This window comes from Haliotis rubra, unplaced genomic scaffold (genome assembly GCF_003918875.1).
Source record: "Haliotis rubra isolate DU_JTF1 unplaced genomic scaffold, ASM391887v1 Scf412, whole genome shotgun sequence".
Classification (NCBI taxonomy): Eukaryota; Metazoa; Mollusca; class Gastropoda; order Lepetellida; family Haliotidae; genus Haliotis; species Haliotis rubra.
In genome coordinates, this window is record NW_025767094.1 from 42,683 (window position 1) to 103,630 (window position 60,948).

A 60,948-nucleotide genomic window follows, 5' to 3' on the forward strand; every position below is an offset into this window, starting at 1 on the left:
AGTCCAGTTCTCGCGAGACCTGACACTGATCCAGCCCATGGAATGACGAGAGATCAATTGCAATGCACTAGTCATCTATCAGCAACAGCCAGCTACAAATTTCGTTTCTGAAACTAATCCAGGATTTGTGCTTGTCCATTTATTTCTTAAAAGGGTCTTTTGATCTATGACGGGTACTTTCCGAAGCTGATGGAAGATAGTTCGCAGTGATCCCTGGGTATCACTTATCACTAGCGGGTCTTTCACACCAGAACGCTGTCTCAGACGATACAGTAATCCTGTTCGTACTGCGATACCTACGTATTGTCCTAGGGGAGCTAATCAGCGGTTCTCCTGATACTGGCCAGGGATTTGACCAGTCTGGGTGTTTGTTAAGGCCGCTGCATGCCCATAGCTCCACCCTTTACCCAATGCTACGTCATTATAGAGGTAAGATCAAATAACATACGTTCCCATGTAAACATGCGTCTGTACGTTATAAAAAATGCCCCCTGTGTTTTATGGCTACGGCTAATGCTATGGGAGGAAGTAGAATATCCTGCTATTGAGATATTGTCTTTGTTGTAAATCTTCTCTATTATATGATACATTTACAGTATATGATACGACATAACATCAAACAGATTCTTGTTCGCAAACAGGAAACTAGTTCTTCAAATATCCAGGATCGGCCCAGTGCTATTTTGGGCGCTTATTGGACATTGAATATTTGGATCGGAATAACTTCTAACTAAAAAGTGTATTTTTATAACGATGTTCTCCTCATATATTTAAAAATACGGATGCACATAAAAAATGCCAATTAGCAACTGCTCCAATGCGCTACGGACATGATCAAAGGCTCTATTGAACAGTAAGTTTACCTTTAGCTTTTAGCAATATTCCAGCAATATCACGACCGGGGACGCCAGAAAGGGGCTTCACATTGTACTCATGTGGGGAATCGAACCCGGGTCTTCGGCGTGACGAACTAACGAACGCTTTAACCACTAGGCTACCTCTCTATTGAAGAGCCAGGGTTTGAGGATCTTTTTAAGTTTGTAAGATTTTCTGCTTCACTTATGTCTGGTGTCAAATCGTTTGGCAACGGACCGACCGACGTATGTTGCGTGACTTTTGAACCACTAGCAGACGTTGATCTTTTGATTGGAGAGAGCATGTTGGTTCTATCGGTTCCTTGGAGTGTGCAGAAACCAGACAATGCTTTGCATTTCGTGGCGTTATTCATTACAAAAGTCACTAGCTATACTGCCTTTTAAATGACATTTAGAAGTGATACGCGCAAAGGGAGAAACTAATGGATGCCAAATTCTGTAATATGAGGAACACCGCGTTTCGGAGTATGTTCTTGCTCCTTCATCAGGTAATCAGAGGGAGGAATATACACCCAGACGTCCTGTCCCTCATATTACTTATGTTCACATCCACACCTTTCCTCCTGTATTGTGGCTAGGCCGCTATAAGTTCACAGACAAGACACATCTAGTCTTTATAGAGTGATGGTGTGGTTTTATTACCATTTTAGCACATTTAAAGCAATATCGCGGCGGGCGACACAAGGAATGTACTTCACACATTGTACCCATATGGGCAATCAAATCCTGACGAAAACGCTTTCTATTAAACGTCTCAATCTCCCTTATTGTATTTTATACGTTATTTATAACTACCGAGAAGTGGATCAATTTCCACCAGAAATTCACTGCAAATTGCACTCACCCAGCAAACAGTACAACAATCTGTAGTCATACAAGTAATTAACGGCAACTCAGCACTTACTGGGACAACGTGTCTATAAGTTCGTTACTGATCATAAACAAAGGCTTTCAGTGTCATCAAGACTCGGCAGTGGGGTGGGTAACCTAATGTTTTAAAACGTTCGCTCGAGGATCAATGCCCCACTTACATTCTACTGACATGTGGAGGACGAAATGGCGTGTTAACGCCGGATAGTGGAGTCATAGTCTATTGTCATTGTTATATTGGTTTATTTCCACTATGTTCCGACCGCCTCCGTGGTGTAGTGGTTAAATCGTTAAAATATGGTACTTGTTGGCCCCTGCCTGGCGCTCGGCATTAATGGGTACAACAAGGACTGGTCGGCTCGGAGTCAGTAAAATGTGTCTGAGTGGGGTATCCATGCTTCACTGCGGCATGGTATCTAGTGAGGCTAGCGCTATAAATCCAGCTTCAGTCTGGGCTAGTACAAGCAGCCGCACATACACACGAATGCACGTCGTCACCTGAGCGAAATATTCTCAAGATGCAGTCTGAGCTCACAAAGGCCTGAGTACTCGCTGGAGAGAGTGAGTGAGTTTAGTTTTACGCCGCTTGTAGCAATATTCCAGCAATATCACGGCGGGGAACACCAGAAATGAGCTTCACACATTTTACCCATGTGGGGAATCGACCCGGGTCTTCGGCGTGACGAGCGAACGCTTTAACCACTAGGCTACCCCACCGCCCCAGGACTCCCTGGAGCAAGGCCGTGGCAAGAATTAACCCTTACTCTGAAAATATATAACTCTTGATGGAAACAAATAGCTCCATTTGAACTGAAGATGAATCCCACAGAGATTCAGGACCTGAGGAAATCGCGACTTGCCTTGAGTGTTTGCATATCAGGCAGTGCTGGACCAAACGTGGGACTGACAGACAGGCTATGCCAAGGCTGGATTCGTTAGTTAGGCTTTTCAACTGCCCTCATTCGTCCTCGGGCTTCTGCAAATGATAATGCCCTGAAAAATACCGTTACCCTTATAATAGCGACTACCAAAGACGCGGTCTGTGTTCACGGAGCATTGAGAAGCGTTGTGTGTACCAGCGGGTAAAGTAATGACGATTATCCTAGTTTATCATTGTACTTTGAAAGGTTGAAAGGCACTTCGAATACGGTAAATGTTAAACACATAAATATAACTTTTAACTTCAACCAAATAAATAACCAAATAATACTGCTCCAACCATTTGATGAATACATATTAAAACGTTCACATTCTTTTGAACGTGGTCACATAATATCTCCAAATATAGCCCTGATGCAAACTAGTTCGCTGATCCACTTTGCTATGTACACAGGTATTAAACTGTTTACACTAACCGATACATATGATGAGAGTATCGTGTTGGAATGTAACTGAACTACTTAGCTAAGGGTAATCTACTGTGTAGCTAACGTTCCTGGCTAAGAATGACTAGAATCAGTACAGTGTGAGGTTTTGTCTTTAGTGCTGGAGCCACTGCTTTTTGGCTTCACCGTAGGACCTGGTCTATAACATGGTGCTATTTGAAAGTAGGTCGTTATGGACGTCTCATACCTCCTGAATTGTAAGGATGTTGTTTAATGGAAGCCAATGATATTTCAGACGTCAATAATTGTGTGATGCCCATGAATAAACGCTGAATATCCCGAGGTTGCGGAATATTTTACGAACGTAATAACTTGGTTGACCTTGGACTTGAATGATTTGTCATTGTTTGATTTGGTCAAATATTTTCAGCCAAGACTTTCCAGCGGAAACATTTCTTTTCGGTGTGTAATATGGAATATAACAATTATACATGAAAAGTGTGTGAGTTTAGTTTTACGCCGCTTTTAGCAATATTCCAGCAATATCACGGCGGGGAACTAGAAATGTAGTTCACATATTGTACCCATGTGGGGAATCGAACCCGGGTCTTCGGTGTGGCAAGCGGATACTTTAACCATTAGGCTTTACCCACATGTAAAGGTGAAGCGAGATGTGTAATGACCCATACAAGATAATAGCACGCATATAGCAACCTTGTCCATCACCTTGACAACACGCCACAGTTTTACCATGACTTATCCCTCAGATTTAGTATACTGACTGAAGTCAACTGATCTTTTCGTGACGCGTGAAGATCCGGGTCAGTTCTGGTCTTCAGTAACCCATGCTTGTCGTAAGAGGCGACTAATGGGATCGGGTGGTCGGGCTTGCTGATTTGGTTGACACACGTCATCGGTTCCCAGTTGCGTAGATCGATGCTCATGCAGTTGATCACTGGACTGTCTGGTCCAGGCTCGATTATTTACAGACCGCGCCATATAGCTGGAATATTGCTGAGTGCGGTGTAAAACTAAACTCACTCACTAATATTTCGTCCCATTAATACCTAGATACAATAAATGTAACAAGACCAAACTTGAATGTTTTTGATATGTCGCAGCCAAGGACAAGGATTTTTTTTTTTTAAAAAGAGAGACCTCAGTAGACCATAGATGTGTCTCTATTAAAGAACTGCGTTTGCACCAGTCGTTTGTCTTCAGGTAAGTGAGTGAGTGAGTTTGTTTTTACGCCGCTTGTAGCCATATTCCAGCAATATCACGGCGGGGGACACCAGAAATGGGCTTCACACATTGTACCCATGTGGGGAATCGAACCCGTGTTTTCGGCGTGACGAGCGAACGCTTTAACCACTAGGCTACCCCGCCGCCCCTCTTCGGGTAAGTACATGTAATTGGCTTGAGAAACATAAGCACATTACTTCAAACCAGAAAATGTTCGCATCAGACTTCCAAGTGAAAATGCGCATTAAAAAGGTCTACAGCAACCCATGCGACTAACGGGATCGGAAGGTCAGGCTCGGGGTCACGGTTAAAGCATGTCATCGTATCTCAGTTGTGCAGATTGACGGTGTGGACATCTCTACTGACACTCTTTCCACACTAAGTTATTTACACACCACCATCCTATCGCTGGAATATTTGAGTGTGCATTTTTCTATTTTGTTGTGGTTTTATACCATACTCAGCAATATTCAAGCTACGTGGCGTCAGTCGGTAAATATTCTAGTCTGGACAAGACAATCAGTGATCAACAGAATGAGCAACGATCTATGCAATTGGGATACGATGGCATGAGTTAACCAAGTCGGTGGGCCTGACCACCCGATCCCCTTTGTCACCTCTTACGTGAACCATGGGTTGCTGAAGACCAATTCTAACCCGATCTTCACAGGTGGAGCCTGCACTTAAACAACAAACAAGAATCAAAGGGTGCTACCATCACTGATTTTTCATTGAATTTCAGTGACCTATTCATGTATTTTCCCTTACTATTTAATGAAGTCTGTTTCATGGGGTAACCGCTTTTGACCTGTCATGCATATGATAAAAGAGAAACATTACAACCAAAAAACTTAAAGTTTTTATTTCCTTACATAACTACAGTAATGAGAATGGATGGATTATTGGCAAACCACAAAAATCGGACCAACGTGCCTCGAACATGGATAACTATGCCAATCAAAACACAAAAATCAAATACATGTATATCAAAATTCCCCATCACGGTTTACATGAGTTTCTGAAAGGTTATCACATAATAGACAGATTATCACTGAACTCTCCAAATCAACTCTTTAGTTTGGAAAACATCTTAAATATCAGTAAAAACATATGTTACAAGTAACATCCTTATTTTCTTTTTTTCCGTGTTAGGTACTGAGGGTCAATCAAAGTGTCAGAAACGTCAGAAACGTCAGAAAGTAACCATGTGATTAAAAATCGCACAAGGGATATGCAAACACCCTTTTTTGTCAAAAGAAAGCATGAAATTAATTCAACAAATATCAGAAAAAATTACAAGAGAAAATGGTGTCACATTAGATGTGTAATTTTTGCACACAAGGTACCATTTTGGTAAGTAAAAATACTAATTGGTACAAAAGGAGATTAGTTTCTTTCATCTTTGTGCACATTTTAATAACCACAAACCACTGACTTGATTACATAAATATAAATTGTGCCATATGATTGTTTACCCAATACATGCATATTGTTTCAAGAGAATTTTGGATGATAAATGGCTCAGACAAAAATGTGTTTCAAATTATACTACCATCAACATATCGAAATGTGACAGAATTCTCTAAATATGACATCAAATATAACGGATGCTATTTAACATAAGCAAAGAAAAGTACTCAAATATGCGGTACATTAAAGTATTCCAACAGCCACAAAGATAATAACTAGACAGAGGCTGTAAAACTATGGAGCTACAGTATTAAAGGGATTTTCATAATTACTGTATTTATTTGCCCTCTGTCATGCATGTTATATTTGCACAGGAAACAGGCCCAGTCAAGGCATGCTTTTCCGAGAGAACTAGGCAGTTTACCATGGCACAAGAAAGCCCTGTTCCACAAAACGGTTGTAGCGCTACAACAGTCGTAAGTCTGTGTTAAAGTACGGCAGTTACGATCACCTTAGCTCTACGTTCGCTTTGGGGAATGGGGCCCTGGTTATGACTGTGCAAAGCAAACAGGAATGGCTTCAGAAAGTGTACAGTTACATTGTCAGTTCCTGTTTACATAATTTTAGTAAGTGTGTCAAGTACTATGACTTGAACATATGATGAAGATATAAATAATTTCCATACTTTGCATTATAAAAGCTGCAGTATTATTAATGAAAGAGTTAACTTCTGGATTTCAACTTAACTATTTCTTATCAATGTGTCATTTGAACCAAAAGTGTTCTTTATTTAGTATATCACTTAATAAAGATACAAGAATCTCAACAGAAACATTGCATAGAAAAATGAACTTGAAATTCATAAGTCAACTCCCAGTGCTCATGTGTGACTGTTGATATAAGCAATGAAGACAATAACCAAGTGCATCTATGCAAACTACAAAGATGGCTACAGGCCCTGTTTCTTTCCATAAATATACTCATGGAAACAAATAAGGGAACACATGAAAGTACAAGTGTTCCTTTATTTATTTCCAAAGTTTCACCCACAGTGCAATACATACCTTGTGAAGAAACGTGGAAAAGAATAAAGGAACACTTGTACTTTCATGTGTTCCCTTATTTGTTTCCATGAATATATTTACAAATTAGTTGATATTATTCACTATCCTATGTATATCTTTACAAAATAACACAATTGTGACAGTCACACATTTATTACTTTAGAATTACTTAAACAACAAGACAGGGACCTGTGCCGTAGGCCTCTAGTGATATCAACCTGCTACCAGCATGTCTACAAGAAGTTCAACACCTTAAAAACAACAGAAGGGTGGTAAAAGCAGTCACTTCAATGTAACGCTGACAATATTAATCATGTTAATACAAGACACTTCACATATAGAAGCCAATAATATAAGAAACTTGATACTTGATACTGGTACTCATTAACCAGTGTAGGTGACTTTGTCTTGTCCTGCATTCTCTGATGCGAAATAGGGGTAAATCTACGTATTACTGACGTGTTCATATATCATGAGTTTAACACATGGGTGGTAAATATGCAATCACAATTTGTGTTTCGTCAAACATCAGAAACTTGACACTGGTTAACCAATGTAGTTGACATTGTCTTGTCCTGTAAATGGGTAAATCCGGGTATGACTGACACCTTAATATATCACCTTGCTTCCATTCTACGATTGTATCCAACATTAAGCTAAACAAAATAAAAACACAAAATGGTTTCAAATAATTGGCAGTGATAGAACATTTGCAATTATCTCCTGGCCTGTCAAGATGAATTTAATAGAAATTCAACATTTATTGACATGAATCGTCAGGAATATAATTTTGGCAGTTTCCAGCAATTTGAAGTCATACAAAATACGAAAAGCTGTATGAAGACGTTGAAATGAGTTTACACCAGGGAGAAACGTTATCTCGCTCAACGTAGTCTTGTATACAATCCACTCTCCACCTTTATAGGCTATTACACATTTCTTCAGTCGTGGTCCTTAGTTTGACGTGAATCATGCATGACTTGTTCACATCTCTCAGAACATATGCTTCTGAACATTATTGCATGCATAACAAAAATATAAAGGAAAACCAAGATAGTCAACTTCTTTATTGCAATGAATGCGATGTTTCGGTGTAGGTACTAACACCCTTACCAAGCAAGTGATAACAGTATTAGTATCTACACCGAAACGTCCCATTTAATGGAATAAAGACGTTGACTACCCATAAACTTGGTTTTCCTTCATCTTTACAACTTCAAAAATGCCTCTCAAAGAAACAAAAAGTATAGTCAACAACTTAAAATAATTGATGCTGTTTGGGGTTTAATTGACAATTAGTCTCTGTATTCATCATATGAGTTACACCGTACATATATAATATTATCTACTTCTTAAGAGTGACATTTTAAAAGTTGGGAAATACAGACAAACTTTAATGGATTGCAACTTCTTTATTTCGTAAGTGTGACATTTCGATTCAGTTTCTTGAACCGTTGTTGAATGATTCATGCTTGACAGCAGTACAAGAATCTGCATTGAAGCGTCACACTAACAAAATGAATTTGCAATTCATAAAGTTTGTCTATACAGTATTTGATCTAATGTTTAAAACTGTAATTAAGATAAAACTCAGCTTCGTTGTTAGTAAATACTGTTACACCCTGAGACATACAAACATTTCATGCTATGATGGTGATCTCTTGTAGAATCCGGGGTACATACTGGTGAACAGTTCTGTCGGCAATGTCTCAAACTAGGGTGAGAAAATGCTTAAAATATCTCAAATATAACCGACATGTTTTACCATAGGTGACTATGACAACACCGCATATAAAATATTCTACATAAATATTGGAAGAGTGGAGGTCAAAATGTTGAATTTCGATAGTCCATACACATATTACATTATGAGTGTTCAGGGGGGTATCATTTCTTAATACTTACGTTAAATAGACTGATCACGATGCTGCTGATGGTTAATTGCTACAGTAACTATCAACAGAAAGAACCAAACAGTGATATAATGATATCAAGACACGAACTACAAGGGCTGGCTAAAAAGATCAATTATCAGAAATATCATTGATGGGAAGAATTATGATTATCGATATAAAAATTGTCTCATCGAAATATCGTATGTAAGCTATAGTGATATAATAAAGTTTTCATTTACACACACAATACACAAACGTAACACGCATAAGTATTTATTCTTCCGGATTTTTATTAATTTCGTCCTGATTTTGTTTTCAGTTTTGCTGAAAATCACTTCTTCGATATCTATCCATAACAAATCGATATCTAGTTCACAATCATCAGTCTCCATAGATATGCTAGCCAGCCCTACTAAGTACATATTACTAATCTAATTCATATTTATGCAAAATATATCGACTGAAGTAAGACTTTCAATTAAAATACTCACACATGTACTTGATGACCCAAAAAAGAATCAAATTTGGTACTGATTATGATTTTTATGTCATCAAGGACCCATGAACTAGTCAGTTAAACTGCCATCTTGTACTACAAGTAGACTTCATGAACATATATACGAAAATACGTACAGCTTCAACTGTATAATAAACATGATAAACGGTCAACAGTAAACAAAACAACATGTTCAAATATTAACTGATGTTTTGTGAATATACGTAGAGCTACGTACAGCGAAAAATGAAGGTATGACAGGATCTTGGTTCTTTCTGTGATAGTTTCAGGTAGCATAACATATGGATATTTATCAATCCAAGAAATCAAATTATTTCTCAAAGAAAAGAGTTCACGCCAAGTGATACGATGTTGTTTTCTTACCCCTGGAAAAAAGTTTGACGAAAGTGTAACTCATGGATAAGACGACCCCCCTTCTACAGACTGCTTTTTTTGGTCCTCAAAATTCGGCTTATAGACGGTCATATACAGGTAACACGCATCCTTCTCCATGGAGTGAAACGGATGCAATGCCTGAAGCATGGTGGCTGAGCCGCACGGGCTCGGCAGGCTGTGAGACTACAGATCAACAATATTTTTAGGATAGGCGACACAATCATCAGTAGACTTACGAAGAATCATACAGAATAACACCAATCTCTGTCCATGAGTAGGTAGGGTTTTTAGTTTCTCGCAAACACAGATTGATATCATTTTGTACATTTCCCCAACAATTCTTACTGCATTTCTGTGTCAAAATCCAATTCTGTATGAGCGCTGCAATCTCTGACCTGCCTTCATGTTGTACGGGTTTACCATGAATATTTAACACTCGGCACTTAATGGCTGTATATTGAAATTGGGAAACATTTTGTCAGTGTTATCATAGTCACCCTGTGGTATTCTAACAATAAAATAAAGAACACTACATTAACGAAATCATACTACTTAATACCTCAGTGATACCCCAAGGAGCATTCTGCTCTTAATTATAAGATCATAGCTATACTGAAACAGAAATCCCTGAGAAAACAATAAATCTGAAGAAATATGGAAGATTCAGTTTTAACCAAAGGCTGGTGATACACATGGGGCTTTGTGTATTTCTTCAAGCCTTTCTTACAGTCAGCTTTCAAATTAACTGTTATTTGAACCTTTTGGCCAATAAGAAAGCTGGGGGCAAGAAAGGCTGATCCAAGAACTTGGGAATATCATGACAGTATCCTTTCATTTAACATCGCATACTACATCTGACTCTCCAGCCGACGCTGAGACTACTGGCCCTTGAACTGGGTGTAGCGATCGTGGCAAGATTCTGCTACATCAGCTCTTGGATGCAGGAAGTCCCATCATCTTCATGCTGTACACATACAGTTTACCACAAACAGTTTGTGGCCATTTGTGTTATGGCTGATCCATCTTGGTGTTCCTGTAAGCTTACATATAGATGTTCCATCTGTCTCGTACTATCTTCTCATCCACTTGATTTCTGGTGAGGTGTGATGTTGTTCACCCTGTTCGTGGCTCTGCTCTGTTCTGCCATGTTCTGTCATGTGTATCCCCAATCCTGCCAGCAGGATGTCGGGCAGGTTGCCCTGTGCTGCATCCACTTAACTATGTAAATGGAGTACCTAGAAGTCCTCTAGGTAGAATTTTCACTGCAACCTGTAATTGACCATAAGCACATCTTGATTAAACAACACAAGACATTGCATATTCCTGATGTGTAAGTTTGACAACGGTGTAAGAATCTGCAGCAAAACGTCGCTCAATGCAATAAAAGAGCTGTTGGTATCCATAAAGTCATATGTTTCATTAGTGATTCACCTTCTAAAACGTTTATATAACAATTAACACAAATATCTGCAACATGTATTTGTTAAACTCTTATGGGAAGGAAAACTTTCACTCTCACTCCCGTTTTCCCTGTTCATGGAAGTTTGAAACTTTCCGACTACTAACCCAGCTGCCCATCCTGTGTTGCATATTTTTCATTGAATCATAACAAAGTTATATCATCAGAACTGCCAAATGTATATTTCTCACGACTGGTCTTGTCAATTTTCTGTCAAGTTAACTTTACTACACGAGAATAGTTGCCAGTGAATAGTATGGTGTACCGCTAGCCTCACAACTGCTCGAAATGTGTGAATGAACGGAGTAAGCTTCATGGAACATTGTCTTACAGAAGTGTTCACGATTACAGTCCATTGTCAGTGACCAGGTCCCCACTTTCATCTGGAACGTCTTGACCTCTGGGCAGCGGAGGTGGGTGGATCACATCACGGGACATGAGCACCTGAACAACAAATACATCACATCTTACACAGCAGGAATACACTATCTCTCACACAGCAGGAGTTTTACAGAGCTCAAGCTTTTGTTGCTTTTGAATAATGTCTGCGAATAACCTGCTGCTCACTCTTATTAGAGACAAGCATTTTTCAAGACTGACTCAAACATCTTCCAAAAACCCTTTGATTTAAGTTTCTAGTTTCAGATATAACTACAACAGAATGGGAAATCATAATGAAATTCAAGATTTTCAAGACTAAAAAAGCAAAACATAAGGACAATAATGTCACCAGATGGATCAACTCATAAAATATCCCAGTAACCTACCGGTTCCGAGGAGGCATGTCCAGACGAGGAATATCCGGTCTGCTGCTGACCTGTTGAGTACAGTGTGCGTGAAGAACATGTTGCATGACAGACAGTTAGATAGATTGGTGTGTGATACAGCAGAAGAATAATGAATCAGGTCCCCATTTCACAAAGCTCACGTAAGCCTAAGATCTCGTAACTTTTCTCATAGCCTTCTTACCTCCTATGTTACAGTATAGGAGGTACGAATGCTACGAGAAAGGTTACGAGATCTTGGGCCTACGAGAGCTTTGTGAAACGGGGGCCTGGACAGTATACAGAAACCTTTAACATTTTCCATGATGTCACTGTGGTGGGTGAAGCCATTTTGGACCATTTCTTGAACACAAGCATAAAATAATTCAATGCATATGCATCCCCCATGAATATCTTATGCATATAATCATCCCTATTGTGATCTACCAAGGTGTCTAGGTGTTACTAGATCTAACTGAGAGGTATGATAACTGTGCACTCACGTCTGATCTTGCCACACATCTCACACACAGTCCTGCTGGGGATGTTGGAGAAGGTGCAGAATTCACATGTCCACTGTCTCGGCATAACCGGTGAGGTCTGGGCCCCTCCCACCTGGCGCCCTGAGCCATACTGCGGGAATGGCGCATCTGTGATCATAGCAAGCAATGGAGGATAACATATGAGGTCATAGCAAGCAATAGAGGATAACATAAGGTCATAGCAAGCAATAGAGGATACCATATAAGGTCATAGCAAGCAATAGAGGATACCATATAAGGTCATAGCAAGCAATAGAGGATACCATATAAGGTCTACACATATAGGCACTTGGGACACCTTAACACAAGACTTGAATTGTATTTCTGATCACATAATCCATTCATATATCATCCATACGTGATTCCTTAATTCCATAACATCACCAAACTGTTTTCAAGACTTTCAAAACACAAAGTCATACTTCAGGAAAGTTTAAACCAATTTTGTATTGTGCATTTTCAAACGAAAACTGCTCATAAGCACATGATAGATCCAATAACAGACTTTCTTTAGAGACAGGTCTTTGGGGGTCTCTTTTAAACTTGTCAGTGCGACGCCAGTAAGTATAGCATAATATGCTCACTGTTCATGTTCATGTATGGCTGGTTAAACCCTTGGGGGGACAGTGGTGGCAAGAAGCCTGCCAAGCCCATCTGCCCCTGGGGTGAGAAGCCGCCTTGCATGGGTGTGTTTGGATACATGGGCATGTTCTGGAACTGGGGCTGGTTCTGGTAGCGTGGGTAGGTTTGGTTCATCATGTTGCCCTGGAACTGAGGGATGCTGCTCTCTCGCAGTCGCCGATTCTGGAGACAGACACAGAAATATAGAGAATATGCAATGCATACGAAACAATCTAGTCCACTTTGCTCGCATAACCAGTACACTGTTACATGCCATAAAAGATTACCAGTGTTTCTGGATTCAAAATGTATGAAACATATCAGTTATCGCATTTGTATCAGGATAACAAGAAGTTGAAAATGAAAAAGAAACCTAGTAACCACCCCATGCGTGGTTGACTGTATGTTATATTTGTAATAACTCATGTTCATCTTTACCCTTGAGTCATATTGCTTAAAATATCTAAACTGTTAATTACTGGTTGGCAAAAACAACGTGTATGAATCTATACCTGTATATGTAGAAAGATCAAGAACAAGCGAAACAACGGATATTTTTTTATCAATTTTGTTTTAATATCTTTAGATTTAAGTAAGTGATTGGGTGAGTTTGGTTTTATGCCACATTTAGCAATATTCCAGCAATATCACAGCAGGACGAGTGGACGCTTTAACCACTAGACTACCCCACCGCCCCATTTAGATTTAAGTTTTATTGGTATGGAACATTATAATGTTTAGCTACAAGCATCATAGCTTGCACATAAAGTGTATCAATGAGATGCTGAGAGTAGTGCTGCTGGTTTGGGTGCTGACCTACCTCGCCATGGAGCTCGCGGACCTGCGTCTGAAGACTCTCGTTACGTTGCAGAGTCTGCTGCATCGTTGACTCGTGACTCTTCAGCTGAAACAACACACCATTTAATTTACCAGTGATGACGACAACCACAACCTTGAAAGGTATGATAAAGACGTCGTCAGTAGTAGTGGCAGAAACAGAAATTGTGTATGAAGGGTTCGTCTCATGTGAACTGCACTGAACCGAGATGTATGGGTGGTGATTAACTTTATGAATGGGACGTGTTTTGGTAAGGTGTTTTTGAAGATGGAAACTTTGTTCTGGGTGTGTTTTGGCAACAGGATTGAAAGAAGATGGAAGAAAAGCACAGGGGGAGAGACAGTGAGTTTACAAATAGGCATAAAAAGCAATGATCTTGTTTAGGGGAACCAAGCAGAGCCATAACAGATATATCCACAAATAGTCCAATTTCTTTGAAAATCAGACAGAAACATGGCTGAGAATGGCGAGTTCAGAGAATTATGTGTAGAATTAAAACAATAACAGAAACAGTGAGTTAGACTTGATGGTGAAACATTATCTTGTTTCATGAATACTTCAAATCTGATTCTTGATACATGGATGCATAATCCGTTAAGAGCCCGGAAATGAATCAGCAGTAATTTACATTCCTGCAATATGCCATAATAATATAAATATGACAGAGTTTCTGTTTACGTAACAGAGCAGCCTAGATGAAGCTTGTCTCACCTTTTGTTCCAGCAACTTGTTGCGACGCAGGATGGCTTCCTTCTCCTCCCTGACCTTGTCCAGTGTAGTCTGAAGGTCATCCCCAACAGACTGGGCAGCTGCACGGTCTTGCCTCTCACGGTCAAAGTCTTCCTCGAATACGGTCAGCTGTCACATACCAGTCACACATCAACACACTGGTCATAGAGATTATGACTATAGCAACGCAGATGTCTAGTGGAAATGGCCCTTCATTAGCAAATTCAGCAAGAATTAGGCTCCTTCAAATGTCTTTGGAATAAAATTCAAATTATGCTCTCATACCACACAGTCAGCACTTCAACTATTCTTTCAAATATACATGGCTGCTCAATACTTTAGTTTTGAAATAAATAGATTTAACAAACTCTATTCTTTGGGCTCATTACTGCAGTCATAAAAAAATGATGTATGTGCAATTTTTTCTGTAAAAAAACTCAGGAAATATTACCTTTTTAAAGAACAAATGCCCACCCCCTCGCCCTCAAGTAAATCAATTAGTTGCTCCCTGATCTACACCATGTGAACATTGACTCCTACCTGCTGTCTCAGAACCTCTATCTCAGTTGTCAGATCCTCTCTGTTGCGCTCCATTCCAAACTGGCCACTTCTCATGTTGCCTTGGTAACGAGATTTGAGAACACTGAGTTCTGCTTCTAGGCTGTGCTTATCCCGGACCGCTATCTCAAAGCGGGCCTGGAGCTCACACACCTGGTCCTGCAGACTCCGCTTCTGGTTCGAGCATTGGTGAAATTTTGTCAAGGCTTCCTCCCTGGCAGTCTACAAACACATATCAGAACGTGTTCCTCAGGTTGTGTCCAACATGTAATCCGATCCTGTTATCAGAATTGAGATGATTTACATCATTACAACATAATCCCACTTTGGAGGTGTTAAGAATCATCATTGGAGAAATCAGCAGTAACCATGGTAACTACTTCTTACCTCCAAAACCACAGGTTTCACAGGTACTGGAGTAAAACGCATGTCGTCTTGCTGACTCAAATGACTTGAGAGCAAGCTACCAAATGTGATCAACATGGATGCTTATTGTTTGTGAATATTAATTGGTGTGAATATTAAATAGTTTGTGACTAACGGGGTCAAGTACACTGACTTAGATGATGCATATGTGATTGTATCTCAATGGCAGTGACTGATGCCCATGACAATCACGGTATTGCTTGGTCCAAATGTGTTTGTTTAAAGACTGTCATCGTATAACTGTTATACTGCTGAATGCACCGATAAACAACAAAGAAGTTAATTGGTATACCTTCATCCAATTAAACCAGCTTAAGAACAAATTGGTCTTGGGGTAGCCTAGCGATTAAAGCATTTGCTCATCACCATGAAGACCCAGGTTTGATTCCCCACGTGGGTACAATGTGTGAAGCCCATTTCTGGTGTCCCCCTCAATGATATATCTGGAATATTGCTAAAGGCGGTGTGGGGAATCGAACCTGGGTCTTCGGAGCGACGAACAAACGCTTTACACTAGGCTACCCCACCACCCTAAACTAACAATAAACATCCATGGATCAACTCCATTTAGTTGGCCACCTCTCTGTCTACTCACAAAACAGTGGCGACTTGGAGTGAGACTCTGCTAGATTCCTTATTCAATGGCACAGTGGGCCCTTCAGACAGTTACACATATGTCCAAATATTCAGAACTTCTGACCTAATCTGTATCATAAACACTACACAAATGGCTCTGGTCCCAGAGTTAAGGATATCCCAAGGTGGAGTTTCCCACATTTTTGTTTATGTTCATCATCACTTTCACTGTAGAGGAAATTTCCAAATGAATGACATTTAACGTTTTTTCACCAAGGTCAAAATAATAACAACAAATAAGGAAACTAAGAAAATTAGGAAACGTTCTTCCTCGAAAGAATATTCCTCACTACGAAGAGGATTGTTGTGGCCAGGATATGATGTTTTCTTGATTACTAATTGGATTAGCTGTACAGTGGATTATGTATACCATTACTTCAACATTTTGATGAATTTCAGATGATACTTCCTTGACATATAGGATCTAGCGACAAGTCAGGAATATACTGGGATCATATTCCCATTGGGTATTGGCTCAGTCAAGCAATTGTCCACTTTGTACCGACCAAGGTGGCCGTGGCCAACTTGATCTGTGAAAGGAAGTAGTATTATCCATTAATATGTGCAAGGTGAGGCATGGTCAACACTTGTACAACACACAGTGTATATAATGTCAACTGTACCCTCCCACATGATTAACTTACAAAGTATTTGGTTACAGAATGCTGTGGATTAGATGGCAGAACCAATAGATCTTCCATCTCCTGCCAAATTTACGGAAAGCCAAACCCTATAACACTGATTTGTAACAGAATCCCATGTTACCATGACAACAAAAGAACAATAAATAAAATATGTCCTCAAGGCAACTGTCATCCTTACAGATGTTCACAAAATGACCAAAACCAATTCAAAACCATCCACAGACAAAACTAATAAAAGCTGTGTGGGCAGACCAATTCATTTTACTGACTCTGCCTGTCCAATTTTATGTGTACAGATGTTTTAAAAAGTAGTTTGTTTGATGGATATAAACAGATAATCAACACTGTCTTCATATCATTTGTTTCCTCATCCTCTTGGAACATCAAAAACATCTGTGAACTCAAAAACACCTGGCCTTGCCTAACATGCCTAAACTAAAACCAAATTCAGTACAACTATTTGAACAAACAACGAATAAGATCTCACCTCCTCCTCATATGCCTTGGTCTTGGCATCCTGGACCATCTTCTCACAGTCAAGTTGGATCTGCTTCTCTCGTTTCTGCAGTTCTCTCATTTCCTGTTTGTAAGAGTCGACCTGTGACCTCATGTCCTTCACCTTCAGCTCCCACTGCTGGTTCAGTTCATGCCATCTGATGTTCCAGCTCTGATTGGCCTGTTTCAGCTACATAGAAAAAATAGTACCTAAATACATCTCTTGGTTTCTTTAATCTATAGGCGTGAAATCAGCTCCTGTAGCTTGTTGTAGTGAAAGAGTGAGTATTGTTTTACGCTGCACTCAGCAATATTCCAGCTATATGGCGGCGGTCTGTAAATAATCGAGCATGGACCAGACCATCTAGTGATCAACAGCATGAGCATTGATCTGCACAATTGGGAACCGATGACATGTGTCAACCAAGTCAGCGAGTCTGACCACCCGATCCCGATAGTCGCCTCTTACGGTAGCTTGTTGTAAGTATAAATAAGGCAGAGGAGGAGGCTCTTTGCTAATGATGATCACCCTGACTATATCAGTTGTACGTTCTTCTGAAACTTGGGTCAATGCTTATATTTCAGTTTACGATCATGTCTGGTTCAGAGTCATTACAGGGAAAACACATTAAACTATGTTTGTAAAAATCCAAAATTATATGCGTAGAAAAACTGAACATGTTGAAGTGAGTCAGTCGTTTTACACCAATTATCAAAATAACTGGGCCTAATAAGCGGTCAATGAATTAAGATCTTACATGAACTGCTAGGCACACCTTGCAACCACACCATGTGAGACGCCTTGTTTTGAAGATACCTCAGCCAAGCATGTGGCCGTTTACATCTTTGTCGGAACATAGGGAGGTGGGGTGGTTAAAGCGTTCGCTCATCACCCTGAAGGCCAGGTTCGATTCCCCACATGGGTACAATGTGTGAAGCCCATGACTGGGGTCCCCTGCCGTCATATTGCTGGAATATTGCTTAAAGGGGCATCAAACTGAACTCACTCACTCTGCCGGAACACAACCACTACCCACCTCTCTGTTCTCTTTCTTCAGACATCGGACGTTGGACATGACAGTGTCAAGGTCATCTGGCAGGGAGGTGTCCGCGCCTTGTTGCATCAGCTCCTCCTCCACACTGGCCTTCCCCTGAGAACAACCCCAGCAGACGATTTCCAATGATCAAAATCATTTAAATGATCAAACTTAATTCACATAATTACAATGTACTTCTTATTTTTTTAAATACATTATGTTTCATTACTGCTGCTTCTACTTCAAAGTAAATAATCAAATCAAAATGGAGACCATCAACAAGCTAATATCTCCTGTGAACACTTTAACGTATGAGGTTTAAGTATGTTTCTGTCTTTCACCATGTTACAATAATCAGGGATCAATGAAAGAAACTTGATTTATACTGCACCATCAGCATGTCAACACTAATAACACGGTGCAAACAAACCAGGCTTTATTTTCATCTGATTACTGTATCAAAGTTGAAACACCTGCTGTCAGTCATATACATTCATGACACACCACTGGAACACATCATAACACTGGGCACATAAACTTCACTTATCCAATTTTTATGACAAAGCCTTACAAAGCAATACAAATAACACAAAACACAGGAATTAGTGTTCTAGCATGTTGAATACAGTTTAGAAGATCTGACGGTATTCAAAGGAAAATATTGTGTGGATAAGTAAGCAGGGCTCCAGATAACTTTTGGGGGTGTGAGTGTACTAACACATCATATTGCAAGTGGAGGTGTACTGAGAATTTTGAAGGAGTACTGACATGTTTTTGTGTGAGCGAGTTGGTGATGTGGTTTGTCTGGACGATTTATCGATCACTATTGTCAACCATGTATTTGTATTTGAAGACGCGTGAGAAATAACTGAGTGACCGTGTGATGCGCGAAATGTCAGGTCCGACTGGATTTAAATAGGAACAGCGTAGTTTTTAGCCAATTGAAAAATAGTGATGCATATCGTTGAATGGCAACGCAAGTGATTCCTACTGTCAGGGTTTCCTTATGTGCCAAATCGTGCGATGACAACCAACATATACCTAGTTTGGAAGATATGGAATATAATGCTGACAACTTTCACCATCCCAGGAATAATGTCGACAATATTATAAGTTCGTATGGACGAGATCTGATAGATTTGTGTTGCGCTCACAACATACACATGATGAATGGGCGAAGTAGATCTGACCCTCGGGGTGGCATGACTTGTTTTTCTCACAATGGGTCCAGTATGGTGGACTATTGCTTATGTTCAACTGATATATTTAACATGGATCATGACTTCATTGTAGAAACTTCGTTGTGAATCTGACCACCTACCCATCAGACTTACCTTGTGTATACCACCTACTCCCCCACAGATGTGATGGGGACAGTGACAGTGTGCAACGCTTTGTTAAGATATAGGTGGAAAGAAGAACAGAAACCATTCTTTGTTGAACACTTAAATACTGCCCTGGCATCATATGGACTCGAGAACTTTACAAATGACGCCATTGAGGATGTGAATGACGCTGCACATAAGTTAACAGAATGTATAACATCGCGCAGATAGATGTAACATGCGATGTTTTGAAACTTTTCACCAAACAAGCCCTACAACGCCAGCTGGTATGACGAAAGAATGTAGAAACCTGAAGCAGCTGAAATATACTAACTTAGATTGTTTTAGATCAACTGGGGAGCTACATTTCTGGTCAGAATTTCGAAGTCTGAGAAACTCATATCGACAGCTATGTCGCACCAAAAAGGAAAATTATGAGGAAAATATGGTGAACCTGTTATCGCCGAATTCTAAGAACTCAAAGTCGTTTTGGAGCCAAGTTAAACGCCTAACAACGGATAAATCAACTGATATCAACTCTATATCGGCAACACAGTGGGTCGACACTTCAAAAAGTAATGAATATAAGTGATGAGAATACGGATCAAGACCATGTCAGAGAAGCCAGTACATTTCTTGAAAATCACGATGAACATAATTGCTGTGCATGCAATAGTGATACCATTAATAATACTCTGAACTGTGAAATCAGGCATAATGAAATTGTTGATGCCATTGACAATCTGAAGGACGGTAAAGCTCCTGGTCCTGATGCAGTAACTCAGAAATGATAAAATGTTGTAAAACTGAACTATTGCCATTTTTCATGCATTGTTTAATAATATTTTGAACAGTGGTAATTTCCCTATAGAATGGGCTAAAGGACTGGTTATACCGCTTCACAAGAAAGGTAAGAAGACAGAGGTTAATAATTATAGAGGGATAGCGCTTAGTGATGTCATGGGGAAATTATTTGACGTTTATATTAAACAAGAGGTTGACAAGTTTTGTCATCAGTATGATGACAAGATTCCTGAGTCTCAGGCTGGGTTCCGTGCTGGATATAGCACTGTTGATAATATTTTCAGTTTACAGTGTCTGGTCCAAAAGTATATCTCGAAACTAATGGTCGTTTTATTGTTTATTAAGCGATTTCAGAAAGGCATTTGATTCCATTAATCGTAAATTATTGTGGTTCTCAGTTTTAAATAAAGGTATTCATGGTAGAATATTTACAGTATTATTGGACATGTACTCCAAAGTTAAATCTGCTGTTAAACTGTCAAATAGTTCCATTTCTCATTATTTTGATACTTTAAGTGGTGTAAAACAGGGGTGTATTTTAAGTCCTTTGTTGTTCTCTCTTTTTGTTGTTGAGTTGGAAACTATGTTACAGGAATCGAATGTCCGAGGTACATTTGTTGGTCAAGAGTTTCGTGATATTTTATCTTTATTTTATGCTGATGATCTTTGTTTGTTTGATGATAGTGTGATTGGTCTAAAGAGAAAAATAGATGTATTGGAGCAGTTTAGTATCAAATGGGGTTTGGATGTCAATTTAGATAAGACTGAAATTTTAGTTTTTTAGAAATGGTGGCAAGTTACGGTTTTCTGAAAAAATGGATGTATGGCAATAAAACTATTAAGACATCGACCTATTATAATTATCTTGGGTTAACGTTTTCTAACAGGTTATGTTGGTCAAAAGGTATTGAAGTTCTTGTTCAAAAAGCATCAAAAGCCCTTGTATCCGTTAAACAATTAGAAGTAAGTTTCAGAATATTTCTTCTTTAGTTTTATTCAAGATATTTGATGCTCAGATTAAGCCAATCTTACTCTATTCTAGTGAAGTGTGGGGTCATTCAAAGTTTGAATGCATCGAGCGTTTTCATGTTAAGTTTTGTAAATATGTTATTGGTGTAGGTAGTTATGTCTCTAATGTTGCTGCACTTGGTGAATGTGGCAGATATGGCTTATTTGTCGATTGTCATAAAAGATGTATTCAGTATTGGTTAAAGTTGCTATCAATGCCTAATCATAGATATCCTAAGCAATGCTATCTTCTGTGTAAATCCTTAGACGACTGCAACCGTGTTACATGGGCTTCAAAGGTTAAAATATTACTGTTCTCATATGGTTTTGGATTTGTTTGGATCTCTCAGGAAGTTGGTAATTGTTCTTTATTTCTTAGTAAGTTTGTGCAAAGGGTTAAAGATTGCCACCAACAAGATTGGTTTTCTAAAGTTTGTGAATCAAATAAGTTATGTTTCTATCAAGAATATAAATCTCTATTGACAGTTGAATATCATTTATCCACTCTAAAGGATCATGAATATAGAAGGCTTTTATTTTTTGCTAAGATCTGGGAATTGCCTTTAATGATAAATGTTGGTAGACGTTGTGGTATTGTTCGCGATGAACGATTTTGTAATTTATGTATGAATGGATGTATAGAAGATGAATACCATTTTCTGTTAATATGTAAAGTTTATTCCATTTTAAGACAAAAGTATATTCCTGAAAATGTCTGGAAACATCCCTCTATTTATAAATTTAACATGTTATTAAGTTGTGACAAAGTGAATATCCTAATTTACTTAGCAAAATTTGTAAAAGAAGCTTTAAGGTTAAGAAGTGCTTAAAATGTGTATCTAACCATTTTGTCACTTCCATTATCATTTTCTGAGTTTTTGTACATGGGCCTATGGCCTTTATACGGAATAAAAGAATTGAATTGGATCGTGTTTCGCAAAAAGAAACTTGACAAGTATTTGTCCGAAATAGATTTCCATTTGCACAATACGCACGGAAATTAAATGTTAGACGTACAAAGGTATTTAGGTGCGTACACGATACGCTTGAAATCTTATATTATGTTGTAAATTAATTGATTTTGAGGCGTACATTACGCCTGTATGCCCCTTATCTGTAGCCCTGAGTAAGGATCAGGCAGGCATAACTGTGAAGTCTTTTGCTCACACTTTCTGCATGAAGGTAAAAATATTAAGTTGCATTTGACAATAGAATGCACTTGTGTGTTTTATGTCGCCAAAATGTACCATAAAACTGATAGATATAGTTGGGATGTCAACTTGTTATGTTGTTTAATCTAGATAGACCTTTGGTAAAGTCATACAAGGGAGGCAACTGCTGTTTTACCTGTGGTTTCTCTACTGTCACCCAGCCTGCCAAGCGAGTCTGTGATGTGAGAGGCTCGGAGGTGACAGGCAGCTGATCCCGATCATGTTCCAGCCTCTTGATTCGAGTAATCAGTCGCTTGTTTTCTTCTCTGGACAATAAAGTTAAATAAAACATAGAAAACTATTTTTTCATTATGATCATATTTCTGTTGATGACTTGCCATGGCTAATCCATATAGTATTTATCTGGTGATAAATAAGTTATCATAATGACAAAAATAAACATGTCATGTCAGCTCGTGGAGTAAGGTCCAAAGTGCAGCATGTCATAACCTCAAGGACGTTGAGCATAACATGGGTATCATACTGGCACATAATGAACTGAGAGATCATTGGTTTGGATGACAAGGGGAAGGGTGGGGTTGGGGGTGTCAATAAAAAACAGAGGATGTGTATTGACAAGAACTTTGAGTGAGTATGGTTTTATGCCGATTTTAGCAATATTCCAGCAATATCATGGCGGGGGACCTCTGAAATTGGCTTCACACATTGCACTCATGTGGGGAATCGAGCCCGGGTCTTCAGCATGACGAGCGAACGTTTTAACCACTAGGCTACCCCACTGCCCCCACAAATACCAAAGGAATGGTGTGCACACATTCATTGATTCAAACCTACATGTTTTACCCTTGCCAGGGCAAGAACTGTCTTCGTCACAGAAGATTAACATTTCACATTCATTATACTTGTTTCAGTTTGAGTACCATCCCTTGCATTAGAAAACATGCATATTCACCACCTACTGCATGAATGAGCCATAATCTGCGATCAAGTAAAACATTTTCAGCAAACCTGAATACTAGTACTTCCTTATACTTCCTGTAAGAAAACACACTGACACATGAGTGAATGGTTACATTGGTATCAGGCCTACTGCTGGGAGTAAAAGGTCACAGTCGCATTCAAGCAAGCTCAGGGGTGGAAATAACTTTAAAATTGCTTGTGTACTCCGGAACAGTGGCACATGTAAAATCACTTGCCCTGATAATTTTCCACTATACCGGCCGTTTTCTTGTTGATTTTTTAAAAATAAACAACATAATTAACATTGGAAAGTCAACTGGACACCGGTACAGTGTGATATACAAATTTGCTTGCCCGACAGAAAAAAACACTGGACTCGAACGTCGGGCAATGGGTTATTTCCACCCCTGAAGCTGATGATACTCCAACATGTTTGTGTGTAGAGAAACATCAGAAATATACCTGAGCTCAAAGTTCTGGTTCTTGAGTTCCTTCAACTCCATTGCCGTTGACGTCTTCAGCCTCTGGTTCTCTTGGGCAAAGGTGTAGGCCAGATTCTGGACAAAACAATCGCTCTTAAGACTGTATCAGGGTTTAGTATGGTAAGCCAAACAAGAGTGAGTGAGTGAGTTTTAGTTTTACACAGCTTTTAGCAATATTCCAGCAATAACATGGCAGCCGAAACAAGAGGAAGTAAACGTTTAAGACAGTTTCAATAATATCAGATACAGGAAGAACATGTAGGTACAGTTACCAAACATCATCTCTGACAGTAAATAATCTAGACAAGATGACACCCTTTCTAACAAGATAATTATCCAGTCCTCACTAAAGAGCTTTTGAGGCAATTAATTGGTAGTACCGCCTAATCTGACCCAGAATTCACACAAACAAGCATTGTCACTAAGGTGACATAATCCCTCGCAGCAAATTCTCAAATCAAACTTAAAAAGTAATGAAAGTTTAAGATGAAATTAAATGTCAACAAAAACATGACCAGTCAACCTACTTGATATCTTCTCTTTAGTTGTTCAAACACACAAATATTTTCAAGACTGACTTTGACCTTGATATGAATGTCATAGTGTATGAAATATGCAAATATGGAACTAAAGAAATTGCTTATTAAAAACATTCAAGGGAAGTCTTAAAAGTCTATGAAGAAAATCCAGTGAATTCAGGTTAACATGCTGAAATCTTCAAAGTCCCGCAGTGACCTTGAAAATTATGTGAATGTCACCAAAATTGACTCGGCCTGCGCCTTCATTAGATGAAGCTTGGTGTCAAATATGAAAAAAATCCAGTGAATGGTTCTTGAGATATCTCGCTGACCATCTTAACATGCAGGTTAACATACTGAAATCTTCAAAGTGTCGCTGTGACCTTGAAAATTAAGTGAAGGTCACCTGAATCAACTGGGTCCTGCGCCTTGCCTAGATAAAGCTTGGTGTTGAATATGAAGAAAATCTAGTAAGCGGCTCTTGAGATATCTCGCTGACAAGAGTAAAGCGTTAAAGTCCCCTTGTGACCTTGAAATGAAGGTCAAGGTCACCAAACCTGACTGGGACCTTTCTTATACTGTGATGAACCTAGGTACCAAATATGAAAAGAATCTAGTCAACGGTTCTTAAGATATTCTAATTCGGACGGACGGACGGACGGACAGAGCCAAACACTATATCCCCCGCTTCGCACTAAACGCGCGGCGGGGGATAATAATCCAACGTACGTATGATAACATTGGTAGCATTCATATTGAAAAGCTGTACAATGTACCATAAATATGGATCTTCCACCAAAAGACAGCTTGATTGTTCAATCCAAATGTCCTTACCTTGAACCTTTTGGCATCTTCTTCAGTTTTCGCAATGTCCTCCGACATCTTGCGGAACTTTGCTGCCAGTTCTGGTTCCTCAGCTGTGCTGTGCATCTGTAGCATGTTCTTCATCTGCACACTGAGTTCCGAATCCTACACAGCAACACAGATTGTCAAACAGGCTCAGAGAGGTTTCGGTTTAGAACTTGGTACTGACATTCTTATCATTACAAAATAACTATTGTTGATGTACTGAAACACTTGATATATTCAAGAAAACAGGACATGTAAGAAGACTCTCAACATAACAACATTATGGAAATATACAAGACATGTAAAAAGACTCTCAGCATAACAATATTATGGAAATATACAAGACATGTAAGAAGATGCGAAAAAAGTATTTTTTCAACCATATACAGTATTCTCACCTGCCTTCTACTTCACTTCCACATTATTGAGACACTGTAAGTGTGCACTCCTTGAAAAGTATGTCTGATATTTTTGTAAATTTTTAAAAAGTCTATGATCACAAAGACTAAACAAAGACCCCATGTGGAAAGATACACTCAAAAGAATCAATCACTTTATGGTTCTTTGAGGCTTGGTGGCGGTGGGGTAGTTTGGTGGCTTTAGTTGTTAAAGCATGTGATCGTCACGCCAAAGACCGGAGTTTGATTCCCCACATAGGTACAATGTGTGAAGCTCGTGACTGGTGTCCTCCACCGTGATATTGATAGAATATTGCTGAAAGTGGCATAAAACTAAAACTCACTCACACTCTGAGGCTTGAAACATTGTCACTGAAACACCTTAATGCTCTGATATCTGAATTTTACTACATTCTTTTTCTATTTTAAGACGAATCAAATACCCTGAGGATATGCAGGATGTTTGATACAATAAGATAAATATAAGCAATACAAAGTAAGCAATACTGTCACCTCAAACACTCACCATGGGTTTAGGTTCGTATTCACTGTATGTCTTTGGTCTGACATCCTGGACTCGTCGGGAAGGTCCTGATGACAGTGACGGGAAGTTGTACTTCTCATCAGGTCCAGACGAGATAACCGACATGCTGCTCATGCTCCCGGGTTTATAGGCCATCTGGTGGCCAACCTTCTCATATTCTGGTTCCTCGTAACGATCAGAATCCAGTTCCAAGTTCTGGGTCATGTTTCCTCCCTTGGAGATGATCTTGCCTGTTTCGGTGCGAGATAGGTCATTCTGGGTATCCACAAGGGACTCCTGCATTGGAGTTACCAACCTTATTGACCCATGCATCTCGTTGGTGTCGACATTGTCCACGTTGCTGGTTACTGACCTCTCAGTGATTGTGGGCAAACCAGGATCGCGGGATGACTCCATCTGAGCTTCAGCTTTGCCTTCAGTCTCAGTTATCTGGGTCATGCTTATGTCGGTATTCTGTGTCGGTTCCAGTTCGTAGTGGTCGTAGTCTGTCAAATTTGATACATGTTTATTGGGAATGTGAGTGTGTGAAAACGTTCTGGTTGAAACTGAAAGAATATACTGAAGATAAATCATCAGAAAATTTTACCCTGACAAAATATACAGTCTTAATTGGCGGAAATAATAACGACCTTATGAATCACATACTTCTTGCAAGTAAAAAATATATCCATATATCAAGTATTAAAAAAAATAAGTTATCACTGGATACATTTGTAAAAATATTGAGTGATATTTTCAAAACAAAAACGTTTATTGCCAGTAAGAATCAAAACATATTACAATTTGACAGAAAATGGTCATCTCTACTGCACACATTCCCAGCTTAATGAAGATTCCAATATGTGTAATGCCAACCCATATGAATTTCGGTTTTACGGTGTTTTAAGTTGACAGAAAAATTACAAGTTCTACAGAATGTTTTCAAAGCCAAAATTGCAATTCAACTACTCTCAAACCTAACCAAAAAACTAACAATACTTGGGTTCCAGGTAATCCAACTAACCTATTCTTTCATTCCGGAATGAAATATTTTTATCATTAATGGAAACAGCCATCAATAAACTCATGCTTGACATTTAAAGGAAACTCTAGATGTTCTAGAAATACTGCAACTAACAATACCAAAGTAACCCAGCATGTTAAACATGTTAAACATTAAAAATATACACATTAAATTTTGTATTATTTCAATACGGTAAGCTACTGATCCATGCCTATTGTCTGTTTTGCCTTGAACATAAGCTTTAGTCTGGCCTTACAATAACAAGCAGACAATTACAGGGTGGTTCTTTAGTCCCTGAACATTGATACTCAATGTTCACCATTTAAATGATATGTAATATGCAGTTTAGTGCAGAACAAAGAGCTGAAATGAGGTTTAACCTTCGAGATGACTGAACCAGGCTGGGCAACATTAAGTACCACCTTTTAATGTATTGTGATATGACAGGATCAAACCACTGCCATTCAGCTCTCCAGGCATGATACAGAATGATAGGTACCTCAGTATCTAGGACTGGGATTCACTATCAAAAAGTTTACAACCATCACTTCTATTTGATGCTTTTGAAACAATAGAATCAAATGTTAAACAGTTAGATCTTAAACATTTCAATGCTTTAACATGGAAGTTTTGGTAGAGCTGCTGTCGAGCATCCACTGTGCGAAGATTTATCTGGTGTAATATGTGAGTCCTAGACAAGGTGACAGAATTTTTGAATAAAAGAACATCCTTGGATATTCATGCAGTTCACAAAGAACTGTGTAGATGCATGCAGTACATAGGCACAGTGTGTGCGAAATAGCCACCGGCCCACTAGCCCGTGGCTAGTAAAAATCCAGCCGGGGGGAGTACATCTCCACAGTCACTGGCCCGGCTGGCTAGTGAATTTTCATGGGGTCATTTTGTAGATATACTCTTAAGTTATGGTACACTTTTAAGTCATGCAAGATTATGGCCTGATAAAAATGTTCATCATATTAGCAGCTTAATGATGAAAGACGTGTCATGCCGACAATATCTATTTTTGTTTCTACATTCAAATGTCGGGCTAGTGAATTACTTTGTGGGCTAGTAACTTTCAGGCATAGCTAGCCCGACTGGCTAGCAAACTTTGGAAACTATTTCGCGCACCGCATAGGCATGCTGACACTAGTGACTGGGAATACTTACTTGAATGTCTGAGTCAAGTCCGTTAATCGATGTACAAGTATCAAGTTTCTGCTTCATATGTCTTTGTGCCTCTACAAGTTTCTTGTTCTCCTCTTTAGCTTCCTGAAGTAAATCTCCTGAAACACAAATAGATCCACAAACTGTAGGAGCAGGTTGGGAGAACACTCGCCATGCACAGCTTCAGGCTGATGGCAAGGATGAACCAGGGATCAGATATATCATGTATATAGTTTGAAACATTTTCAGTGTGACATGAAGACTTGTGTTCAAGGTTTGATCTTTTTATAAGGGCTTGCTAGCCTTGAATCAGTATGTTCAATCTATGGACATGCCTGTCTTAAACTATTCAGCAGAGTTATAAAACAATACTTGTAGCCACCAATTCCTTAAATGTATATAATCTTACAAAACTGAGACCCATGCATGAAATGGATCACAAGTCATGTAGGATAAACAAGATACTCATTTCAATTACATCACACCATTGACTTGAGAAGGTATGTGTTGCAGTTCGTCTCGAGCAATCCACTCAAGCAACTATGTTTGTCATAAGACATGACTAACTGGATCAGATTGTCACTCACTGACTGGCTGAAGCATGGCATACTGGCCCGTATTACATGGATTTAATCCCCAAAGTTCCTACAGAATAAGAAATAATGTACCGAGTGTCTTGTATCCTCTTATTCTTCCATGGAGTACTTTGTTTTCGTTCTCAAGTCTTTTAATTCTGTCTTCATAATCTTGTAGTTGCTGGTTGGCAGGTGTGACATCACTGGAGGCACTTCTTGGGCTGGTTTGTCCCTCGCTGCTTTCTATCTCAAACATTTTTACTTTTGTCAGATTTTCAGGTTGCTGTCAAAGTAAAAATGCTTCAGATATGGTGCCTTCAATGATGCCTGAAGAGAGAAACACAACATATTTTAAATATTGACATGGTTACATATGTACAGCAAATACTACAGCAAAACTAGAGTCTCTGAAATACATGAATATTGTTAGACATGCTGTATTGTCAAAACTGAAGTCCATATAATCATGTATTAACAATCTAAATTTTATTGACAATTAGAAACAGTATTAAATATGTAACAAAGATAGACGAAAATTAATAGTTGTCACTACCAATGTGTGTACTATAAAATGTCATACAATTTAATGTACGTCTGGCCAGACCGTCTCTGGTCTGGCTGTTACATATAAATAGTGTAACGTCTTTATCGGCACAAATTTTGAAACGCAAAATGAATCTATTTTTAGAACACATCGTAGTTTATTCACCGAACTTATTACAACAAGCTGACGTAGTCAACGCACAGAACCATTATCTATCCATGTGGGTGACAGTATTCAGGTATCCCAGGCAATTAACCTTCATCTGTTATGATACTCTTCACAATCACAAAACATATGTTTTCACCTTGTCCAACAATAGCCACGTACACGGTACCTGACCACATCGCCGAAACGCGGCCTTCAGTAGGTCAGATAATTTACGGGTTACACAGTACAATTGTAAAGTTGAACGAACACACAATTTCAGATCCAGATAAACACATTAATACTCTATCGCACAGAGAAAGTATCATACAGTGTTATGGCCCATATTGAGAAAGATCTTAAACAAACCATGTTAACTCTGGAACCGTATTTTCACTTCATCCCTTTCAACCAGGAAATAGAATCTGATTGGATGTGAGATATATTGTGTAAAATCTTGACTCGTGTATGGAATTACTGCAAGTGGGAGTTTCATCAAGTGGGGCCGAAGATAAGTTGTTCATCTGTTTTGTAAGACGACGAAAATAACGATTACTATATAGATAGTCAGTTTGTGAGAATTATTCTTAAAATTGCCAGGTCTGCATTTTTTTATGAACCGGCGTTCGTTGCAGCGACCGCTTCTAAAGTTTCGTAAATACTGTAGGGAATTCCCCATTCAACTGCTACGTTTAGGCAAACGTTTTTGTTTTTTTCAGAAACCAAACACGTCCCGTCGTTAGATGTTTTTTGTTTGACGAGGTACTCAGCAATATTCCAGCTTTATGGCGGCGGTCTTTAAATAATCGAGTCTGGACCAGACATTCCAGTGACCAAACAGCATGAACATCGATCTAAGTAATTCGGATACGATATCGATGACATGTGTCAACAAGTCAGCGAGTCTGACCACCCAGTCGCCTCCCTTGTACGTCATGCATGAGTTGCTGAAAACGGGGGGATTACATGTATTTGGTTTGCCTCTGTCCCTGCCAGAGCAGAGACCATAAAATAAAACTGCTTTTGTATCTCTGCTTGAAGCCCACATATTAGAATCACTGTCTTGTGCCTCCACACACATGATCGGAATAACGAAAGTAAATCTAAAAATCTAAAAATATTAAGTCCATAAAACATGCTAATAATTCTCTAGAAAAAATTTGCATGTGGTTATTACATTTTCAAAATACGACGTCGACAATCCTTCACACGTGATGGTTAAAAGTCCCACAAAGTGTGTGTACTAACATAACATCAGCTGCGGGTGGCACATGTATACAGGAACATACATAGGGAAGACCGCGGAGTCAATTGTAACACTTTTTACTTAAAGGGGAAGTGTACACGAATAAATCACATTTATTCTTCTGTGAATCAAAGTGAACTGTTTTAATTAGTTAATACCAATGTTTGAAAATATACACTCATTTTTCTTACAATGTAAGTATAACCCTCAAAATAAGTGCTGAAATGTTTTGCCAATATGAAGCCTTTGTTTGCCGAGGTAAAACAGGCCAGAGTTACCGCCCCTTGATTATGACGTAATTGGTGCCACTGGTCTACTGTCTAGTCCCAAATCAAAAGATAATAATACTGAAATTAATCACGTGAAAAATGTTTGTGAAAATTCGAAAGAAGCATAAGAACAGAAAATGTAAGCAGCAGGACAGATTGATCGCGTGTTTTCATTCATAACACATTTTCATAAGGTTTAAAAAGTGAACGTTGTGCCAGAATTGCGGTCGCGTGGTCCTGGACCTGCGTACGGCTATAAAATTACACAGAAAAGTAGATTATTAAATTTTCTATCCGTTGGTATAAATATAAGTGCAACTACTTCATCGGTTTGAGAAATAGACACTACTAAATGTTGTCAAAACATTTGTTATGCCTTAAAAAACAGTATATTTCTCCGCCTTTTATCGTTCACCGATAAAAACACTGTGCTACGATATTTTTAATTTGGCGACTTTACGGAAAGTGTGAGCGAAGAAAATACAGCCTGATTTCTGAACGACATAAGTGTATATGAAGTGGGTTTATGTGCTTATGCATAACGTTACACGCTCAACATTAAACATGACTTGCAATAAATGTCAAAAATGGATTTTCTTCTATGACGTCAGACAACGACAGAGAGATCGTACGCGTATAAAGATAAGGGGGGCATAACTCCGCTATGCTTAACACTAGGCCAATGTTACTCATCACTTGAAGAGAATTTGTTGTGGATACGGACGCTATATGTTCTTTATGTTTTGTTCACAGTGAACCAAACTATTCCAAGTCAAAGTTCCCCAACGTGAGCGGATACGTTTTAGTTGTTTCACAATTTATACGAAAATTTACAATGTACTACAAGGGAAAGCACGTAATAGCGATTTTGATGTCCCTATCCGATATATAAGTTAGTTTCTGGCAAAGTGTGTGTACTAGCATTAACATCAGCTGCGGGTGGCACATGTATACAGGGACATACATAGGGGAAACCGGGGTCAACTGTAACACTTTTTACTATAACTTCTTGTAATTCGGTACTTGTAGACCGCTCACAAATTTAATCGGTACTAACTAGTACATTGGCATCTTCGCTTTAAACCTCAGTGCCATTTAAAGTTCACTATCATGTTGTTACAAAGTAATTACGTATCATATGCAATGACTGCCAGTGTTACAATTGACCCCAAGCACGGGCAATTGTAACAGGTGGATGGGGCAACTGTAACAAAAGAGGTTCAAATGTAACAATCTATTTATTTTCGAAATAAAATGAAAATAAAATGTGGAAAGATGTTATCTTGATCAATTGAGGTGGAAATGGATTAACATTAAACCTTTATCACCATCGACTTTTAAAATGTTTTTGGTTTAAAATTTTGTATTGGTATGCCCAAAATATAAAACAAAGACTAACACCAAAAACTTTCACCCGAGGGCCAATACTATCAACATAACACTGAAAATGTTCTACTATGAAATAACTAGTAAAGAACTAACATAAAACCTTCATCATAATTTGTTTCATTATCATAACACAAGGGACAATTACATGGGGGGGAATTGTAACACTGTACAACGTGTTTAACACTTGTTACAATTGCCCCCGGTGGTAGTAGCCATGTTTCATGCCAGGTCACATATTCACAACTTTGGGCTTCTCAAATATTTCTACTTCAAAACATGTCGTAATATTTAGCTCAATTTTACACTTGAAAAGTTAATTTCATACCAAACAACATTTACTGCATTAAGAAGGTTTTATTATGTTTTGTAAAAAATGTACTTACCTATGTGAAAAACGATTTTTCATCAACTATCTCGCCATGAGCGAGCAGCTGAAAAACGGGTGGATGTGTACCACAGGAAAGCAAAGGGAAATAACTCTATTCACCTACACTATGCTTGAGCGAAAACTTTGAGCGTAATCGCCCCGTGCTACAGTTGACTCCGGTCTCCCCTATATATTCCTCGTCTTCAACCCCCACTTTTACAGTAAAAATATAATACAAAATGTATCATGCACGCAAATATTTTAATTCTGAGGGAAAGTATATATCCAGTTATGTAATGAATGAGGACGTCACACCGTATTTCTGTCGGCGTACGTTTAAAAATTTGCTGCTTTTTCAAGTGTGACAAGTCTTGAACAACACTCTAATATATCTGTGTTTTAACTGGTTATATATTTCCAGTTTAATTTAGGTTTGACAGTTAAAGATAGTACAATCTTGGGAAGATCCAGTGCAGCGTGAGTACAGTTTTCGCACAACGTAAACTTACTTTTCAGATACTATGAAAACGTGCGTCCTTAAAGTAACTCTGCATCCAGGGGCTTAGGCAACCCAATCGTAGCGTCATAGCTGCTTGCCACAGATTAAGTGATAGCGTAAACTGTGTCGCTGTGTTCACATGGTACCGTGACTAAGTGGTCACATATTTGTGCACCTAATTACAGGAAACTTAAAAATGGAAACAATTGTTGAATGTCTCATGTTCCACGTATTTTACAGCAGCTTACCGAGTCAAACATGTCAAACAAATTCAGATTCGAGTCGTATCGATTTGAAATTTAATCTCAACATCACCAACTAACCATAAACACTCATATTAAAGTGAACTAAATATTAAACAGTATACGTTATCCAAAGAATTTAAAATAAGGCTTAAGCTTGTATAGGATCAAAGATGTACACGTATATATCGGGTATATGTTGCAGCCTGTGCTGGTCTAATCAAGAATGACCAAGGCGGCGGGTCGTGAGAGATGTATTTATTTTCTCAGTGTGTCTCTATGGGCACCCTGTGGGTGACACTGAAGTGTAGCCTCCGACCTGGGTGGTTGCCAACGCTTAGAACACTGAGTAGAACTCGGAAGGGGTAGCCTGTGGACTGATCTGTATGGTGGATGCAGTGCAGTGATTGTGACAAGTGCTGAGAGGTGTTAAGATGGCTGGTGACATAGATATTCAAAATCACCAATCAAGACAAAGAATCAGGCTTCAGTCCTTTGATCAAGACAATAAAACAATTTACACTAAAATGGAATAACCTGACTACCCTTAAAACAAGAATGACTGACCCTATAACCTGATTGAGCTAGAAGAGTATTATACCTAAGATGAAGATAGACAGACAACTAATTAGATTACTTATTGTAAACAAGCGGTAGTCTGTTGAACAATCCTATACACTATATACAATGATAAAACCCGATTGGTACAAATAAACAAATATAAAAATGTTTGATTTCATCCCTGTTACACATATGGGGTCGAACTATACTTCCCATCAAAAGTGAACTAAATATTAAACAGTATACATTATCCAAAGAATTAAAAATAGGGCTTAAGCTTGTATAGTATCAAAGATGTACACGTATATATCGGGTATATGGGGTCGAACTATACTTCCCATCAAAAGTCTAGACTCACTAGTGTAAATATAGCCACTTACTCCAGGCAACTGTTCTAAACTAAATTTTGCAAAATACTCCATACTGTTTAAAGGTACTTGTTACACATGAACTGATGTATTGTAAAACAAATTCGTAAAGTTGAAAATATTACTGTCATGAGTTCAATAAATGATAAACCTCAGTGAAAATTGGCGAATTCTAAACACAACTTTACACCAAAACGCAGCTGTTCACATGCACGATATTTGCACATGCTTTTAAGTAATTTGATGCATGATCCTTGTGCAATTCATCTGCATAAGGTTTGCAGTTGGTTCCCCCAAGTTAGTGGAAAAATCAATCTTCGATGTAACCATATACATGTATATATGCGTAACATATAGTGAGTGTTTTAAGTGCGTCTGAACTTTTGATGGGAAGTATATTATAAGTTGCAGTCATTTGACATTGCGAAATGAAGAACGAGGACAATTTTATTGATATACAACTTCTTCAATATAATTGCGACGTTTCGACATCTAGATTCTAATGTCGTTGTCAAGCAAGTGCATTGAACTATTGACAACATGACATCGAGATGGTATCTGTCCCTCCAGTGCTTATGACTCCAATTAAATCATTATCTTATCAACTATCTTACTGTCACGCTCAGGTCATTTCATGTGTCAGTATCGATTTAGGTTTAGAATTATACATCTCTATCGAAAATTGAATCGTGAACGATTTTGTCCTGTACTGAATCATGGAAAACACTTTGAGCCATGAAGACCGTGTTCATGTCCCTATCATCTTGATGTCAGCCGCTGGCTACACCAACTGGCTGACTTCATATAGCTGGTAGTGAGCGAGTATAGTTTTGACGCCGCCTTTAGCAATATTCCAGCAATATCACGGCGGCGGACACCAGATTTGGACTTCACACATTGTACCCATGTGGGGAATCGAACCGTGGTCTTGACGAGCGAACACGCTTTAACAACAATACTACCTACCTACTCATATAACTGGTACATTACTGACTTCGACGTTAAAGCGTAAAACAACGGACAAACAAACAAAATATGGTTATTGACAAGTCTGCCATCCTGACCATCCGATCCCGTTAGTCACCCCGTATGACAAGTTACTTTCACAGTTACTGTGAAGACATGTTTTAATACATCTCAAAACTCCATAAGGGGTTTGGGTTTGTGGTATTCAAACGTTATCTAAATTTCATACAGTATTATGCGGAAGAATCCCTCACAACTCTTTGAATGACAGGTATCCATAATGATCAAGCAAAATATCCCTTGGTATAAATCATTCCATGGTTTCCATAATCCATATATTCTATCCATTGGTTGGTTGTTGTTTAACGCCGCACTCAGCAATATTCCAGCGGCGATATATGGCGGCGGTCTGTAAATAATCGAGTCTGGACCAGAGAAATCCAGTGATCAACAGCATGAGCATCGATCTGTGCAATTGGGAACCGATGACATGTGTCAACCAAGTCAGACCTGAGCCCATTAGTCGCCTCTTACGACAAACATGGGTTGCTGAAGACCAATTCTAACCCGGATCTTCACAGGTTATTCCATCCACAGATCCATGGGAGAGTCAATGCATGTACATGGCGCATAAGTATCCATGGAGACGAGTGAGAAAAATATATAGCTGCAAACGCATATCTTACTATATGTCAATAAGGAATGACAAACATATACATGCAGAGCACATCCTTCCAGAACCAAGGGAGGTAATGAGTGGGTTTATTAGGCTTTTACGCCACTTTGATCAGTACTCTAGTTATAGTGAGTGAGTTTATTTTACGCCGCACTCAGCAATATTCCAGCTGTATGGCGGCGGTCTGTAAATAATCGAGTCTGGACCAGACAATCCAGTGATCAACAGCATGAGCATCGATCTGCGCAATGGGGAACCGATGACATGTGTCAACCAAGTCAGTGAACCTGACCACCCGATCCCGTTAGTCGCCTCTTACGATAAGCATGATCAATATTCTAACCCTGATCTTCGCGGGTACTCTAGTTAGTATCCTGGAGTGAAAGCTTAAATGGTGTTGGAGGAATGCTGATTCTGACGTTTACCACTTGGTGAAACCAACCAACAAGCGTGTAGTGCTGTCAAATCGAGATCAACTGATCGGGCTGAATGGGAACGCACTATCACGGGTCTCGGGCATGCTGAAGGGACGCAACTCGGCACTGTAAATATTGGCGTAGACGCAGACGACTTTGCCCCTCGTGGCACCATACCCCACGGAACTAATCTCACTTGGGTTCTTGTCGATATACTACTCAAAAGTTTATGAGAACTTTCTACGATTTCAAGTATCAATGCACTAAAACTGGTCATCAACTGTAGGCTGGTCTGGATACAGTGAGTGAATATGGTTTTACGCCGCCTTTAGCAATAATCCACCAGAAAATGGACTTCCCACATTGTACCTATGTCGAAATCGAACCCGGTCTTCGGCGTGACGAGCGAACACTTTAACCACAAGGCTACCCCACCGCCCTATCTGGATACAGCGAGGAATAGAGGAGACATCACATTATGCTTTTTAATTTCTAGGGCTATCACACAATATCTATCAAGACTGACCATTTCTATTGGAATTATCTTGAAATATGTTGAGTGCAAATCTTTGTTGAGCACCAAACTGTTATGACACAAGTGACAGTCAACATAACATGATGATGTATACCTCAAGGTTCAGATGTAATGATCTAAATGTTCACTGCTTGTAAGACGTATTAACTTCCTCATGATGAATATTTCTGCAATTTCAAAAAGTTAAATATTTTGAATATGAATACCATTTTATGTTTATATGTAAAGAATAATCCACAATAACAAGAAATCACCTCTTGTCATGATAAGCTGAATGTTCCTCTCTTGTGAAAATTACACAACGAATCCAAGACTAACAACTAGTCTCTGAAATGAATATATTTTACTGAAAAAAGTTCATAGTAAAAAATAAATAATATAATGAAAAGGAGCCTGAGACTTTCTTCATTTTCAGAATCTAGCTGAGGAAATCTAGACTTGCCACATTTTCTAGACTTGCGTGGGCTTTCTTGGAGATATTTACTTCAGGGTCTGTACGACAGACTAATCGAATGCAAACAGGTGGTCATATTGACACGTGTTATAAATATGGACGTGGTCTTAGCGAAAGTCCGAAAATCAAGAAACGCCTGAAACATTTTCAAATATTTGAGTCGAGCGAACTGTATTTCTTTTCTAAGATGCCAAATTTAATACTTTCTAAGGATAATTACGATTAATTTAAGGCAGAAAACAAACGACGGTGTCGGTGACCAAAATTAAGAATCCTCGCACAGGGCTAACTGGCGCGCTGTTCTATTGATGTGTCTGCCCCCTACGTTAAGACGAACGTTACCAGAAAAAAACAAATGATAACAGTGTGATGACGATTTACGTTTGCATTAAATGTCTTCTTTGAATTATTTTAATTACATCTGTCATTAACGTAAACCATATGGGGCAATATGAACGTCGCATTTCGACTACCAACGTAAGTTTAGATCAGTACATCCAGAGGAAGCTGAGTAGTCAAGCGACATTCCACGATTGCATTGTGGGAATGTAAACATTGCGAACGTTGCCGTGTCGCTTAAAACTTAAGAGTCGAATTGACACATTTTAACCGTCGTAAACCATAAACGTAATGTTTCCACCAGTGATGTTAGCTGCGTGAAGCAACTGCAAACCAAGAAACGGGATGCAACGGAGTAGTTTACTGTAGGAGGGTTAACGTCATACAATTGTTACGTCATCAAAAAACTATACCTTTATTGTCCAAGATATTTCTATGGATTAAACTTCTTTTTTAATTTCTCTCACGACGTTTCGAGACCATTCCAGGTCCCTCATCAGGTGAACTGGCAGTTAGGACTATGACGTCATAACTGAGTCATGACGTCACAATTCAAGTGACCTCACAGTACACTAGGCAGAGTACTGTATAAGTGAGTTTGACGTCGTCACTATGATGTCATAACTGAGTTATGACGTCACAATGCAAGTGACATCAAAGTACACTAGGGAGAGTACTGTATAAGTGAGTTTGAGTTATGATACGTCACAATGCAAGTGACATCACAGTACACTAGGGAGAGAACTGTATAAGTGAGTTTGAGAACTCACTTATACAGTACTCTCCCTAGTGTACTGTGATGTCACTTGCATTGTGAGGGAGAGAACTGTATAAGTGAGTTTGAGAACACATTGTCTCTGCACGTCGCTCCACAAGCGATGTCACTCAGCACTTATAGCATAATGCAAACATTCTCCCATTCAGCAGGCATTCTTCTTTCATGTATCCGTCCACTCAAAATCATGTATAAAAGGTTCAGCCAATTTCACTTGACCAATCCCAGCTTCTTGGCTTCTGTCTCATACACTAATAATCTCCACATTTTGACCGCAAACACTTCTGCTTCTTCATCCAGAACCATGGCTACATCATTCTGTATACTTTGTGGTGTACTCCTGGCAACAACCTTCTGACAGATAAAGTCTGTCAGCGTTGGTTCCTCCTCTCCGATGTACTCAATGATCTTCTTGTTCACCCATGGTTTGATGCGCTTGTCCATCAGACTCTGGTCCACAATATTCCAATCAAGTTTGTAGTTAAACAATTCATCTTTGGCTGTGGGAATGCTTTCGATAAGGTGTTTAATGCGCTGTCGCTTTTCCTCTGCAGTAGATATTATTTTTCGATTGTTCTAACCGCTGAGCATCTTAGAAAGGCCGATGTTCGACGTCACATGGATACCATTTAGGCAATAAACATCACGTGTTTTCATTTGGAACCCCGGAACAGCCGGCAAAGGCACATGTCTCTATTTCGCAAACGGTGATTATGACAATCTTCACCAGCACATAACATGTAGAGCCACATCGAGTGATGTAGCCATGTCACACGAAGTTGAGGATCACCGATTCCTTCATAATACAATTTGCAACATAAAATTAGAAGTTTTCACATTAGAGAAATTGTGGTTTGGTCTCTGAATATGCATGAACTTGGCTATTTAAGGTCCTGTGAGCCAAGTTACTTAAAACTTACTTATTTTCATTCTGTCGACTCAATTTTTCATGTTTAAAACTGAGTAGACGATTATGACACTGATCAATGTCTGCTAGAGTAAAATCAGGCCTCAGAGGAGCATACTGACCAGATGCATGGGGGCTAGAGGCAAATGACCAGTAATGACCAGTCCACGGTATACTAGTATATCTGTACAGGTAATGGTGAAATTCTGACTTACGCTTGAGACGTGTAGTCTCAATAGACAGTTGTGGGCCCTCAGAAAGAGGGTTCACGAGAAGTCATCCACTCAGAACGAGTGAATGAATATTATATATGGTTTAACGCCGCTTTTAGCAATATTCCAGCAATATCACGGCGGGGGACACCAGAAATGAGCTTCACACATTGTACCCACGTGGGGAATAGAATCCGGGTCTTCAGCATGACGAGCGGACGCTTTAACCATCAGGCTACCACACCGCCCCTCGCTGAGAACGACAACATCTAAGTGCGATACTGGCAGCATGGTAGTAAGACTGCAAATGGGCCGAACCAATCCCCCATTATATCTACCTTTTCCAATTTTCATGGAACAACATGGTTTATATCTCAGTAAACAAAACTGTCACAAAATAGATCATGTTTGCGCATGCTGGACTAATCACAGAATGCATGTACATGAACGACATCTTGTCTTACAAGCATGCTACCGAGACAGAGTACACCTACCTTCATGTACATCGACCACATGGAGTTAGAGCGTAAGGATAAATGACACTGATAAGGAAACAAGAAAGATTAGAAGACTAAGAAAAGTAGGGATATCCCTAAAAGGGGAATGGGAAAATCCCAAATCTATTTTTAGATACAAGGGCACAATGGCGATATCGAAAATGCAAGCGTGTGAATGCTACGGTAGCGATTACAACGTCACAATGCCTAACTATAGTATTTTATATACTAGTTCCTTATTTTCATATGTTGCATTGACAATAGACCGAAACTGTTTATGGAAAACTACAAGATGGCGCTGAAATGAATGGACAGATCGAAGGGAGTCTCAAGCAATCACATTGTATTGTTAAATATATATTTTTGCTGCCAAGTCACAATCAACTGACAGAGTTATATATATAAATGTATATATTTTTCACGAACGAAAAAAGGAATTTGATGGGGTTGAAGGATGAGGAGAAAGAGAAAGACACATATCACCTACACACTGAAATGCATGCATAGTCAGTTGCTAAGCTTACAATTACGTCGTTTTTCTCTTCTTTTCATGGTAAAATATTCATCTATTGCAGATAAATTTGATTGCAGTGAAATCTTAGACAATGTGTCGGGGACGTTTAGCTCATATGGAATGCTAACTCACATACTTCCCACGTTCTGTATTTTCACGGTAACTATATGTGTGCTGATGCAAGTGTTGCTAAGCAACAGGTTTGAAACATTGACACTGCATGTGACACATACCTCGAATTCCTGTGAGGCTGCTGATACAAGCTACACCACTGGCAAGAAATGCATCGTGAACAATTGGATATGACGCGCCCTTTCATACCTGACGGGCATGCCCACAATAACATGATCATGATACAAGGTGAAGGTAGTAGATTACACACGCGGCATGCATGTTGATGCAGGTCTGTGCGGCATTGTGAATTTCCATTAGGGGAATCCCCTGCTTAATGAAAAGCATGTGTTTTGCATGTAGTTACTTACCATATATGTGTTTATGACATTTACAAGAGTCGTATACAGTGCTATATATCTTCTGATTTAAGGGGCATTTAGAAGTTGGGGCACTGAGGAAGCATAACAGTACATATGGACGGGCAACTTCTTTATTTAATAAGTTTCTGTGTATGTGATAACACCGTTATCAAGCGAGTGATATTCGTCTCGTTAAGTAGTAAGTTAATGCACAGCATATTGAAATAGGGATTAAAATTTATCAATAATATGCCTCGTGATAACTGACAAAATAAACACACCAGCCGGTGAAAAATTCCCTCTCAATTTTAAAAACTTTGTTTTCCTGGAAAAGATATCAAATGCGAAAATAGGTAAGTTTTTAGAAGAGGAACACATCATACGAAAATAAACTGGCTAATAAACATTACAAAACACAGGTTTGTGTTATATAACGCAATCCATCTCAGCTCAGTGAATGCTGCGGCTGTCGAGACATACATCGGATAAACCGTGCAGGGGGATTTAACACGGTGCTAAGTGTTCCGCGTTCTTTACAAAATAATATTACAGGTGAAAATTTGATTCACATGAATGAGTAAAATGAACATCTTTATTCCAGAAAGGAAGATGACGCGTCTCTGTACACTTTACTTCACATGGAACGTCCAATGTTCAGACCATACATCCGGTTTCGTAGCAAGGTTTGACATACAAAGTGCAAGGTAGCAGTTGGCGCATCCGGATGTCGGGGCAAAGTCGATCCGATTGGGTGAGGAGAGAGCGGCGTCACCATGCTATGGATTATTTCTGTTTCTTCCTGTTTGGCTCAAAGGGCACTTTTATTATCATCATGTCAATACATGGTATAGCATATAAAAAATGTGTATGTTTACAATAATAATAATAGTTTATTTTGGTGTCATGTGTACAGGTGGATAAAATACATATACATTCATTTTTAACACACCGGGCCGTTACTGGCCGAAAAGACACCTAAGCTTAAAATTACAGACATTACCAAACATTCTTTAAAACAATAAATAAATCAAATATTTAAAAAAATATATAAAATATTTAAAAAATATATTAAAAAATTGATACCGTACAGTCAACGATATTGGGGGCCGTACACACCCCAAATCAAACGAGCACGTGAAGCACTGAGGGCCCTATTATAATGTTCCTTAAAACCCATCTAGATATATTGTAGATATGAACTTTTGCTACAGTCTCTACATAAATATGTGTCAGCTTATAATGCGTTATGTGTTAGATCAATTTGCTGATTAAGAAACGTGTAACGTTTAACCGTCCAGCAATTTCACGCAATATTGACTACAAGACCGTCATTGTAGTCTAGAGGATAGAACATCTTCCCGGAGAGCCGAAGGTAAGAGATTTGATACAACAAAAGAGGGTCGTCGGGGTAGCCTAATGGTTAAAGCGTCCGCTCGTCACGCCGAAGACCCGGGTTCAATTCCCCACATGGTACAATGTGTGAAGCACATTTCTGGTGTCCCCCGCCGTGATATTGCTGGAATATTGTTAAAAGAGGCGTAAAACCATACTCACTCACTCACTTAACAAAAGACGTTGAAGAAGCTTCTTCTTGTTACCCTGCCTGGTATTCTTCATTAGGGGAAATAAGGACTGATGGGCTCTGAACCAGTGTTCTGTGTCTCAGTGTGCCATGTGGGCTATACAGCTGGCATTAGTTCCGACTAATATAGTCAATCACACGTGCACTTCCTGTCCACGCCTCGACAACGCCACGCCCTACTTCTACTACATCGTTGAGACACCCACCATCGAGGTGACACAGACTGGTTTTCCATCCCCAAGTGGTAAGGGATATATTAAACTGTCTCATTTACGTGTACCTGACCACTCGAGATGCAAACAATGTGACGTCATGTTCTACGCCCTACATATTTATGACATTACTGTTTACATTATACGAGGCTTAGAAAGCGACGCATGATACAGCCGCACGATATTCGAGTCACCGGTCCGGATCAGACCCAGTGTCACTAGTTCCTCCGACCTAACCGCAACCCACGTGGGTGTACATTCTCGTCTTACTATATACAAATACAAAAGTACGACCACACCCATTCCTATTTCATCCCCCTCTGAATGTACAGCTGAATGTACCGCATGACGCCTTTCGTGTACAAATATATGTTGACATTGCTTGAGACGGGCAGCCCTCTGCTACCTTGTGTACTATAGGGCTTCAACGAGTCCATTTTCTTGGACTCGAGTACTCGAGGGGTGAGACTCGACTCGGACCCGAGTACTCGAAATTCATACCTTTCAAGCAAACAATAGCGTAAACTTGCATGACATGTGTTCCAATCACACAAGTGAACACTTACTTCTTTCCGACTTCATATCGTTATGTGACTAACATTTCCCATTGGTCAGAATCAGTATTTGGATGTTTACTTGACAAATGTTTTTTTCATCGTACTTCTTGTACTGCCTGCAAAACGCAGTGATATACCGCACAGGCGGCATTTGGTTATTTTTCTCTTTTCTCTATCCAGATCAAGATACGCCCATACATTTGATTTTTTTAATCTTTCTCCATGTCTATCAGTTGTCAAGATAGTTACCTTATCATTTTAAGAAGTGAAATTTCAAACGATGTATAATATATATTTACTCTCATCTGCAGACTTGCAACAACTAATACCATACAGCCACACCGTGTGAGGAGTAAACTATTTAATCTAGGTGTTAATAAAAACATTATCAGATGGGTTAAAGTATTCAGGGTACATAGAACTCAGTATGTCAGTGTCAATGGCTATCAATCTTCTTTTCTCTCAACCTCTATTGCAGAATCAAATGGCCGTGTTCCTTCATCCGTACTCTTCGTTTTGTATACCAATGACTGTTACTTGTCAATATATGACGTGCTTACTGTGAAATTCGCAGATTACGCCGCTGTTACTGGCCTAATTTCTGATTCTTAACATTATTATCGTCAAGGCATTGACAAAACCGTAATGACAAAACCTTTATTCAAAGTGTGTTGACCTACAATTTTTATGTTGGTATGGGGGTCTGTCTCATTGCAACAAAAACAAGCTTTTCAAAATTGTTAATACTGCTTGCAAAATTTCTAGGGTGTCTTTCAAGTATATTCCCTTTATCTATGAGCGCCAGATTGTCACAAAGGCAACTAAAATTAGATTTGATAGTTGACATATGTGATCTCACCATATAGAACTACTTCCTTCTGGACGCTGCTGTCGATTACCTTCCCTCAAAACAGAGTTCGACAGTCTTTCATACCATCAAGTATTCGTGAATGCAACAAATATTTTGAATCACCATCACGTGATTACAACTAGAATTATCCAGCCTCTTTACCTATGTGGTTAAATTGAATTATATCATGTCAGTTTTATTGTGTAAATAGCATTCGTTTTGAGCATGTAATTATTGTGTATATTTTTGTGAACTGTGTACATATTCATATTGAGACAGTTGGATGTATAAGAATTTCCTCCGGGATAATAAAGTTATATCTTATCTTACTATTAGACGTTAACGGCCGCTTATGCTTAGCACATGGCAGGCAGTCTGTCAACGTCAATAATTCGAGTTATCTCCCTTGATGTATGACAAGTGTAAGCATCGGTGTAGAAAAAGAAGTATTGGTTTGTTGTTTGACTTATTTGACTATTTTATTTAATCCACCGTGCAAAGACGGTTGTTCGAGCAGATCTCACTATTTCTCAGTTAACTGGGACAGTTGCTGTCGCCGACACTTTGGCTGTCGGTGCTTTCAAATTTGATATTAAATCTAGGTGTATATGTGCAGGTATTCTAAATAACACTAAATTTACAATAAGTATTAACCTTCATTAAGACTGCAGTAAGTTATATGGCAGCGTCAGAAGCAAACATCTGGTTCTTTGGTGGCATTTTTGATATGTCGGTAGTGCGTATTCTTTGCATTGAAGCTTGCTGCAAAATTTTATCCAACGGAAGCTTTGTTATATTTAGTGTCATAAAAAGAACCAACATACATATGTGTTAATTCGCCCATGTTAGCATGTCGGTGGTTCACCAACCAAACCCCAAACCCACGTTTAGATTATGTTGGTAGAGTCAGAGTAATTTACGTTACGTTGTGTTTGTTTACAGCTTTTCTTGTGGTAAATCATCGCACAGACCCACAAGATCATTTTTCTTGATTGGCCTGTTCATCTATTCTCGATATCTAAAAAACATATAGTTTCGTTAACATTGATTTTCCTACAATATGGAAAAATATGCTCGACATCAGTAGAGATTTTTTAAGCAAGTAATCATACGTTACCGTTATAACTCAAAATCTAGCATATTTTTCATAGTCATAGTCTTCATCATTATTCATTACCAGAACTAATTTACGTTACTATAATTTACGTTACCGCCACAATTGGAAATTTGGAAAGTTTTGCGAAATCTTTGTGTTTTGTTGTCTGGCATTGCCGAAATATCAAATGTGAATCAAACTTTGACAAGTGATCCTCCACATGATCCATCCACAGTCTGTGGCTCAACCATTTATTGTTATTTATATATTAAATTTCTACCATGACTACGGTATCAGACGACGACTCACACTTCTTTGTTTTTCTTGTGTATTGAGAGTACTGAGAGCTTGACCGTTCCCGCGAAAGCGAAACCTAAATTGAGTAGGTTTAGTCCAGATTTCGCTTTCCTGGGCCATAACCTATTGTATACATGCAGGGAATCGAACCTAGGTCTTAGATTTAACTAGCAAACACTTAACTCTCATGTTATCCTACCACCACCATATCGTACTAGCTAGGGCCAACAACTAATTATTTTCAAATAGTAGTGTCCCAAGATTAGCTCTGCAGATGTTTGCGAGGATGAGATGTGTTGCTCCTCAGCTGTCGCCAACACAGTAAGTTAGCGCTGATTACTTGATGACGAGATATAAACTTGACAGGTGACACTACTAGTACAAGAAGTTTACACCACTACTCATATGCATCTGATCATGATTTACTCTTTTCTTTAAACGTTTATTTCGATGCAATTGTAAGTTTTAGAAAATGTATTTGTGCAAAAACATAAAGTACAAGATTTATTTCACAAAGAAACATTATTTCAACCGAAACCAAAGCCTTATTTAATACCAATACCACCCCAAAACATGTCCCGATATCAATTTCTGACCTATGGAAGCTCCTACATGTAGGTAGAGTAGAAGATACTTGTATCTACATATATGGTGCTTACATCTATACGTAGATGATAATTATATCTTACACCCTTTACCATCTATGAAGCAGGTACCTACATGTAGGTAGAGTAGAAGATACTTGTATCTACATATATGGTGCTTACATCTATACGTAGATGATAATTATATCTTACACCCTTTACCATCTATGAAGCAGGTACCTACATGTAGGTAGAGTAGAAGATACTTGTATCTACATATATGGTGCTTACATCTATACGTAGATGATAATTATATCTTACACCCTTTACCATCTATGAAGCAGGTACCTACATGTAGGTAGATGATACTTGTATCTACATATATGGTGCTTACATCTATACGTAGATGATAATTATAGCTTCATAGATCATATTATAGTCGTCCGCATCTTAACTCAGACTGCGCTATTGTTTTGTGAAGATGGATATGGTTTAATAACAATGAGAATATTTATAACGCGCTTTTTCCAGGCTAGATATTCTGCTCAAAGCGTACAATCTGATCATTATTACCCCGGATAACCCAAGCTGGGTTAGAAGGTTACTAGTTCCATGCTTATTGGAGTTGTCAAGGTACTCAATATTTACAGTCCAATGGCCGTTCATTGATCTCATATCTCTACAGACTGAACTACACCTCATCTGTATCAACAACATCTTAACAACGTGATGCTATTCAGTAAGAGAATCCTGATAAATATGTCTCACTGACACATGGAAAGCATAGACTTCGTACCATCTTTGGAGGCTTCGTATTGGAACTGTCAATAAAATCCTTCATTAAGTGATCATATGAACTGGATTGGACTCTCTGCCATGCATTTGACTCTTCTCCAGCATAATTCATATTCAGTTGGGTATGAAAATTTACATGGGTTAACCGCATCTAACTAGTCTCAACTGGAGCTGTATAATTGCCTAAAGAGAAAAAAGTCGTCACTGCTATTGTGTTTAATTTTTGAATCTCCAAACAGCCGTTGCGGGATTCCCCACCCAGTCACAACACTTGTTCTCAAGGAGTTAGACGCCAATGCGAAATGGCTCATATTACGGTCACACACGGTTCACTTCCCACAGGATCCAGGAAACAGATACCTGGCCACAGCTGAATGTAACGAGGATTTTGGTATCACCGTGTAGTAAACCCACTTAATTTTGTGTAAGTGAATTTAACACCCGACCGCTTCCGTCGTTACATATAGTTGAAATTTAGTTCTAAGCCTTCCTTATTTAGTAAGGAACCCGTGAAGTGTCGGGTTAGAATTGGTCTTCAGCAACCCATGCTTGTCATTAGAGGGTGGTGGGGCTCTCTGACTTGGTTGACTCATGACATCGTATCCCAGTTGCATACAGCGATACTTACGATGCCAATCATTGTATCGTTGAAACAAATGCTCAGTGGGTAAGATTGCTTTTTGGAACGGGGCTAAAAGCGATATAAAAACGCGACGTATAACGATGTTGTCACCACTGATACTCAACTATTTTCTCCAGAAATATAGAGGCAAAAGTGAGTGAGTGAGTTTGGTTTTAGGACGCTTTAAGAAATATCAAAGCAATATCATGGAAGGGAACAACAGATAGCAGATTTTGCTCATGTGTGGACTCTTTAACCATTAGGTTATCCAAGCTCCCTTGAGGGAAAACACTATCAAATGTGAAACAAGTAACAAACATTATCCACAAAGGTTGACTTTACACAGTGTTTCAATTATGAGCCCAAATAACCCTATATGTTTTCTGTAAACCATACAAATGCCCTAACTGTTTCACCTAAATATCACCACAGTAAATCTGAATGAGTTAAACAATACATGACGTCCTCATCAAGGAACAGGAGCAGCTTAGTTAGTCCAACAACTTCAGAGTAAGAACGGCATTTTGACATAAGTCAAGAATATTGTAGGACAAGAACTCCGGAACCAGTGCTATAAACATGGTTTCATTGGTTTGTTGTTTAACGCCGCACTCAGCAATATCCCAGCTATATGGCGGCAGTGTGTAAATAATCAAGGCTGGACCAGACAATCCAGTGCTCAACAGCATGAGTATCGATCTACCAAATTGGGATACGATGACATGGAGAATGAGGACAATGTTTTCTGGATATACAACTTCTTTATTCTGTATAGGCTAATACAGAATAAAGAAGTTGTATATCCAGAAAAAAATTGTCCTCACTCTTCATCTCCTCAACTTCAAGAATGCCAATCAAAGAAGTCATACGATGACATGTGTCAATGAGCCTGACCACCCGATCCCGTCAGTCGCCTCTAACGAAAAGTGTGCCCATTGGGTGACTGAGGACAAATTCTAACCGGGATTCTATAAACATGGATTTATAAATAATATACATTGTCCTGTGTACAATGCCGGTTATCTGTGAATGTAACTGTTTCCCTAGTTTCCTCTAAGTTCGGAAAACATTCTTCAAACGGATCTTGTACGGATCTTGCATAATGAGGTGCAGCTGTAAGATATTCAAGTGTTATGATTCATTTCTGATCCTGATTTACCTATTACACATATATCCTGTATCTATCTATGCCTCCACGTATATTGTGTATATATTCATATCCCTATGTATATCCGTTTAACGATCTGCCGTTACAAATTTTAAGACAAATATACACGTCACAATTTATTCATGGAAACCATTTCCCCCGCTCTGTGGTCATTTCGGACAAACATTTTACAGAATTCATCATGCTATTTTCATGGATATATAATTTGCTATGGTATCTTTGCGATAACTGAAGATACATTATAAGTACAGTATAACCTACCATATAATATGTATTGAATACATTTGTACATGGTATAGCATGACCGACTCCAATCTTGGTTTAGCTTTCGCTTTGGCCCTAAGCTGAACGAGTAATATTTCAATATACAGTCTGTGTTGTTAATAATAAATACAGTACAAAATACAGTTATAGGTTCTCGATGGCGTAAGTCCGTGTTGATTTAGTGGCTTAATGTTTGTCTAGAATCAACCTCATTACGTTGATACGTGTATGGTCGGTTACTAGATCACACAACACATCAGTATTCATATTCCAGTAACATCACGGCGTGTTGGCATGACCTGGAGAAAGGTAAGGCTGGTGGTAGACGTCTACCCTCTCAGTAAACCACAAGTACGGGTTTGAACCTACAAATCAAGATTCACACACCACCCTACGTCCACGGTGTTCTGGTCTGTCTCATGGACATCACTAAGCACAATCGACACCTCCCCCAAGTCAATCTCATTAATATTGCGTGGGTCCGCGACTGTTTTTTGAGTGAGTGAGTGAGTGAGTTTAGTTTTACGCCGCACTCAGCAATATTCCAGCTATATGGCGGCGGTCTGTAAATAATCGAGTCTGGACCAGACAATCCAGTGATCAGCAGCATGAGCATCGATCTGCGCAATTGGGAACAGATGACATATGTCAACCAAGCCAGCGAGCCTGATCCCGTTAGTCGCCTCTTACGACAAGCATGGGTTACTGAAGGTTCATTCTAACCCGGACCTTCACGGGTTGTTCTTGAGACAATTCCAGCTTCGACGAAGCATACTCTTAATCAAACGTCCAATGTCAAAATGGTTCATTCCATCCCAGCGCAAAGTTGAGAGTGGTTGTTGGTTTGTGATGGCAAAGGATATCCCAGACATGTTCAATGGGTGACAAGTTGGTTGGTTAGGTTGTTGTTGAATGCCGCACTCAGCAATATTCCAGCTACATTGCGGCGGTCTGCAAATAATCGAGTCCTGACCAGACAATCCAGTGATCAACAGTATGAGCATCGATCTACGCAATTGGGATACGATGACATATGTCAACCAAGTCAGCGAGCCTGACCACCTGATCCCGTTATTCGCCTTTTACGACAAGCATGGATTACTGAAGATCAATTCTAACCCGGATCTGGACTGAGTGCTGGCCATCGTAAGCTGGTTATGTTCTATTTAAAGTACTCAGTAACGATACGAGCCCTGAGATTTTGCGTTGTGATCCTGAAGTATATAAAAATCCAACACGTCCACGTCGGCGCGCAAATGGCACCACGTGTGCCACCAGGATGTTGTCATGGAAGTGCTGCCTGGTGGATAATTTGTAAACATGTCCTGCCAGTCACAGCGATTCCATCACACACCATTACTGAGACACCCAATAAACGATCGTTCTGTCCGACCTTAACGGCATAAAAATGCGAATTCCGCCTACGCCGCACTCGATCGCGCATGTTAAGGAAGTACGGAGTTAACAATGTTTCATCCGAAGTCATAATGTTTGTCCAACGACGATTGGTCCAGCGTTAGCGCTCTCAAAACCAACGACGTCTACCAGTAATGTGAAGGTCCGTCGAAAGGGGAACACGTTCCATGCAGGGTAGAACTACGTCGTCGATTACTCTGTCCACTTACTCTAACACCTGTTGCTCTGTGAAGCTCAGCTCCAGTTTGGGAGCCACATTGACCATGGGTTTGTAATTACTGACTGTGAAATTCCCCACATGTGTACAATGTGTGGAGCCCATTCCTGGTGTCCCCCGCCGTGATATTGCTTTAATATTGCTAAAAGCGGCGTAAAACCGAACTCACTCACTCTTGATTTTAGTTTTACGGCATTCATTGGACAAATTCCGCCTGCTACGTTTCTTGGTTGATAATAAAGACACTTACCACCGCCGGTGTTATTTGGATGCCTCCACGGTCGCAGGAATTGTTGCTTGGAAGGTCCGATCAGGCATGTCCTGGAAAACAATACACAGTGTGTATCCAGCGACCGACCACGCTTTCAGCATATTCCTGCAATTTTGTGGCAGTGGACATCATCATTTGTATTCTCACAATGTATCTATTTCAAAATCGAACATGATAATAAATCGCGTGATAATAAAACTAACGCTAAACCAATTAGATTACATTTACACGAATTTATCATCTTCTACATAGAACAAGAAACCCAAGAACTAAAAAACTCCCAAAAAACAAAAGAACAAACAAAGAAAATTCCAGAGAAAGAGGGGTCAAAGAAATGCCAAGCTCCGTTCAACAGTACATGGTTACATGGAAGGTTCTGACACACGATGACCGCCTCCGTGGTGTAGTGGTTAGAGCGTCCGCCCGGAGAGCGGAAGGTCGCGGGTTCGATCCTCGACCGCGTCATACCAAAAGACGTTAAAATATAGTACTTGTTGGTCCCTGCCTGGCGCTCGGCATTAATGGGTACAACAAGGACTGGTCGGCTCGGAGTCAGTATAATGTGTCTGAGTGGGGTATTCAGGCTTCACTGCGGCATGGTATCTCAGTGGGCTAGTACTATAAAACCAGCTTAAGTCTGGGCTAGTACAAGCAGCCGCACATACACATACACACGCATGCACGTCGTCATATGAGCGAAATATTCTCAAGCACGACGTAAAACCTAATTTCACCTCACCTTACCTCTGACACACGATAAAGTATATACATTACTACTCGGCAACACAGAAGTTGATCTCTACCTTCTAAGTGTTTACAGGTTCATCTTGGTCAACATAGTTCTCATCAAATCTGAAAAAGAAAGAAAGAAGATGTCATATACAGTCATATATACATGTATGTCTTTACAGTCAATCTTGTCTATCATGCTGAACTGCTAACACAGCCCATGCACGTCTAGATTACCACAGTTCTGAAAATGAAGAAAGTCTCTGGGCACTTTTTTTATCATATTTTATTAACATAATTTAGGAACCGTTTAAAAGGTGTTCATTTCAGAGACAAGATGTTAGCCCAGGTCAAAGATTAAAGAAACCGAAGGCATCAAGAAAACATACAGTATGCCCCAAACAATTAGTAAGTCATTTGAGGGAGGCTACTTAATGGCATTGAGTATGGTCGTTCACTCCCTCGGTGATTGCAAGTGATACGGGGCGGTGGGGTAGTCTAGTGGTTAAAGCGTTGGCTCGTCACGCCGAAGACCCGGGTTCGAATCCCCACATGGGTACAATGAGTGAAGCCCATTTCTGGTGTCCCCTGCCGTGATATTGCTGGAATATTGCTAAAAGCGGCGTAAAACCAAACTGTCAGTCAGTCAGTGCAAGTGATACTTAATCATTTCATTCTGGCATGGTGTCTCCCTAGGGGAACCATGCAACATGGAACCAAACTCTTTCAGCAGCAAAAAGCAGTTACAATGATAATATCCTTATATTACCGTCTTCATCATGCTTGTGGTTTTGTCTAAGTGGTCCATCCTCTGTACCATAATATTGAGAGCGCGTCATGGAAACTGATAATCAAAGAATTCTTTAGAATAGGTCCTTATACATCCTCATATGTATCCAGCTAATAAACCTGATCTTGTCCATTTTGAAAACAGCAATTATTATTTATGTCAGTGAATTTTCCGTCCCTTTTGACACAAACGTGATTGAGAACATTCGGGAGAAACGTGACAAATATGAGGACCTCCCTTACGAAATGTCACCCATGCATCCCATGTGCCAAGTTGTCCCCATTGTTCATGGTGCCTTAGGTTTGGCACTTCAAAATCTCTTGCCTGACACTGGGAGAATACCCAGGTTTGCTGCCAGGTACACAGTAGTTCTGACTTTGTGGGTTATGTAAAAGGCAAAAGCGGTGAGGTCTTCACGTCCTACCAGACGTTCTGGGTTGGTTTGATCAGACAGTGCTTCATGGGAAAACTCCCGTTTGCTATCTGGGGTGCGTTGGGGGAGGGGGTGAATCCTCTGTACCATAATATTGAGGGACATGAGCTGATACTGAGCCTGACTGTTTCAGGATGACCTAAACCCTCTTTGCTGCATTCCTTCATTTTAGACTACAAATATTTATAGTAGAAACATCTTTGGGGTTATATTAGCTACAAAAACATGTCAGTATATCTAAGAAATCGCCAGCTTCTTCAAGAAACGACTAATTCCATTGAAGTCTTGCTGCACGTCGCAAGTATGCCGATGTTGCCCTTCACCGCGGTATCTGGAATAGGGTAGGACAAACTAAGGGCTTTGTGCAAACCAGTACGTAATAACTCCGGATATCCGTCAGCTTGTGACATTTAAATCCCGTTTATGCTGCAGCAACCTATGCAATTGGGAAGCCAGATTTCCAGTGTTAGTTGATGGGTCGAATTCCAACCACAACGTACAGTGCTTGCACTTTACAAATGTGTTAAGATTCCATACAACAGAAACCTAAGCAAACAATGCCGATGCGATGAACATTTTTCATGTCTTGAAGGTGTGTAGGATTTAGGGTCTAAATGCTGACAAGACTCCCACGTCCCTCCCCTCTACACCTCCAAACATAGCACATGCACGCACGCACGCACACACACACACACGCGCACACACGCACGCAAGCACACACACACACACTCCCTTCACATTTGTAGGCACACACCTCGACACACATAAACTGACGAGCAAAAGAAAGTACACAGGTGTAATTGTTGTTGCAATCCCAAATATGCGTTCTCACTAATAAAATTATTGAAAAACATTGATTGTATATAACGCAACCATCATGTTTCATTTGCCAAAATGCAACCAAAAACATTTGTACGTGTTTTGCACGACTTTTTGCAAAATTGTGATTATTGTCCCATGCACCAGCACTTTTCTGACAGAGAGTATAAAACCTGTTTGTCGTGAAGACTGAACAATCACTTGACAGAAATCTCACGAGGAAATGCCAAGATTGACGTCGGCGCAACGAGAACGGGCCAAAGGAATGACACAAATGGGTGCTTTCAACGGCGATATTGCAAGGACATTGGGTTGCACAAGACACACCATAATTCGTCTGTTTAACCGTTTCAGTACGACAGGCCAGACATGTGATCGACCCAGAAGTGGACACCCCAAGAGGATCGCTATCTGCGGGTTATTCACCTACGCAACTGGATGTTGACGGTGACGTCATCAGCAGCCACATCATTGGGTCATCGCGTAAGCCGATTCACAGTGACAAGACGACTTCGTCCTGCTGGCATGTATGGGCCTACCGACCGCTGCGTGGAATGGCCTTGACCTTCCAGCATCGTAGGAACAGTCTGCAGTGGTCATCACTACATCGCTGTTTATTGTTACAATGTCATTTTGCTGATAAAACACGTGTATTGCAGTGTGCTTCAACATACATTTTCCATTTCATCAAAAGGTTTTGTTATTTTATCTTATTGGAAGAAACACAACCTGTGTACTTTCTTTTGCACATCAGTTTACATCTTATGAATGTTTGATTGATTTAACGTCCTGTGACATGCACTTTGTTTTATAATTACTGGGAAGGTACACAAAGCTAGGCGATTTGTTCAAAACATGCTTAGATTATGGGGATGTTGTCTATTTGTGGTGTCTAGGTCGTGGGAAAATAGCCTATTTCATGTGTTTAGACCCTAAACTCTCTAAACATTCTTGTAGCGCCTCCTTAAACATTCATGTAGGACCTCCTTAAACATTCAAGTAGGAATTCCTTAAACATTCCTGTAGGAATTCCTTACACTCTCCGATAGGACCTCCTTAAACATTCATGTACGACCTCCTTAAACTTTTCTGTAGGACCTCCTTAAATATTCATGTAGGACCTCTTTAAGCATTCCTGTTGGACCTCCTTAGACATTCCTGTAGGAACTCCTCACACTTTCTGGAAGGACCTCCTTAAAGATTCCTGTAGGTTCCCTTTAGCTTCCCCGTGGGATCTTCTTTAACTTTCTTGGGGCATTCTCTTTAAGATTGTTGTATGATATTCTTGAATTTTCCTGTTGGACCTCTTTAAACTTATCTGTAGGTTCCCTTTAACTTCCCTGTAGGTTCCCTTTAAATTCCCCGTAGGATCTCCTTTAACTTTCCTGTAGAACTACCTTTAACATTCCTGTTGGGTCTCCTGTCAGTCACGAGGATTTCAAGCCTCTACCTATCGGTCTTGTTTCCAGTAACATACAGCTTCTCCTCAAAACTATTACATAAGTTAACACTATATTAACATGAATTGGGAAGTTTGTAATCAAATAGAAATATTCTCGGACACCTACTTGAACAGATACAGATAATCCCCTGACAAAAGTATTACGACTACCCGCACGTCCTCCGGGGGGAACACATATGCAGGAAGTTCAACACTACTTTGTACAGTGTATGAATTTCTGCTTCGATGAAGACTGATCGGACAGACAGGATGTGTACGAGATATCAACTGTGATAATAGAAAGTTTTTCGGGTTTTGTCTTTTTGGGTTTTGTTAATTATGATTATTTCAAAAAGTACATGTCACATCTTTTCAATCATAAATTCTTTCATACTTTTAATAGCATTCTAGACATTCATTTTCAAATCCAAATTCTACCTCAAAATATATTGGACCACAAATACAGATATATGACAAAATAGCACTGACTGGGTATAACTGCATTAAACAAAATATACCAAAGACATTGCACTGTGAATAAAGGTACAGTTACAAAGGAGGCTATTAACCCTTCTGATGCATGAATTGGCGCCAACAGAAGATGAGATGGGGTTATGTTTGTTTTTTACCTGTTACACATTCAGTTAACATATATGGTTACTTCTTAGAAAATATCCTACAATGAGAAAGATTTCTCTTGGCACATATATTTATAACACTGGTTGTACAGTGTACAATTGTACAATTATGCAAAATAACATGTAGGGATACATTGGTGTTCAAATTGCTTCTACATTTAAAGTTTAGAGTTGTATAAGACATGTACAGTGTATATAAACATTTATTTGTTTTGTTTTTGTCTTTTTTTACACATAAATACAACATTCACACCAGAAATGGGCTTGACACATTGTATCCATGTGGGGAATCGAACCCGGTTCCTCGGCGTGACGAGCGAACGCTTCAACCACTAGGCTACCCCACCGCCCCTAATGCTCTATTGGATATGCGTATGTCGAAAGGGAGACTGAATACAGTCTACAGATAATGGCGATGAAATGAATGTCTAATGAAGCAAATGGAAAAATGAAATAAACGTTTACGAAGACAGGTCAATCAGTTGGTCTTCTTAACAGAATACAAACTTTGTTATGACATAGACTGTATCTCATTATATTTACTGCATAATACAGTGAGAAGAAGTGCAAATTTCCCAGGAGTGGTATCTATTCTCAAGGATATGACATACGGCACTCCCAGCACTAGGAGTGTTGTGTCAAGCTGAACAAATAAAAATAAGTAACAAATGGAATCATAGTTTTCATATGATAGGATCACGTTACAAACACACGAGTGAAGGTCACCATGACGTTCGTTCCAAACATAACAATTGTCATCAGATAAGATAGAGTCACCAGTGCTTGGATAGTGACTGACCTATGACGTACTTACGAAGAACTTATTTCTTTCAGATGAGGTACAATGTGTCCCAGTTTTGGCCAGGGGCGGTGGGGTAGCCTAGCGGTTAAAGCGTTCGCTCGTCACGCCGAAGACCCGGGTTCGATTCCCCCATTGGGTACAATGTGGGAAGCAGATTTCTGGTGTCCCCTGTCGTGATATTGCTGGAATATTGCTAAAAGCGGCGTAAAACTAAACTCGCTCATTTGTAGTGACCTATGGAGTCGTGCTGTTCGAATTTTGTTAAAAAGCGGTGTTAAGCTCTACTCACATTCTGGCGCACGTGATGGTCATAGTTCAGTGTATGAACGATAGTTACTCAGTCATGAACGTAGTTGCGCAGGGTTGTGAAATACTCACCTCCTGTCACATTCCACAATACAATGGCCGGGGAATATACAATGTCACGCTAAGTATACACAGCTTGACAAAATATCACGCTAAACTATTTTTATGAGCTTGTGACGGCGATATTATATTTTTATGACATCGTGATATGATTTCCACAGTGGCAGAAATATCATTACATCCGAAAAATATAACTTCTATCATTAGTATTCAAAGGCGTGCGGGAGACGGGAAACGCGTGAGAAATATACGGACAGCCGTAGAGGTGTTTGTGGGAAGTGTAGTAACGATAGACGGACATGTCATGTGACATATTGTAATTGATGTGACATATATAACATATGCTTACGTGATCAAACTGCAAGGTTCAAGTGACACAAGTGTAAGAAATACACGTCAAACTAGGACACATTAGACATATATTTGCCTGCGGTACTTTCTATAACAAGATATGCTATTGAGCTTTAGCAGTACATTACAGTGAACTGAGAAGTGAAGCGATTTTAGTTTTACGCCGCTTTTAGCAATATTCCAGCAATACCACGGCGAGGGACACCAGAAATAAGCTTCACACATTGTACCCATGTGGGGGATCGAACCTGGGTCTTTAGCGTGACGAGCGAACGCTTTAATCACTAGGCTACCTCACCGCCCCGCACACCCTTGAAGGGCATATTTATAGTGATTACTAGCTACATACATACATAGTACTAGGATCTCCTTTGGGTTAACCAACATGACTAACCAATTAGTGATGTTGACACTCCTGTGGTATGTAAATAGCGTAGGTTCTATTTTAGGAGCGTCCTTATAACCAATGACTACACATTGGCTTTACATCGTGTGTTTTTACAACACCCTTCTAAAATCAGTACTATATATGGAATAGCCACTTAGATTTGTAAGCTTTTAAAACAATATCCCAGCGACGATTAACCAACCGCCCCCTATATGGATAGCCGTACATTGCAAAGTGTATTCTACTTTCGTTTTAAAGCGAAAGTAGGATTCATTGAAACAGATTAAAAAAATACATCAACGAAAGTGAAATTCTTATATTCAAATCTCATCCGTGATAAATCAGCATCAAAGTCAGAACTGATATCGTGAATAGAGCTTCATTCAGTATATCACGTGATATCACGTGCAGGAAGTTACATGGGATTGTTTTGGGATCAAGGTACTTCCCCCAGTAGTTTGTGATTGGTTGCTGGCGCGATAGGGTACATTCTTTAATTCTTACAGTATACTTATGCAATATTAGTTGTATCTGTACAATCGTCATTATTTGTTTGTCGAGTATAATAAAACTCCCAGTACATAAAACATAAGGCATAAACACCTCATTAACATAATTAATTGTATCATTGCCGTAGTCACAGACCATTTACAACAGTCTGTGGTCTATCTTGAAGATTACACTTTAAACACATCACAGTGGTTTCCAAGACCATTGTTTGAACGTTGGCGTACCAATATTCAATCAGATCCTTCGTAAGTTCTATAAATATCTCTGCTTGTCTTCTTACCACCTTTGATTTAGATCGTTCTGAGGCTGTGTACCGATACATTAAGATCAGATAAATACAATTTCAGCAAGAACATATTAAGTCTCAGCTCTTGATCAAATAATAACTTTAACTAGGAGGTACAATCAGTAAAGATCGAACATTACCTCGCCTCAGACTCATCCCGATATCGCTCCGTTGAATGCTATGCCAAACTGAATGACAGGCGCAGTTAGGGCTTTCCGAAGGGGATTCCCCTATAGCCATGACGACGGACTGCAATGCACAGCTTGTGATGCACAGACACTGTTAGGTGGGGTTATATTAGTTATGTTTCACATTGCGTGTGAGATTATTGCACTTAGAAAGCGATGTGGATGCACTGCCTTTGGTTAACAGACCTAGCCCAAAGAGAGTTTGACCTCACTGAGTCACTGTATGACAAGAATCAAGTATTACAAGTTCTACCTTTTTATCGTTTTTTTATATGACACGACTAGACACAGAACCACTGATCATCGCTCTCTAGGCTGAGGCTCCTGCCACTGGACAATACTGATTTTTTCCTTTTTGATAGTCAACAGATAATTATCTCATTTGGCCACACAATAATAAGTCCATTTCCATACACATTGTTGCCAAGACATGTCTAATACAAATTACCCATGGAATTATGGAGTACATGATCAACGTGAAATATCAGGTGCATAGGGATCTGTAACGAAACTCACCTTAAAGATATGTTCATAGCACAGGGGTTCAAATCACTGTTTGGACAATAATTTTTTAAAATAAAGACCTAGACTTTTGCAATCGTATATTGTAGTGTTGGGAATTGGTTAAAATCTTATAATTGATGATTGGTTCATTACAACCGATCAATCATCGAAAATAGTTGGTTAGCGTTATTTATCAAATTGTCTTGGTTATATTTGTTAATGCACACACAAAAAAAGAAAGAAACATGTAGTTCTTTCGGTTGTTTTGGCAAATTTCATGTCTTTAAAGGATGACTAATATGTTAGGAACATCAATTTCCTGGAGTCTTCAAGATAAGTTTTAACCATGACTTGGAACGAGCTTGAAGTGCTTATGAAATGCAACAAACAAAACCAACCTTGTGATAAATATTGTCAATGCAAACAAGTGTTCCAAAATTGTTTGTGTTCGATTATGACAAAATGTGATCGATTGCTTGGTCGTTTAGTCATTACGACCAATCTTCGATTATTTCAATCAATTGGACCACCACTAGTATATTGTTTTTATATGTTATGATTAACATATATTTCAAATTTGAATGAAATCGGTGAGGAAATGAATATTTTTAGACAATTCTACTGCTTCACTCATTACATAAAATACACAAGTGTGTATTTTATATAACGAGTGTAGCGGTAGAATTTTCTTTAAAATTCATTTCTTCTTCGATCACGTTCAAATTTGAAATATATGTTAATCATAACATATATTAACAATACACGATTGCAAAAGTCTAGATTTTTATTTTTAAAAATTATTGTCCAAACAGTGATTCGAACCCCTGTGGTTCATAGTCTACCCGTGAAGGTCCGGGTTAGAATATTGATCTTCAGTAACCCATGCTTGTCGTAAGAGGTGACTAACGGGATTGGGTGGTCAGGCTCGCTGGCTTGGTTGACACATGTCATCGGTTCCCAATTGTGCAGATTGATGCTCCGTGCTGTTGATCACTGGATTGTCTGGTCCAGACTCGATTATTTACAGACCACCGCCATATAGCTGGAATATTGCGGCTGCTTGTACTAGCTCAGACTGAAGCTGGCTTTATAGTGCTAGCCAACTGAGATACCATGCCGCAGTGAAGCATGAATACCCCACTCAGACACATTATACTGACTCCGAGCCGACCAGTCCTTGTACCCATTAATGCCGAGCGTCAGGCAGGGACCAACAAGTACCATATTTTAAAGACTTTTGGTATGACGCGGC

At 39.4% G+C, this 60,948-nt stretch overlaps 1 protein-coding gene and 1 long non-coding RNA gene across 3 annotated transcripts; one reads left to right on the plus strand and one right to left on the minus strand.

Annotated features, from left to right (window-relative positions):
- The first annotated feature begins 9,376 nt into the window (after positions 1 to 9,376).
- Positions 9,377 to 9,767, plus strand: LOC124288109. Its single transcript, XR_006901385.1, has 2 exons — positions 9,377 to 9,527; positions 9,670 to 9,767. It is a non-coding gene; the product is annotated as an uncharacterized LOC124288109 (long non-coding RNA).
- A 478-nt stretch (positions 9,768 to 10,245) lies between these two features.
- Positions 10,246 to 59,239, minus strand: LOC124288108 (TNFAIP3-interacting protein 1-like). 2 transcript variants are annotated; one of them, XM_046724672.1, is made up of 19 exons: positions 59,145 to 59,239; positions 52,255 to 52,303; positions 51,431 to 51,501; positions 29,221 to 29,454; positions 28,556 to 28,671; positions 26,365 to 26,867; positions 25,426 to 25,560; positions 24,054 to 24,148; positions 22,807 to 22,936; positions 18,323 to 18,436; positions 17,278 to 17,475; positions 15,067 to 15,306; positions 14,509 to 14,655; positions 13,780 to 13,863; positions 12,923 to 13,142; positions 12,300 to 12,446; positions 11,800 to 11,849; positions 11,364 to 11,476; positions 10,246 to 10,842 (listed from the first exon to the last, which is right to left on the minus strand). In XM_046724672.1, the coding sequence occupies exons 6-18, from the start codon at positions 26,818 to 26,820 to the stop codon at positions 11,378 to 11,380; spliced, it is 2,115 nt and encodes a 704-aa protein (XP_046580628.1). In that variant the 5' UTR covers positions 26,821 to 26,867; positions 28,556 to 28,671; positions 29,221 to 29,454; positions 51,431 to 51,501; positions 52,255 to 52,303; positions 59,145 to 59,239; the 3' UTR covers positions 10,246 to 10,842; positions 11,364 to 11,377. The 2 variants fall into 2 exon arrangements, with proteins under 2 accessions (XP_046580628.1, XP_046580629.1); XM_046724673.1 differs by lacking the exons at positions 51,431 to 51,501; positions 52,255 to 52,303; positions 59,145 to 59,239 and adding an exon at positions 30,185 to 30,278.
- Positions 59,240 to 60,948: the final 1,709 nt, after the last annotated feature.

Excerpts from the sequence above, each read along its gene's own strand:
- LOC124288108 (XM_046724672.1), bottom strand. The coding sequence starts at position 26,820 with ATGACCCAGATAACTGAGACTGAAGGCAAAGCTGAAGCTCAGATGGAG. Across the intron at positions 15,307-17,277 it reads CCAAGGCATATGAGGAGGAG|ACTGCCAGGGAGGAAGCCTT; the intron begins GTGAGATCTTAT and ends ATGTGTTTGTAG. Across the intron at positions 12,447-12,922 it reads GCCATACATGAACATGAACA|ATGCGCCATTCCCGCAGTAT; the intron begins GTGAGCATATTA and ends CTATGATCACAG.